Here is a 70,313-nt window from a genome sequence, read left to right as displayed (position 1 = left end):
GGTGGTCTGCTTGTTGATGGGACGGGTATGATGCCATAAAGTGGCTCAGAGTCAAGAATCTACACAAAAATACTACAACTGGTGGTGGAGGAGGTACTCAGACCTTTTACTTAAGTAAAAGTACCCTTGCACAAGTCTACAACTCTACTACACTTGACTCTTTAATAACATACTTGTTTTGACGTACTCTTAATTTGTTTGTTTCTCATATTTTATTGTACATTTTCATATTTTCTATTTTTAAGGTACCACAGTGAGGCGCAGCCCACTGTTGGGCTCATTATCTGTAACCAGTGTAGCATTAAAGCATGGGTGGAATTAGCTAGCTAGCTAACTAGCCATCTCTTTATTAGTTAGCCAGCTAGCTAATTCCACCCATGCTTTAATGCTACGCTGGTTACAGATAATGAGCCGAACAAAGTTGTTACTCATCTGTTGATAGCAATGATCTTTTCTACGGTGTGAAGAGTGTTGATGAAGAATTTAGTTGTTAAATACTGCAAAACTTTACTCCAATAAGTCAGCAACTTGCCGTAGGTCGGTTTAGTTTATATATGTATATTTTTATAGAAGTTAGCTCGCTACGACAGTCTTAATGGAAACGTTACACATAAAAATGGCCGCCGCTTTGCCAATCCTGCTCAGTTGATTTGAATGGGAACGTCCGTTCTTCTCCTATTTTATATCTATGATAATAATGTATTAATAATCTGAATATGCAAAGTAACTCAATTCAGTATCAGATAAATGTACAGGAGTAGAAGTATTAGGTAGCATGAAATGGAAATACTTAAGTAAAGTACAAGTACCTCAAAATTGTATTAAACACAGTACTTGTGTAAATGTTTCCACCACCACCATAGATTTGACAATGGAACAATTTAGTCACATTGTAAATTACTTACTTTTTTCAAAGTACATTTTCACACAAATACTTTTAATTGAGTATAATTTTCTAGTACTCCTAAAACATGTCTCGCTTAATAAACTATAATCTGAGATTTCCTAACAGTTAACTTTCTTTTTCAACAAATTACATTAATAATAAAGTGAACTGTTGTGTCTGAACATGATGACTTATTATATTATCGTATTATAGAAAATAAGAGTATTACACACACACGTTCTTTTATCCTGGGATTAGAAACAAAGGCTGGCTGTTAACCGAGAGCCCGTGGTTAATCCACAGGTCACTGAGAGATTAAAGGGTAACGTCGGTATTTTCCCCATGTTTATGTTTAAGTGACTTATGGCAACAACAGTTTTTAAATTGGTCCAGTATTGAAGGAGACACAATTACAAACAGACAAGGTAAAGAAAGATGTTTTATTTCTCTGTAGGGTTCTTTCCATAATGTTGCCCGTCAGTGGCAACAAGCTTTTAGTTGACGTATATTGGCGGTGAGAAGTTGCCCCCGAGCGTTTACGTTGCAGCTTATTTAGCGGCTGCAGCGCTCTCGTTCAATACTGGAGCAACTTCGACACAAAAACATGAAAACAGATGTTTAGAAAATACAGAAGCTACCCTTTAAAAACACTTAAACAGGCTGGCAGAAATGTGTCCTCTCAAGTTGATGAAAGGTTGCTGGTTTAAATCCCTAACTCCTCCCCATTCTCTCTGTTTAGTGACTTATCATGGAACAGATTGTCATCAATGAAGCCGAACTCTTTCTCTGCTCTGCCGGCTCTCATCAAACTGTGAGTAACCAGACTACGTTCCTATTAAAACAGTGTCTTCACTGGTTTGTACAAAGATAGATTCAGTGTCAACGGACTGAAAATAGTTTTATATTGAAGTACAAGTACAACTACTAGTATGTCAAAATGACATTTGAGTAATTGTACTTCGTGACTTTCCACCTCTGTTCAATGATGTGATGTGAAGTCGTGGAAACGTCCTCACATGTAGATTATTGTTGTTTTATTTGTTCCTGTCTGTGCCTCTCTGCAGCGACCTGTCGTCCAATCAGCTGTCGTCTCTGCCTCTGATTGGTCTGCAGACTCTGACTCATCTGCGATTGGCCGGAAACACACAGCTGATGGAGTTAATGCCACGAGAGGACCTGCCGCGAGTCAGGTGAGCACACACACACACACACACACACACACACACACACACAGAGTCCTCTACTCTAATCTGTCTCCTTGTGTTTATTGGAAATGATTTAAAGGGACATTCTACTGAACAGCAGGTGTAATAAAGTTGATTTAACTCCAGAGTGTTTAGACTTAACTGGTAATGAAATGTATTCTGATACTTTTGTATTTTACTTAAGTAACATTTTGAATGCAGGACTTTTACTTGTAACAGTTTCTACATTGTTGTTTTAGGAAGTTCTTCTTCCACATGTACATAATAAAGATATACAAAGGGGTTTGTTTGTTTGTTCAGGGTGATGGAGCTTCCTTACGCCTTCCAGTGCTGTGCCTTCGTCTCCTGTGAGAGGAGAGGAGGAGGAGGAGGAGGAGGAGGAGGAGGAGGAGGTTTGTCCTGGGAGAGAGAGGAAGCAGCAGACTCTACCGGGAGAGAAACCTCTGTTGTCTCCAGCCAAGGTGACGCCAAACAAATCCTCTCCAATCGTGATACGATATTATCACACTACGATATTGTCACGATACCATCTATTTTAAGTTTTAAACATTTTGCGATATGTCGCGATTTCTTACCTTTTTTTAATCGCAAATTATGCGTCTTTTCACCATCTTTTTTATCTCATAAATAGCGGTGTAACGGATCATAAAACTCACGGTTCGGATCAGGATAAAAGGAAAGAAGAGCAAATATGATTTGTATTGACTTTTTATTGATTTCACGTTTTTTGTTTGATTATAGCAGCTGGTCTACAAGGATCCAGTCTATTTTTTTGCCTCCATTCCAAAAATCATTTCAACCGCTCTGAAGTCAGTAAACCATCAAAATACTTAATGTTGTACTTTCTAGAGGTTTTTTTCTTCATAAAAACACATAATTCAAATGATAAGGAAATAAAAGATTGTATTTTTATTGATTAAAACAAATCTCATTATTATGTTTAATGATGTATTATAATGTTTTTAGAGCTCGTGTTAGAAGTTAAACAGCTCATAATTCATCTCTAATATCTATTTTATATTCATGTGAAAACATCTCCTTCAAACTACTGCATTTATTCAAGTTTATCACCAAAACTACATTTTACAGATTACATGTGAACACATCATGATAATGTTATAATTTACCTTCAGCCAGTACTCATTTTCACTGAGCAGAGCCTGAACGCATCATAACTCCATCTTTGTTTTTACAAACTTCCTGCCAATCCTGCTGCCTTTAAACATGTCGGTACCAGAAATAAATCAGCAGCAAAAAAGCAATCGTTATCAAAAGGTTTCATTTATATTTGCAATATTAATAGTTTATATAATAAAAGATACTTGGCACCTGAGTTTAGATGCAATATTGCCGCGATACTATGCTGTATCGATATTTGAGAAAAATGATATTTCAAAGTAAAAGTCAAAGACTCTCTTTGCTGTGTGTGTGCAGTCGATCAGGACTGGGATGATTTTCTGATGGAGTTTGAAGAAGAACCTAAACTTCAACACTCTGTCCACTGCAGCCCTGCACCAGGTACTTCAACACATTTTACATGTAATACCTGAATACCTGTATATTTATCATTATTGTTTAACAATAGTAATGTTATTTTAATGATGTGTTAATGTTATATTAATATTATTGTGAAGTTTTGTATTTTGATGCTTTGGCAACATCATTTAACTTTTTGACTTTCATGCCAATAAAGACGCATTGAATTGAATTGAATTTAAGGAAATAAAACCTAGATCAGCTAGTAGACAAAGACACTTTCTATATGACATGTATTTTTAAAGACTATCAGTGAAGTGACATCTTTCCAGTAGAAATCAGATTGTTGTTTAAAATATCAAATTTAGTTTTGTTAATTGTAGTGCAGTTATTTATTATCTCTTGTTTCAAGCGTTGACACTCTAATCTAGAACGTTTTAGAAACAAGGCAAACTGTAAACAAATAAAATCGTCTTTTTGTTTTAACTCAAGTATAGAATTTAAACTTTATGAGCTTAGATCAAGACAATACAAACTGTTTATCTGTCAGGAAAAAAATCCCCATTAATCACAGACATTGTATGATTCGTTGATTGATTGTAAAGTAAACTGATATGTGGTTTCTTCCTCCTCCAGGACCCTTCCGCCCCTGCCTCCATCTGCTCGGCAGCTGGTTGATCCGTGGAGGGGTGTGGCTCATCGCAGCGCTCTCATTGGTCAGCAACAGCCTGGTCGTCCTGTCGGTCTTCTTTTCCCCCGCCTCCTCAGTGACCCCACCCAAGCTGCTGATTGGTCTACTGGCCCTGGTGAACGGCCTGATGGGAGTGTGGAGCGGGTGGTTGGCGGCGGTGGATGCCTGGACGTTTGGAAGTTTTTGGAGGTACTAAACAGATTTGGGATTGTGAGAATTCTATGGATTATGGGGACTCTGACAATTCAATGGATTGTGGGGACGCTGACAATTCTATGGATTGTGGGGACTCTGACAATTCAATGGATTGTGGGGACGCTGACAATTCTATGGATTGTGGGGACTCTTCGGATTATGGGGACTTTGACAATTCAATGGATTGTGGGGACGCTGACAATTCTATGGATTGTGGGGACTCTTCAGATTATGGGGACTTTTGCAATACATTGGATTGTGGGGACTCTTGACAGTTGTATGGACTGTGGGGACTCTGCGGATTATGGGGACTTTGGCAATACATTGGATTGTGGGGACTCTTGACAGTTGTATGGATTGTGGGGACTTCGGATTATGGGGACTTTGGCAATACATTGGATTGTGGGGACTCTTGACAGTTGTATGGATTGTGGGGACTTCGGATTATGGGGACTTTGACAATTCATTGGATTGTGGGGACTCTTGACAGTTGTATGGATTGTGGGGTCTCTGCGGATTATGGGGACTTTGGCAATACATTGGATTGTGGGGACTCTTGACAGTTGTATGGATTGTGGGGTCTCTGCGGATTATGGGGACTTTGGCAATACATTGGATTGTGGGGACTCTTGACAGTTGTATGGACTGTGGGGACTCTAGGGATTGTGGGGAATTTGACAACTGTATTGTTTGTGGAGACCCTGGGGATTGTGGGGACTCTGGGAATACTGTCTTTTGTGGGGACCCTAGAAAATTTGGAATCTCTTGTGAAACTTTTGGGAATCTTGAGAAGGCAAAGGACTCTACAGCTGGAATATCTGGCCAATTTTGGAACAATGGGGAGTTGGGGAATGCTTGTTACTGTAGGAAAGTGCAAACATTTACAAAAATAAGTATCTAATATCTTTTTTAAAGTCATATGCTTCACTGAGAAAGAAGTATACAGCTAATATTAGAATATACAGAATTAAATTGTATTTCCTCTTTGTATCCAATGTCATTTAAAAACAATAAATTAATCGTGCAGATAATTTTGGTTTATTACGGTCTGGATCTTGTTTTCACAGCTTCGTCCATCATTTCTGTTGCTTATAATAACATTGTACTCATTAAGTTAGCAGCTGAGATCTGTCAACATGGTCATTTCGCCATAGTTCTTTTTCCGTCTTTCTGAACAATTTAAAGACTTATTGTTGGAAACAGCAGCTGATGAAATGTCAATTTATTTCTGATCTTATCTTATCTATAAAAACACTTTTATAGTCTTTATAATTTCCCCTTTCTGTTAAAATTCCCAAAAAGCACTTCATAAACAAGTCATTTCAAAATAAAAGTCAGAAGTTTCTTGGCCCTTGTGTGTGTTGCAGGTACGGGGCGAGGTGGGAGAGCAGCTTCCTGTGCCGCCTCAGCGGCTTCCTGTGTGTGTTTGCGTCTCAGACCGGCCTCTTCCTGTTAACCGTCGCCGCTCTGGAGCGATGCCTTGCCGCCGCACGCCGCCACAACAAACCGGACGGACACACTGGTGAGAAAAACGCACAGACAAACTAAATCATAAAAACACACACACACGCACACATCTGGAAATGTTGTCTGATTTCACTCCCCTCTTTCTGTCTCCAGGTCGATCCTCGTCACCGCTCTCCATCCGTCTGGCCGTCTGTCTGTGCTTCCTGTTGGGCCTGGCCGTCACGCTGCCCCCCCTGGTGGCCGGACACAGCAGCACCTCCCTCTGTCTGCCGCTGCCTTCCTCCTCCTCCTCCTCCTCCCTGGCCCTCTCCGTCTCCCTGGTGCTCCTCGACTCGCTGTGCTTCCTCCTCATGACCCTTGCCTACACTCGCCTCTACTGTCGGGCCAGCAAAGCTGCGCCCGCTGCCGACGAGGAGGCGGCGTTGACTCGACACGTAGCCTGGCTTCTCTTCTCGGACTGCCTTCTCTACCTCCCCGTGGCCTTTCTCTCCTTCTCCTCGCTGCTGCGCCTCCCCGCCGCTGGACCGGAGGCGGCGAAGGGGGTGCTGCTGCTCGTGGCGCCGCTGCCGGCCTGCGTCAACCCACTGCTCTACCTCCTCTTCAACCCGCTCGCCCGGCAGGAGCTGGCGGCGCTCACCAAACGCACCTGCGGGGCAGCGGTGGTACCCGGACTCTGCAGGGGAAGAGGAGGAGGAGGAGGAGGAGGAGGAGGAAGGTCGAGGCCGGACATGGTGGATTCAATGTACGACGAGGACGCGGAGAAACAGTCGTGTGACTCGACGCAGGCGCTGGTAGCGGTCGGAGGCACGAAGGAGGAAGAGGAGGAGAGAGGAAGACAAAAGAGCGAGACACATTTAGTGCCGTTTGTTGTTCCTCATCAATAGACTGACACACACACACACACACAGACACGCCGTCTAAAGGTCTCACCTGCCAAAGACTCACCTGAATTCGTTGGTTAGATTCAGTGTGTTGTCTCATTTTTCTTTTTAGTATTTTTGGAAGAATTTCTTTTGCCTTTATTGTGTATAAAGCTCTACAGGAGATGCCTATTCTTTGGTCTCTTTTATCCCAGATGGCCACCATACTCTCTCTCAGACGATAGCCAATCAGATCAAAGCAAAAGGACTTCAAGATTGCATTTAATCAAGAGTATGTGGTTTTTAATTTCAAAAGAAAATACATGCGACAATCAACTTGAGTGAAGTATTCATTTTGATGAATTATTATAGCCGCCAGACTTTTGGCAGGTGAGTAAAAGACTTCACACACACACACACAGATACACAGATACACTGCAGACTGTGTGGTAGCAAATGTAGCAGAGACCCATAAAGCTAAAAAAAAAGTCAATCAAAAGATAAAAGACAGAAATAAATGAACAAAGAAATTGGCTCTGTCCAGGACTTTAACAATATCAACTCTCTGATTAGTGAAGCCAAGGCTTCATTTCAGAGCGCACACACACACACACACACACACAAATCAGCAGTCAGCAGCTTTTATTTTGAAATATGACACGATTTACAGCACTGTGTTACCAAACATCCAACCAAATGTTCTACCAAATGCTGTTGAGCATTATGTCTGTGTGCGTCTGTGTCTGTATGTGTGTGTCTGTGTGTGTGTGTGTGTGTACGTGTCCACAGCTAATGTGTTTTTGCGAGTGTGTGTGAAAACTGCAGCGTCCTTGTGAGCTTCGTCACAGTCGATCCCCTCCGAAACTGAAAAACAAGAGTCAAGAGGACAAACAGGACTAAAGACCGAAAAGTGAAGAAGCTCATGTTTAGATACAGAAAGACTCCCAGCGATACAAAGATAACTTTAAAAAACATGAAACTGGTGCTTTTAAATAGTTATTTCCTGTAAAATTGATGAAGTTGTCTCAAAGAAAATCTTTTGTTTCAAGGACACTATCACATAAATAAATACCAAAACCAGCAGTTCATCTGATACCAGAACACGTGAAAAGGCCAAACTGCTGAATTCTGGGGTTATATTTGTTTGTTGAATGGTGGATCCATACAACAAACATTTAGTGTTCACATAGCACGAAATATCTGCTGTTAAAACACAGAATTTAGGAACTTTCTGTAAGTGTCAAACCATGTCATCACTAAGATGATTAAATCTGAACATACATCTTTTTAACATTACGTTTATTGTAACAATACAAACAATATGAACATACAAAGCTACAATGTAAAAGTTAAATTAACCAGAAAATGGAGGAAACAGGATTTTCAGATTCAGCAGTAAAAAAAGAATTTACTTGATAAAAAAGCCCCTTATGTGTATGTGTGTGTGTGTGTGTGTGTGTGTGTGTGTGTGTACGGTAAATGTGTGTACATATTGTAAATAGAAGCTACTGTGACAATCCTATTTTCTTATTGTGTCGACTGTGAGAAATGTCTTTGCTGAAATAATGATTATGTTTGTACGTTCATTTCAAGTGTTTCATACGCGGGTTGAATCCAGATACTTTTATTTACTTTGGTCACACACATGTGTCTCCGTGAGTCGGCGTCGCTCCGGTCCAGTTGGTGGCACCAAATCTTAAAGCGGCAAACTCACCAGTAGCAGAAGAAGTAACAACATGCATAACAATGTACTTACATTTTTTTAAACTAGCTGGTTAGCAGTGGTTGAAAGTAACAACGTAGCTCATAACATTTTTATTTCATGCTGTTTTACTGGTGTTAATATTATTGCTTTTCTATTTTATTACATTTTTGTAATAAAAAATCGAATGCATGCATTGGTCTCAAATTGTTAAATTGTTGAATTGCTTTTGTCCGGTACTTATAATTGAATATTTCCATTTTATGCTACTTTATTCATGAAGATATACATTTATTTTTGATAAATAAACTTACTTTGCAGATTCAGATTATTAATACAAAATATAAATCAACTAATGAATTATGATGTCGTAATAAAGGTTAAGATAAAACTTTATTGATCATTGGCGGAACATCACAAACTACCAGCAGCAGATAAAGTAATTAAAATGAGCTCCACCTTTACCTGCAACCTTAAAGTGATGAGCACATTAATGCATCAAAAATTATAGTACAATACTATCATATACATTATTTTAAAATGGGTCATTCTGCATAATAAGTAAATAACTTTTGTACTTTTACTTAGTAACATTTTGAATGCAGGTATTTTGTAACTTGTAGTATTTATACACTGTTTATTACTACTTTTACTTACGTTCACCTGCAGAAATGGTTTAAACAATTCTTGAATGCATTTACCTGCATTTATTAGTCAGAGAGCTTTCCGATCTACTTAAGACGCATGAAGTGACTCCGTGTAAATGTATGAAATCATGATGCAACCCAGAAATGTTTTCAACACATTCTAATTTTTTTTTTTTTAACTGTTGTTTTGTTACAAACTGTAAAAATGTTTTAAAAGTTTTAATCCTGCGTGAGTCCGAGGGTTTGAATAATCGTTCATGAACATGTTGCACAAACATCATCCACTGCATGAACATTTGACACGAATCCCGTGAGAGCTTTGAAAAATGAACAGCCTCTACTCAAAGGTCTACTTCTTAGCTTTCAGTTGCGTCTCCTGGTCTTCATCGGTGGATGAAGTTTCCTCTGAGGAAGACAATAAAATGAATAAGTGGGACTTGAGATGAGATTTTTTTGGTGGGTTTTAACGTCCAAAATGCTTTGAAAATAATTTGTTTTTGTTGTATTTTTATTTTCTATCGTATCAGTTGAATCATAAAGCTAGCTCGTTGACTCACGTAATGTGTGGGCGGGGTCTCGCTTTTTTGTCTCCGCCTACAGCTGTAATCATAGAAACCATTTTAAAAAAGCATTGACTGTTTGAATGTCCGCTGTGTAACGGTTAATCTGCTGCACTTTCAAGAATCAGCACTTAAAATGTCTAAAAAAAAAAACGAAGCTCAAACGTCGTTCTTTCATCTGTTTTCTCTTCCTGTAAACGTTTGTAAAATATTTGAATGTTTTGAGTTATTTTAGTTTGTAAAAGTCAAGAGTGAGTTTTCTTAGGTTGTGATGCATATAAAACACAAACGTGGCTGTAAACTGAAGTGTCTTGTGTTTTATTGAATGAACCCACAAACAGGCTGCTGTGACTCATTTAGCCTAAGAAAGAAAAGAGGTCTGGATTGAAACAATTACAAAATGAAGCACAGCAGCACGCCGAGCTGAGCGCTCATCGATCCAGACCAGCAGAGACTGACACGTGTCGAGGATCATTGAAGGATCATGAAGGAGCATCTTTGAGCTGAAGCTTGATATGAAGGTTAATGAAGCATAGAAGTACTACAAATGTTATGACCATAATCTGAAATAGATAAATATCTGATGCTGCCTTTGTTAAAAAATTTGAAACATTAATTAAAAGTGGTGGAAACTAACTATACATTTACTCAAGAACAAATGTAATGTACTTGTACTTTACTTAAGCACTTTCTATTTCTCAGAGGTACATATTGTTCTTTTTACAGTACTACATCTCAGAGGTAAACATCATTTTTACTACATTTGTCTGACAGTTTTAGTTACTTTTCAGGTGACAGTTTTTCATCCTCTTCCTGTCCAATGAAAACCACGTGTCTCCAGTTGTGTTGATGTTTATTGTTTGTGATAAACTGAAGGATGAAGTGTTTCCTTTATGTGTTGAGAAAATCTTCCTACTTCTTCAGCGAAATAAACTGAAACAAAGCTGAAAATAGGGCATTTACTTTAGGTACTTTTAGTACATTTAGCTGATAATAACGTGGTGATCGTACCTTTACTGTAACAAAGAGTCAGAAATAATAATCAGTGTTAATTAACCTGACTCATTATCACCTGTGCAGATGGGATCAGAAACCAGCTTCAGGTGTTGAAGAGTTTTTGATTTTTCTTCAGCACAACAAAGTTTGAAGTTTCCTTCATCGATGAGTCAGAGGAGAACGTTAACACAGTCATTCAATTATCTCGTTAACTTCACTCGTAACCTTGTGACGCATTGTGGATGTTTATATTCTGCTCCTCCTGAAGAAGACGTTTGATTTGAACTTCTTGTAGCTACAACAGAATAAAAAGGTGAGTCACTGCGATAAAGCAATCGCACAATTACCCAGAACAAGTAACGACCGAACCAAAGCGCAGAGTCACTGTTTAATGTTTGTGAAGTGATTTTATTTCATTTAAATGTTTTTCTGTTTTTTATGAATCCTACTCACATGAATCACCGTTCAATCACTGTTCTTCTTCTATGGCTGCAGACACTTCTTCTTCTCTGGTTGGTTTATTCCATTAAAAAGTCCTATGAGTTGTTTAACTCTTATGCATCACTGGGGACATTTTTTGATATTTTTTTAGCTATGTAAATGCATATGGAATACATTTTAGCAAAGGTGTGTTTTTCATTTTCAGAAGAAAAGTTAAGAGATGAAACACTACAATAGATTAAAACAATAAAAAGTATCAATAAAATAAATACAAATAAAGAAAAAAGAAAATATATTTAAAAAAAGTATCAACCCTGATGGTGCATTCACACATATCAAACAGTTTCACAAATAAAGAAGAATAAAAACATATTATAAATGTATTTACAGTAAAAATAAAAAAGTGAGGCACAGTTGTTACCAGACTTTTTAAAACTGAATCAACCCCAAATCCTTGTTCATTCTCTTCTTTGTTTGTTAAACATGTTAAACTCTCGCTCACAGATCTCCATCACTGCAGCGCTGGCAGGAAGCTGGTTGGCACAGTGTTGTGATCTGTGATCCAGGTCACCGATAAGAAATGCAACACTGATAAGAAAGACAATGGAGTGTGTGATGACGATAAGATAAGAGTGGACAGAAGAGTTATTGTTAAATGGAAGTTATGTGTCATTACAGAATCAGCAGAAAGGTCAGAGGTCACAGAAACATGACACGATGCTGCAAATATTAAACACTGTCGTCGGCATAGAAAAGAGTTGAAGAGTCAGTAAAGTGGTGATTATATAGTTTTTTACCTGTTTTTATTGAACAGTTGGTGTATGTTCTCATTTTCATTATTTAGATATTTTCATATTCTCTTTCTAGAGTTTAGCTTTTCACTTAATTTCCAGCACGTTTTAATTAAACTGAGCATTTCTTTGAAAAATTCTTCATCTGGAAAACACAACAACAGCTGTATAAACTCTCTGTTTTACGTATAATTAGCACCAGATTACAAAGTGCCTTCCAAGAAACTTCCTAGAAAATTGTTAGCAATTTATGGGCTCGTAAAATGAAGCGTTTAAAAAAAATAAACTATACAAGCTGTTGTAAAGCCGTCTTCATGCTGCCAGGAATTAAATTAAATTCCTGCCGTCTAAATCTTTTATCTGGTCATTGTTTTGTTGGACTAAAAAACAGGATGTCAGGGTGGATGATTGGTTCAATACAACCACTGACTTTGATACGTCTTTTTGTCACCTACCAACAGTAAAGTTTTTAAACCACGATCAAGTCGTTTCTGTGACCAAACTTCAACCATAACAGTACATTGAGTCGTGGATCTCTGGTAGTGATGGAGCTCCACCTGAATCTGCAGCTTTATAGCGACTTTTATCTCATTGTTTATCAACTTTAGTGTTCTGGTTCACTCTCACTGCTCTCATGGAGTCGTTTTCAGAGAAAAAAAGCTACAAAAAGCCTCCGTTCACTTCCTGCTCGGCAGCAAACAGCAGACAGACTCAGTTAGCTGGTGAACATAGCGGAACATTTAGAAGATAAAGAGACAGAATTTTACCTCAGGAGATGGTGGAGACCAAAAACAGAGAGAATATTGGATTCATATTCATCAGGTGACACAAACATAAAGACTCCTAATGTTGATCTGTATCTGTATGTGGAAATAAGAACAACTTGATCCTGCTGCAAACAAGTGACACAAACATCAGTTATTGCAGCTTTGATTTTGAGCTGAAAGCTAACCACACCTCAAACAATGACAGAACATTGTGTTACTTAGTTTGGAGGTCTTGTTGTTTTTAAACATGAAACACATGCTGCGGTGTCTTCAGATGCAGTCAAAGCTGTAAAACAATCACACAATGTTAAAAGATCTAACCAACGTGTCCAACCAGACCTCCTTGGACTGATTCTGGCTCACTGTAATAATAATATTACATTACATTACAGTCATTTAGCAGATGCTTTTATCCTAAGAGACTTACATTTCAGATTCTATCACATTTCTACACCGTAGGCACAGCTACAGGAGCAGTTTCTCTGATAACTACGGTTTGTCTCAACTGCCGTTTCTTCATCATTTTCATATGAACTGCCTGAAGTTTGCAGAAGAAACCTAACTTCTCTCCCGTCTTTGAACACATTTTTTGAATGTTGAATGAGCCCCATGTGGGTCGTCTGGTGTTTGACTGACGAGAATAACTGTCCTGTAGCTCCACCTGCTGGACAGACAAGAAGCTCCACTAATCTGGAATAATTTTGAATATATCTGATTTGACACTGTTGTTCAGTAAGAAATAAATATATATACTTCATATACAATACCTCAGATTATTTTACTGGTATACTGTCTGTATTGTTTTTCAACATACTTATAGCCATACATACATAGAACCACTGGAACTACATTGATTCTAGTTCAAGAATTCAATTTATTCTAGTACAATAATTACATTGATTATAGTGCTATTAATACATCTATTACAGTGCACCAATTGAACTGATTCTTGTGCAATAATTACACTGATTACAGAGCTATAAAAACATTTTTATAGAGCAATAATTACATTGATTCTGTTAACCTCTTGTCAACTTTTATTTTGCAGTGTCTTCAGCACCTTCAGCTGGATAAATGATGGACGTCTTCCCTTTTCTACACATCGTCTGTGGAGGACAGTATTTACTCGTGACGCACAACAGATAAGAATCCGGCAGGTATGTGTGTGTGTGTGTGTGTGTGTGTGTGTGTGTTTAGTACTTCTATCTTTATGGGGTCCAGTTTTAGCCCATAACAGGACATTTTACCTTGATCCAATACAACAATGTACATATTTGAAAAGATAACTGCAGACTCATACAAATATGTTGTGACGGTGTGAAAAAGGTTAAAGTAGGTTCCCTCACAAATTGCCATATTTTTGCCCAATTCTTGTTGTTCAATCAATTGTAAGTTTGAAGTCTAAGAACAGACATTATGACTTTGTTACCTTTGGACAGAGCCAGGCTAGCTGTTTCCCTCTGTTTAGAGTCTTTATGCTAAGCTAAGCTAATCGTCTGCTGGCTGTAGCCTCATACAGTGTTTACCATACAGACATGAGAGTGGTGTCAAACTTCTCCTCGAACTCGGCATATTTCCCAAAATGTTTATTTATTTTTTTAAGGTTTAAGAGTTAGAAGGTCTGGAATGACTGGATGTCAATGAAGGTCCCCACAAGTATAGCGATACAAAAACATGTGTGTATGTGTGCACGTCCAGCAAGATGGTTTATGGCCTCATCACACACACACACACGTACACACACACACACTGGTGTGTTATAATCCTGCGTCAGGTGTGTGAACGTCTTTCACCTTTTTCCTGTTCAGAGCTCAAAGTTCAGACGGACAGAGACGACCCACAGACGCCACAAACAACAAGAAGAAGAATTCATCTCTAAAAGGTAAATTTCACAACTTAAAACCACAGAAGAAGACTCGACCCATTTGGAGGACTTGTGCGATCAAATATCTGTCTATAATAACAGATGGATTGTACCTGAGGACGAGCTGCTGGTATAAACTGACTGATCGACGGACTGCCGGCCATCTTGAAGAGACGGACAGGTGTGTTTGAACAAATATGTCTGCGTAACCCTTCTGCCTCACTACGGACATTTTGGCTTTTCAAGTTTTACATCATTTTGACAATTGTGTGAGTTTTGGTTAGAATTTTGAATTTTGGAAGCTGAACCTCAGCTCCTATAATAAACTGTGTAGCCAGAATACGTGTAAAATAGTGTAAAATCATTAATTATCGGTTTGATTGTGTAGCAATTACGATGAAAATGTGTGCTTTTCATAATGTTTTCTTTTCATTATTTTTGGGGAGGTCTGTTGTATAAACCTGCAGCTTCTTGATGAATATTGACAAATCAGTTTCACTTCTGTTATTGATTTTTATTCGTGCAAACTGAACTAAACACACACAAGAAAGTCTGCTAGTTTCTCCATGTTTGTTCATATATGCAACAGGATGCAGTCAGAATTACAGACAGATTGCATTCCAGTTATTAATGTAGCCTTCTATTAATAAGAGAATACTATTAACCATATTAAAAAGGTTAATTTTCCATTAAATGTCATGTTTTGAAGTGACAGAAACCCATAGCCAGATTTTAATGTTGCACATAACAGAAAATCTGTCACAATTGTCTCTCTCTTTATTCTAAAAATGATTGAATTGCAGCAATTGACCTGTTTTATTTATGTGCCATTTATTTCTGCTTTGTAAACTAAATTTAGACTTACATTTTCTGTCAAGTAGCTTTAAAATTACAGAAGCCTATTTTTGCTCACAATGTGGTATATTTTCTTGAGCCAATGCTCCCTGAAGCTACACAATGCTTAAAAATGTAATGTTTTAAAGCTACAATGTTACGTCAACACCATGAAATGTAAATATTCAAAACGTCTTTATTTATTTATTTAGTATTTATTCATTTAAATTTAAATTTTAATACCCATTGACTGTCCTCAGCTCCAGCAGGGGGCCCTCCTGATCGCTCATCACTCCCCGGCTGCAGCGCCTCCTGCTGGGCAGCATGGAGCATGCAGCAGGCCGGGTGCCTCTCCAGGTGCTGGGAGAGAACGAGGCGCTGCAGCAGTTCTTCAGTGGTGAGCAGACTCATAACGTCACCTCAGTCCAAGAGTCACTAGAGGAATCCATGTGGCTTTCTGGTTCCTGAATTGGTTCCTAGGGTCTTTGAGGATGCTCAAGTCCTTCAGGTACAGGTAGTTCTTGTGGACATAAGTGGGCTCCTTGAAAAGGTTCTTTTAGCCCTTGAAGAACACAGTCCATGTTCCATGAGTAGAAGGAAGTCTCACTGGTCTTTGAAGACATTCAAGTGGTCCTTGTGGAGGTTTCAGGAATCCTAGAGGAGGTTCTATCGGACCTAAAGAAGGACAGAGATGTTCATAAGTACATTCAAGTTGTCCTGGACGTGGTTCGGATTGTAGACAGATATATTGGCCCTTGAAGACTTGGTTCTTGTGAACCTGAGGTGGTTCCTTAAAAAGTGTATTTTAATCATTGAAGAGGGCAGTCCATGGTCCATGAGTAGAAGGAAGATGTAATGGTCCTTGGAGAGGTTTAAGTGGTCCTTATGGAGGTTTCGGGAATTCTAGAGGAGGTTCTACTGGTCCTGAAGAAGTGCTCTTAAGAAGATTCAAGTTATCCTGCAAGTGGTGCAGATGTTTTGATCCTTAAGGAGGTCATTCTTGTGGACCTTGCTCGGCTCCTTGAAAAGGTTCTTTTTGATCTGAAGAGGACAGCCCAAAGATCAGTGCATGCTCTAATTGACTTTACGATGATCTAGTTGTCTCTGAGTTGGTTCCAGTGGTCTTTCAGGAGGTTCCCCAGCTCCTTGATGAAGTTCTAGTTGCCCTTGAGGAGATCCTTTGTGTTCTTGACGTAGTTCCCAGGGTCGCCAAGGATTCCTGTGGTGATTGAGGAGCTACCATGGGTCCTTAAGAATGGCTTCATGGTTCTCTAGGTGGTTTATCGTGGTTGTTGAGGACGGGATTCAAGGGGTTATTGAGACGGTTCAAGTGGTCCTTTTTGGGGAAGTTTAAGTGAGTCAAGTGCTCCTCTTGAAGAGGTTCTAAAGGAAGTTCAAAAGGTCCTTCAGGTAGATCTAGAGGTCCTAAACAAAGAGGTTCCACTGGTGCTTGAAGAGATTCAAGTGGTTCCAGGATAGAGAAAGTTTTACTGGTCCAGGAAGGGACAAGAGGCTCTGAAGAAGACTCAAGTTGATTTTGAAGTGGTTCCACCAGTCATGGACGTGGACATATTTTTCATTAAGGAGGAACAAGGCTCCTGGGGCTTCTGTGGGTTCTGACGGAGTTTAAAGTTTGACTTTAGTGTGTTTCTAGTGGTTTTTGAGGGCATGTTGTCCTCAAGGTAGTGGTCCTCGAAGAAAAAAGATGTCAGTGGTTTCTAGGGTGATTCCAGGGGTCCTTGAGGAAGTTATAATTGTTCGCAAGGAGCATTCTTTTAAAAACAAATCATAACTGTAAAAATTGTAATTTAAAGAACACATTTAGACACTTTGATGCTAAAATTGATCCAAAATCAAAAGTGCAAAAAGAGTAATGTATTACCATGAGTGTGTATGTGTGTGTGCAGGTCAGGATGTGAGTGGTGTGTTGGACAGCTCTGTCGCTGTGGATACGAGCATCCTGGAGCAGTACCTCAGTAATGACATGGATCCCAACAGCTTGTAAGATTCACACTCACATGAAACTTAATCACTCTCCTGGAAAACACTTCCTGATTTCACCAATTGATTTGATGTTTTTGTGGTAGTTTGCTCCTCAGAAAAGCTCCTACAAAGTCCAATACACATATTGTTATTTACATTTTGATGATTATATTTTAAGTGATTAAAAAAGAGGACATAGTATGCAATAAACTAGAAGAGTAGCGGTAGTAGTAACAGGAAACCAATGGTGTCATCTTCATTCCTACACACACACAAACAGCATTGACCTAGTTGGTTATTAGCTGAGGCACGGTTGTAAATACAGACATCTGTCTACAGAAAGAGGAGATCCCATTAAACAATAAACCTTTCTATGGAATTGAGAAAACAAATGAAAGAAATACTATATTCTGTCTACAAGCTGCCAGCTGATGAATGCGTGGGTTACTAGATACTCCACACTGTTGATGTGTTAGCAGTTTCTTTATTTGTTTCTGTTTGTTTGTTTTCCCAGCATGCTCCCTGAGTCTCCTCCTGACTCGAGCTCGGAGGCCTGTTCACCTGCACAGATACCAGGTACTGTTCACAGCTTCAGCCACATGTACTGCAAGACAAGTTTTAAATAAATAACATTGTCTTTTTTATCTATTTTAAGTCAGCACTATCAACATGGTTTATACATTGCAGCTCAAATTCACATATCAAAGTTTGCTAAAGTTGAACTCCACACAAAAAGCTTCATGAAACTGTGCTTTATGCCTCTACGAACAAATCTACAGATGGCGGCAACTCCTTCGAAATTAATTGATTTCCATCCAAAATTCTGCTGTGACTGCTGGTGTGAAAAAAGGAGGCTGACTTATTTAGTGACAGTGTTTATGTCTTTGGTTTGAGTGTGTTTTGACATGAAAATTAGCAAACAGGGTGAAACAAAATCTACTTCTCTGATTGGCAGACTTCCGCTACGAGGCGTCCTATTGGTCCAACCAGCAGACCATCCAGCCAACACAACGGCCCGCCCCCTCCACGTCCTGTCGCTTTAAGGACCGAGACCCCGCCCCCCATGAGCTGCTGACCCATGATCAGCTCCGCACTTTGGGCCTCACAAACACTTACATCAAGTCTGGGACCTCACCTGCTCCGCTGCACCAGCACACACACCGCTCACCTGAACACACACACTACCTGAGTCCAGAGAGCTGTCCGCAGGGTTACACCCCTCCCACACCACCTTCCCCACCAATGCCCCCCTCCAACAGCTACGCCACGCCCTGCGCCGGTCCAGGCCTGGTCCCAAATTTAACCACGCCACCTTCAACCTACCTGCTGGGGTCCACCTCAGCGCTGCACACCTGGTAAGCAGACCTTCAGCACTATTAGTTTTGTGGCTTTCAGTCTTTACTGAGTCGCCAGTTTGTCATTTTTACATTCTGTAAGTTTGGCAGAAAATTTCAATATTTGACTGGCTGAAGAAATATGTCATAAAAAAAGGAACTTGATACTGATAGTAGCAGTCTGGGTTTTTCTGGAAAGGCGCCCCAAAGCTAAGAAACCTCAAGGATCTGGATCTAGACTCTAGCTACTGACCAAGGAACCTCCAGCAATGGTCCAGTTCATAATCAGACATGAGTTCACAGATGTATTTTAAACACAACATTGTGAACCAATTCTGCAAATAACTGGTACGTGTTACTGGTACGTCTAGAACGTGTAAGAGCTGTAGGTTTGTTAGGTGTCGTTGTTGCCACTGTTCTAGACAAAACTCTGCATTTAGAAATCCCCAGATGGTCAGTAGATGGAGATCTCTATTTATCTGGTAACGTGAGACTAACCAGCATCAGACACAACCAGGACAAATCCAAATTATCTTGTATGGTCAGCAAGTTATGGCCAATTATCACATTTCCTGTCATGACTATCGATCATATTTATACCTGACATAATAAGGTAAAAACTAGCTTTCAGATGATCAAAGTTCCCTCAAATGTAACTGTTGTGATAAACACTAAGGTGGCTCAGTCAGTCAGTGATTGGTTGTTTGGTCTGAGCTCTGTCTCTTCCTGCTTCAGCTCCCCAGAGAGTAAAAAAAGGAGGAGATCTGAGTCTGAGGAACCGTCGGCAGGAATCGAGGGCACCTGCAGTGAAGGTGATGGGACTCAAGGTGGCAGTGTAGGGAACGGCGTCAGCAGTTTGGGATCCTACCAACTTCTCACATGGGAACACTACAGGCTGGAGCATTGGATCACTTCTTACGACGGCAGCTACCAGACAATGTGAGTATTGAACCAGCTGAATCAGTGCTTTTAATTTAAAATCAAGCACCAAGCACCTGCACGAAGGAGCAGTTTTGATTTATTCTTCTGCGTTTCCAGGTCTCCTCCTGCCTACCACATTGACACAGATAAAGGGTTCAACTACTCTGCAGCTGACGAGGCCTTCGTCTGCCAGAAGAAGAACCACTTCCAGGTCACTGTTCAAATCGGCGTGGCCGTAGAGCCAAAATACGTCAGAACACCTGGCGGGCCGCAGCAGGTCGACCACTTCCAGATAAAAGTGTTCGGGGTCAAGGTACGTAAATAACATATGTCTTCGCTCTGTGACCAGCAAAATATAAAAACAAAGTATGCGTTTATGATTCAAGATAAATTACTCACAATTCAGTTTGCCTTCAAGCTTAAAAAAAAAAGACGTAAAAAAGTATCCAGGACTTGGCCTGAAAAATAGTACAAACAGAAAACAATTTGCAAAAGGCCCAGAATAATCTAAAATCAGTTTAGCACAAACACTGAAAGCAGGGAGACATTGCTAGCCTAGCAGCCGGTAGCATTATAGCTACTTGCAGATCAGCAGTCTTAACCTCTACCGTCAACAAAACCCAACTGGTTCTGGGATGGATTGGTGACTTGTTGGTATCTTACAAGATGTAGCATACAGTGTCTTGATGAAACACCGCTACACCTACAAGATGTTTTTTCAGAGAAACTGGAAAGCGACTGAATATTGTCGGAAACCCAACCAGCTGGGGGTGTTCAGTATTTTCTCTGTGTGATACCTGTTTGTCTCACTCCTCACAGCTTGAATCTCCGAGCCACCAGGTGACCATTGAGCAATCTCAACCCAACCGCAGCAAGAAACCCTTCCACCCTGTCAGGTAGGGAAGCATCCCTACACGCACCATGTTAAGTTAGTTAAGTCGACATCCTCACCAGTTGATGATCCAAGTAGAAAACACAAATGTGGAAGAATTCAAAGCTTGTCAGCCCTGCTGTAACTCGTTCTGATTGGATGATAGCTGTTAGGCGAGGGGGTTTGTGAATAGCCAATCCCTGAGCAAACCAGTTGTTTGTATTTCTATTTCACCGGCCACAAGGGGCAGCGATGAGCCTATTCTCACTGCACTCAAAAAACCTATTCATTGCAGTCGTTGGCTTGAAATTTGATATGGTTGATATGGTTTCTGTTAAACATTTAACAAATCAGTAATTCAATATTTTACAAACGATAAACTATGTTCCATAGGGTCAGTTTGCCCAGCGGCAAAATCACGAAGGTAACGCTCGGCCGATTGCACTTCAGCGAGACGACGTCCAACAACATGAGGAAGAAAGGCAAACCCAACCCCGACCAGAGGTGTGTGGGTGACTTTATGAATGAACTAAAGAATGAAAGAATTGTGTTTAATTGTGTTGTGTTGTTTGTAGATATTTTCAGATGGTGGTTGGTCTGTACGCTGCAGTGGGAGGAGAGGAGACATTCCTCCTCACAGCTCTGGCGTCGGAGAGAATCATTGTCAGGGTAACAACACCGACTTCGAAGCCAATTAACTATGAACCGTGAATTAATAAGGAAGATGTCTGATTTATAAAGCTGTAGCCTCTCGCCCTCCTCAGGCCTCTAACCCGGGTCAGTTCGAGATGGACGGGGACGCCCTGTGGCAGCGCGGGGCGGTGCAGGACGGCGTGGTCTGTCAGGGCCGCGTGGGCATCAACACCGACTCCCCCGACGAGGCGCTGGTCGTCTGCGGCAATGCCAAGGTGATGGGCGCCGTCATGCAGCCATCCGACCGCCGCGCCAAGGAAAACATACAGGAGGTAAGATGATGTACAGATGGGAATAACATTTTAGATTTCTCTGGAAACGTCTGACAACAAATGTGCTCATGCGTTTGTTTTTTCAGGTCGACTCTGAGCAGCAGCTGAAGAGAATCACTCAGATGAGAATAGTTGAGTTTGATTATAAACCAGAGTTTGCCTCCACCATGGGGATAGACCACACCCACCAGACAGGTGATGAGACTTTATCACAACGTTGAAACTGTTTATTTATTCATTACACCAGGTGAGCGTGATGCTTTCTGATTGTGTTTCAGGTATAATAGCTCAGGAGGTGAAGGAGCTGCTGCCATCGGCGGTGACGGAAGTCGGAGACGTTTCCTGTTCTGACGGAGAGAAGATTCACAACTTCCTCATGGTGGACAAAGTAATCTCCTCCTCCTCCTCTCCCTCCTCACTCTGTTGTGTTTGTCGCTGTTGGTTAATGACTGTTGTATGTTGTTTAATCTATCTATTATCTATTTTGAAGCAATTCATTGTTTGGTCTATTAAATGTCAGAAATTAGTAAAAGAGACCAACAGGTCTTAAAATGTCTTGTTTTTTTGTAACTGTATAAAACAGAGAAAATCGACTTTCATTATCAAAAGTTCAATAATTAATAATTTTCCAGCCACCAACCAATCATTTTAATTGAGTAACATTGAGTAACATAACTTTGGTATGAAATCAAAATATTTTGGTGCTTTCGGTACATGTTGTCAGATAAAAGGCAAGTTATTAGCTACCTCTGAACAACTACAGTCCCCATGAGCCTTAGCAACAAGCATGCTACCAAACCTGAAGTTGAAAATGAAGAATTATCTCTGTTCCAGCGCAACAGAATCTCACTTAACAAAGAATTTGTGTCCAAACTATATTTCCTCTGTTTCTCTCTTCCTCCTCCTCCTCTTCCTCTTCCTCCTCCAGGAGCAGATCTTCATGGAGAACGTGGGGGCGGTGCAGCAGCTTTCGAAGCTCACAGACAACCTGGAGACTCGGATCCAAGAGCTGGAGGTCTGGAACCGCCGACTGGCAAAGCTGAAAAGCCTGACAGGAAGCCTGCGCTCCACCGGGTACCTCCATCTATCCTTCCATCCATTCGTTTATTCATCTGTAACCCTAACTGTAAAAAAAACAAAAACGGAACGCCATATAATCTGTGTGTGAGGGCAACTCAGGTTATTAAGTACAAATGGTAAAGTACTGATAAAGTGTGTGTGTGTGTTACATAACAGCAGCATCACTGTGTTATCAGTGCATCACAGTTCAAGGCCAACCGAGTCTCTGAAGGCTACTGAAAACATTCATGTGAATGACGGAAGAGCTGCAGCCGTAAAAGACTTCCAAGAATTAATAAAGCTAAAAATAAAGATGAAGTTGTGAAGCATCACAAACTGGCCATTTCCTGTGCTGTGGTTTTACCCATTGTTTGTTTCTTGTTGAAAGGCATTGTGGGAAGTGTAGGCAATGACGAACTGAGTCATAATTCCACGAGGCAGGTTGAAGGACAGTAGGTTAGCAGCTGAACTGTGGTCAAGGTTACAGACTGAGATTAATGGAGGTTTGATCTTATAAGTGTTGATAATTAATTGATAGTATTACTCTTTAGTTGTTCAATTATTATTGGTTAAAGCTCTTCACAAAACTGTTTTTTTTACTTTTTGCAGTCAAGACTGTTTTTAAAGTTAAAATCTCAAACGTCTCTGTTTTGTTCTCTTTGGCAGCGCTCGTGGTGATAAGCGGTAATTGCAGTTGGGTTTTTGGTTCCCATAGATCCAAACAGTGTCGGGAATTCCCAAGAATGTCGCCACAAACACCAAGTTTGTAATACTGCAAATGCAACTAGGGGTTCCATTAGTGGGACTAAATCCAGCCCATTCGTCAGGAAAATATGTTGGCGTTGCACGTTTGTGCAAACCACGGATACGTTGACTGTGGACATTTTAAATGTTTTTAGTATTTGTGGCCGTTGCTCGTGTTGTGAGTGAATCCAAAAGTATACGTTGCGTTTACACTTGTTACATAACGTTACGTAAGACAGTTTGCTGGGAGTGATTGTTATATAAGTTCGCTAGTTACGCTTGTTAAGTAATGCTACGTAAGAGAATCTGTTAGGGGCGTAACTAGCGTGTTTATTTACGCCAGTCGCGTTGTGTTGTTGCGTTGCGTTGTTACGCTGCGTTGTTTCGGTGTTACGTTAAGTGTTATGAGACAGTTTTACAGTGTTAGGTTACTGCGTTACATTGCGGTGTTATGTTGCGTTACGATGTTCAAGCACTATTGTGTTACCTCATTCAATGGTATACAGTGACTTTAAACATTTATTTAAAATAAAATATTCAGCTTGAAACTGTGGAAATTATGGATCATATTTGCTATTTGGTGTCTGGTAAACAAAAAGAAATCCATCGGGTTCATCTGTGATTTTAGAATAAAAGCTGGAAGTCTTGTGTTTTCTCTAACAGGAAAGCCAGGAAACACAGCAGTGTGTCGATTACGCCGAGTCCGGACACTTGTAAGACTGGAAACGCTAAGAAACCAGGCTGGAGTCAGAAGTACAGCCACTGTCTGCATCATAAAGTCCTCAGGGCCAGCATCTTCACCCTGATGACCACCATGGCTTTGTGGTGAGGCATGCTGTCACTTCCTCTTTTTACTTCATTGCAATAATATGTAAAATTAAGTAAGATCAATTTTAATTAACCAGGATTATGCTGTGTGTTTGTGTGCAGTTTCATCTCTATCACAGCTCTGTTCTTACTAAATTTGAGGGATGAAGACATTGAGCAGAACAGGTAAAAGAACAACTTAATTAATTAGTATTCCCACTGACAGTTGCTGTCTAAGTGACTAATGTGGGCAACATTCTTTTTTTAATTGCTCCAGTATTGAATGCAGACGACAGCCGCTATACAAGCTTTAATGTAATCCTTCGGTGCAATTTCTCACCGTTGATGTACGTCCATTAAAAGTGCTTGTTGTTACCACTGACAGGCCCAGATTGTTATTATAAGTGTCAAACAACATTATGCTAAGAATCCTATAGAGAAAGGAAACCTTATGCTTGATCCGGTGTGTTTATTATTGTGTATAATTAAGTTTTGCTCGAGGAGAAGTCTTGTTCTGGAATCTCGCGAGAGGTGACTTGTTGATCTGAGTGAGAGTTGAAGAGATGAATGTAAGCAAGAGTTTTATTGTGTTGGAGTATTGAAATTGTAGCTTAGTGTTATTTTAAAAAACTTCTAGTGTCATGGCTGAATATTTAGCTGATTTTGACAATGTGGATGTGACCTGATTTTCTGAACAAGACTTCTCCGTCAGCGAGACAGATCGGATCAAGTGAAAGGTAAAGAAAAAGGTTTTATTTCTCTTTCTATAATAATAATCTGAGTCTGTCGGTGGCAAAAAAAAAGCACTTTTGGTGGAAGTACATTGACGGGGAGGAGTTGCCCAATATGATTATATTGCAGCCCGTTTAGCATCGGCTGTCTGCAGCGCTCTCATTCAATACTCAACCAATTTGGAAAATTGTTGCCCCCCCACTAGTCATTTAGATGCACAAATATTTGCAGAACCGTTGAGCCATACTGGAAATCTACCTGTGATGCTTATGGGGTCATAAATATCAATAACAATAAAACTTAATTACGACATCATTTTAGTGTTCTGTGTGTTTTTTTTTCTTTTTCTGATTGTTGTTTTTGTCTGCTAGTAACAGCAGTGTGGTTCCTCTGCAGACCACAGCCTGGAGCAGCACAGGTAACCTACAACTTCACAACACGGACTGTGTTTACATTCACTGTAATGTAGGATATAGTCTGAATAATGATTATTATGTATCCTGTTCACGTGGATAATCAGGTCACCCAGAGTCCAAAGTAATGTCAGATCATGTAGAGATAGCCACTGACTGTTTGTTCATTCATTCACATACTGACAAGGTGACAATGTTGTATTTCAGAAGAAAATTAGAGGCGCTAGAGTTAAGTGTAGTATTTTGTATTTGTTTCACATGATTCAAATTCTCACATATATTGGCAGCAATGCTAATTCAAAAGGTGTTTCAATAGAATGTTTATAACGCTAACTCCCACTTCTCTCGACCAGTCCCACCCACCAGTCCACCTGGCCCCTGGCCCCCAGACGTGGACTTCTGTGACCTGCTGTACTGTGAACGGGTGTACTGCTGTGAACCACCTGCAGGGGGCAGCACTGACTCCAACATCACCTCCACCGAATCAGCCGGAGAAGAAACGTCTGATCTGACAGGTAACAACAGCTTCCTTTATACATAATATATACATGAACGTAGGAAAAAGGAATGTCAAAAATAAACAGATGTTTGCATGCATCATGTAAATTAATGCTTGAAATAGATGATATATCAAATAAAAACAATCAGACATGCACACGGTTGGATATCACTGTCGTTACTTTCAGTACTAACTAGTATGTGATGCTGATTCCTGCTGTAATGGTTGGTGTGTTTTTGTTCTACAGAAATGGGAAAAGAAAAACTTTATGACAAGCTGAAAAATGCCAGAGACTGTGAGTGTTCACGTCACATTTTGGAGGGAGGACGGCGACTGAGCTGACTAAAACAATCCAATAAAACATTTACACACAATGTGATGTATCTCAATAATTATCTTTTATCAGGGACGAACACCACCATCCATTATTTCATGATCAAAGAGAACCAGCAGGTGATTGACAGTAAATACTGCCTGAGAGACGACTGTGGGTAAGTGAAGAAAACGGACCATCAATACATTATAATTACTGTGTTATCTGTGTGCTACAACAGGTCAAGAGCCTTATAGCTAACAATACAGCAATACTAATGTGAAAAAAGTGGCAGAATTTTTGGAGGGTTTGTTTAAATAACCACTTAAAAACTCAGAGCCAATGATGATAAATGATTCATCAATGATTTATGATGAAGCGCCTAGACACCAGCTTATAAACAGTCATATGCAGTTGTATTTTTATTCTTTAAATAAGTAAAAGCAGCAATACTCTTCTGTAAAAATACTCGATACAGAAAAATGAACCATATCTGTGTTCACTATTATACACTATTATATATTTATTAGCTGATTCATTTGGACTTTGTTTGCTTGTTTTAAACTGTAGCCTGAAATGTCAAATTCTTCACATATATCAATCAACATGTTTGCGAATTTGTAGCTTTTCATTTATTTTAACTTTTGAGTGTGGGGGCTTAGTTTTCCCCTCAGTTAGAAAGCAACTTGTTTAAATGTGAGCTGATATGTTTTCACTGTGGTTCCTTCAGACCAGGTAGATACACCTACAGAGTTCCCATCAGCCAGTTTGTCCCAGTCAACATGAGAGTCACCCTGCTCATGAAGTAAGTACTCACCGACTGTAAAAATCAAAACAATATCTGGTCTAAAACACCTCCATGAAACCATAAATGTAGACCGCGATATAATTCTATATATGTTCTTTATAAGTTTTGGTTCAACTTCTTTGCTAACAATTAAATGTGTCCAACTGAATACTTTTTCTTGAGTCTGAATGTAATAATACAATATTTATGATGGTTTGGAAATGGGAACTTTATTACCAAACAAAAGATATAAAAACAACAATAGCTTTAAATGTTTTGCAGAAAAATAGTATGTTTGGTTATTTTAAATTGATCGAGTTAAAAATTCATAACTTAGCTAAAGTCAACACTTTTTAAATGTCTCTTGTTACTAAAAAACATTAAATTCATGCTAACAATATTAGCCTATAGTATTATAGAATTGGGACAAAGTAATAGCTAATATATGCTAACTCAGCTGATTAGCATACTTACTAACACAGCTTCTAATGTTTGAAGATAACAATTGTGTCCAACTGCTCACATAGAAGATTCTATACAAAATAGGTTGTGGATATTGAAACTTGTTTACCAAACAAAAGGTATTAAAGTAATGAAAGAGAGAATTGTTTAATGTCAAAAATACATAACTTAGCTAATATTGGCATCCATCGACTCTGTTACCACTTTTTGTTACTAAAATACAAATTCTAAAAATATATTACTAATTTAAATTTAACAGTTGCAATGTTTATAGTGTAAGTATTAGAATTGGGACACAGTAATAGCTAATATCTGCTCAAATAACTTTTGTTATTGCTAACGCATCAAATTAGCACACTAGCTAACATAGCGAGTTGATGCAAACGTTCAAATGTTGGCATTAGCATTGACGTGCTAGCTAGCTCACAGTTTTGGTTAATTGAGCTGATTCTTCTCAGTTGTTTTTTAAAATTAGAGACTAAAACTAAAGATGTGACAGTAAATTAAACATGTCTTAATATATATTTACTAAATGTTGGATTTTTACTTCTGTGTAGTTCCACAGAGCTGCTGGTGGTTCATCTGTGTGGCCTCGATGAGTCGGCCTCCTGCTCTGCTCTGCTGGATATGAACACTGTCACTGGGAGCAGATATCCACCAAACACACAGGTGGATATCATAGATTAACGTTACCTATTGATTGGTTGATTACATTCTGACCTTTAACAGTTTTATTATTATATTTTATTTTGCTGTTTCTGATCCTACTGACATGGTTGAAAGCAAAACAGTAGCGCATGGAAGCATATTTGTCTGTAGTGATGAGTAATAAGCACCAAAAGTAGCCACATTCTTAGAATTTATTCATTCTGATCTCATTCCAATAATTCTGTTAATTATATCCTGCAGTTATTTAATCCAGTTTCGTACAGATGTTTGTTTTTAAGGTAATTTGTATAGCACCTTTCAGTATCACTGAATGTAAAGTGCTTCACACAAGACAGAAAGACATTGAGAAAGGATAAAAAACACAGAAGACAAAAAAGTATTAAAATACAGTTAAATAGATTAAAATAAGACGAAATAGAATAACAAAGTGTCACAGTGCAGTGCAAGATATGAATACATTAGTCTCAAATTCAGTGGTGGAATATGACTATGGCTACATTTACTCAAGTACTGCACTGAATTACAATTTTGAGGTACTTGTACTTTACTTGAGTATTCCATTTTCTGCTACTTTATAGGTAAATATTGTACTTTTTAGCTGAAGTTGCTTTACAGGTCAAGAATTTACATGTAAAACATGTTTAAACATGTGATGCAACAATATATTAAGTAGTTAATAGTATAAAATTAGCTCTGTCTTGATAACATTAAAACACTGCCTATGTAAATGCATCAATAAAAATATTCCCATAATATATGTATAGAAAATATACAACACTGAGAGGTTTAATTTGACATACTCTTTTTTTTTTACTCTCCTGTATTTGCAGGCGTTTTACTTGCGAGGGAGTAGTTTTATACTTTGGTATTATTCATTTTACTTGAGTTTAAGATCTCAATACTTCTTCCACTAAATTTAATTTTGCAGTGGCCAACAGAGAAGTTTAAAGCCCTGATTTAAAATAACTGAAAGTTGCAGAAGGCCTTAACATTTTTCTGGGAGTTTGTTCCAGATATGTGGAGCATAAAAACTGAATGCTACTTCTCCAGGTTGAGTTTCCATTTGGGAAGTTTAAGACAAACAATGATGCATTTGGGACGTGTTTATAATTTTAAAGGGAGGTCACTGAGTTTCCAGTCCACTAACTCAGTTACCATTACAGTAAATAATGCAGTGTGTGTGGGGTAAACACTGATGAATAATGGATATGTGGCAGGGTTTCTCTCACATCATGACAATGACATGCTAATCACAGCTGCGCTCACGTTAATCCATGGACACCAATCACACAGTGACACGCGTGTTACTGCAACATACAGGATGTCATGAGCATGTTTTCGCTTCTCTCCGGCACCAAAAGATCAATCTAATCAATAATACCCAGATTAATTTAAAAAGATAATAATCTTAAGTTGTTTTTAACGTTCATTCAGAATTGATTCTAAATTAAATGATGTTTTAAATCCAAAGATAACTTTAAAAAGTGTGCGCTTGATGTGACATTTATTGAAAACTGAGCGTTTGTTGAGTAAACATGGAGCTGATTTTTGATGTTGTGTCTCTCTGTGTGTTTCCTCAGGGAGAACATGAATGGCCGCTTCATGTCGCTCGTCTTTATCACAGCTCGTATCACTTTCGCTCCACAGTGGCTGTAAGAAACAAATGTTTTTATTTCCTGTCCTCTGCTTCTATAAGTAATGGTTTCATTAAGCACAAGAACCCTGTTAATAAATGCAATTAACAATAAATGCTTGTCCATGTCTCTCCTCTCAGGGTCAAGCTGACTGCAGTACTGACCATCACTTCGCGGGGGCGCTCTTCACCGACTACCACTTCTACTTCTATAGACGCTGCACAGACTCAAAGACGCACATTTAAAGACAAATAACAAAGCGATATTAATATATTAAGTGCAATTATATAAAATATGTGTTGGTCTCACACAAAGAAGACAATCTGAAAAGTTTAAGCAGACTGTCATCGCTTCTGCTTTTGTGTTTTTTAAAGCTGCAAATTAAATTTTATTGTGATACTCATCACTTTTGCTGACTGTTCTGGGACATTGCAAAAATATGAGTCAGTCGACCTATGCAAACTGTGACGAGGCATTGCTCAGTTTGAAAAGTGCCAAGAATGAATTAGTTTGCTGTTTTGTGTTTTAGTTATTTTTATTGATGAAGTTTATTTGCTGTAAAGTACTGATCTCATTCTGATGGAACAGGATTCACACCTATGTGGAAGAAATTTGGGATTATTTTCAAAAATCCCAAGCAAAACGTATTTTGAGCAAGAATTCTGAGAAAAAAGCCGGAATGTTGATATCAGAAATGTTGTTGTTCGCACTTCAACTGTTATTTGTAATTTAGTCTCAAACAACAAAACCCTGAGAAAGATATTCTTTTTCTTTTCTAAATTTAGGATTTTTTTTTACTTTGGTTGAAAAGCAGTAATTACAAGATGGTAAAGTTATTGGTTAAAAGTAAAAATATATACGTAGTTTTAGTCATTTGTGTGAAACTGTTAATTAATTAAAGAATTCATCTTTTCTATCAGCTGAACTGAATGTGACTGAATCCTTAATGCTCTGCATTGTGGGAAATGAAAACTAATAAACAGTGAGGTATATTAAAAAAATGTCATTGCATCTATTTTGACTACAAATCTACAATGTGGGATCTGGAAGGTAAAACATGTCGCCAGTTATGGGGACTTTCATTGACTAAATTCACCCGCAGCCTTTTATAGTGACCTTGATTTGAACCTAAATCTCTCTTCAACCCTAAAGTCTGAACCCCAAAGTGAACACCCAAAAGTTGTGAGGATGCACACTTTGGTCCCTAGAAATGCGGGTAAGTCCCCACAATGCTGTGTGATGTCATAGGTCCCCACAGTGTACAATAGGTGAATATGTCCATCTTCTCTCTGATGGTCTCTTTACTGATGGAGGTCTGACAGAGGATCAGGACTAAACTGAGACTGGTTCATATAGAGGAGCAGGACTACACTGAGACTGGTTCAGGACCAGGTAAAAGTTCCTGTAACTTTAACTGCAAATTAAAAATTAAAGTAGTTGCATATGAATGTAAATTTAAGGAGAGACGGTTGGTTTTCTTAACATGTGAACTCCCTCAGCTGTAGACACACACACACACACACACACACACTGATGACTAATTCAGGTGGAGGAGGTGCAGCAGCAGAAACAGACTAATTAGGCGTCAGAGACAAACGTCTCCGCTGCAGAGACAAAGGTAAAGTTGTAGGAGAGAAACACACAAACAGAGAGATGGACGTCCAGCACACTGTGAGTATCCTTCAATATATAAACCTGTTTGATACTCGACTTATATATATATATATATATATATATATATACATATATATATTTATTTATATATCAGTTCGTTGATGTATTTGCCGCAAAGAAAAACCTTAAAAAAGATTCTCAAAACAAGAATCCTTCAAGCTGCTGCAAGAGTTTTCTCTGAAGAAAATATTTTGTTATGCTCAGAAATCTAATTTTGTGAAGCAGGACTTTAAGTTTTCCCTCTTAGATTGTTGAAATTTATGATTAAAAGTTATCTGTAGAAGAAAGCAAGACGTTTTGTATTTGCAGTAATATTGATTACAAGTTCTGCAGATTCATTCTGATACAAGATGCTTTTAATCAACACCGTTTAATGATTTTTAAAGGGCTGTATTGTTGATGTTATGTTTTATTTCCCGTGCTTTATTCTATTTAAAATAGTCTCTCTATTTTCAATTCATGTTTGGCATTTTGGAAAATATAATATTCAAGTATTTTTTGTAGCTTTACAGTTGAAGTTGTCTTTTTCATTTTTGTTTAAGATTTCAGATGTTTGGATCTTTGACTGTGAATTTCTTGAATTGCAAAACAATCTAAAAGTTCTATAATCGAGTTTTGAGAGCTAAAAAACAGGATATTTGGTGCTTTGATGTAAATAGATAGATGAAGATGAAGATGATAGATGAACACACTTCATTGTATGTGAGGGTTTTTTACATGCAGAAAAAATAGATTTGCCGTTCATCCATCCAGAGAGAACATTTCTTCATTTAGGGGGATTTTTATGACGATAAAACCATTACTAAACTTTACATTCTTACAAAAAGAACAACTCAAACATCCATCCATCCTAGAATTTGAACCAGAGCAAGTTCACAACACACATTTTATGTCTGGTCATGCATTTCCTCTAGCGCCGCCTCCAGGTGGAGAGACGCACTTCACTGAGCGGTTTCACACAAACACTGAAACATTGAGACTGTCTTGATGTGCAAAGTTATCTTTTAAATTGACAAACATCATCAGTGTAATTCATGACACAATTCAAACGGGATCAGAAAACGATTCGTCTCTCGCCGCTAAACGGCCAGACACATATTCTCAAATAAGGTCCCATGTGGGGACCACTTGACGAAGAGGGACCGAGGTAAACTCTTAATCCAAACTAAAAAAAAAAACAGGTGTAACACTGAGACTGGTTCAGGACCAGGTAAAAGTTCCTGTAACTTTAACTGCAAATTAAAAATTAAAGTAGTTGCATATGAATGTAAATTTAAGGAGAGACGGTTGGTTTTCTTAACATGTGAACTCCCTCAGCTGTAGACACACACACACACACACACACACACTGATGACTAATTCAGGTGGAGGAGGTGCAGCAGCAGAAACAGACTAATTAGGCGTCAGAGACAAACGTCTCCGCTGCAGAGACGAAGGTAAAGTTGCACGAAAAAATTATTTGTCTCTCGCCGCTAAACTGCCAGACACATATTTTCTCAAATAAGGTCCCATGTGGGGCCCACTTGACGAAGAGGGACTGAGGTAAACTCTTAATCCAAACTAAAAAAAACCCAGGTGTAACGTTCCTGAGTTTATACAGGTAACTAATCTCTACTCGGCAGTGTGTGTGTGTGTGTGTGTGTGTGTAGCGGTGTCATCTGTCAACTCGGAGTCTGATGGACAGATGTCTCTTGTCACCACGGAAACTGTCTCTTCCAGGCTTCCATCCGTCCTCTTCTGAGGCATGTAATTAACTGATACTCTATCCTGTGCGTGTGTGTGTGTGTGTGTGTGTGTTGCAGTGCAGGCTGGGAGCTCGGCATCTCTCTAAGATTCAGGAGGAGTCGGACAGCAGAGAACACAGGTAACAGTAAATATTGTACTTTATACTGTACTACATCTCAGAGGTAAACATTGTACTTTTTCCACAAACCTTCGGCAATAAAGTCGAACAGTCAAAAGAAAGCGCAGCAGCTTCATGTGTTGAAGTCACGGCTAACGAAAGAACCACGACTCTTAGTTTGAGGTGATAATACACTAATGAAAACATAGTTATCAATAACAAAATCAGCCCAAGATGTTAAGTTTTACATTTAAATAAATGAAGAAGAAAGAAAATAGACAACCAAATAAAAACTTGGATGGAAACATTTGCTGCTATCTGCAGAGGAACTGGAAACTCAGTCTGGGACGACAATCTGATAACTGTGTGTGTGTGTGTGTGTGTGTGTGTGTGTGTGTGTGTGTGTGTGTGTGTGTGTGTGTGTGTGTTTGTGTGTGTGATACTCTCCACCGAAGCACGGCCTTGGCAGAGGGATACGTTTCTGTGATCAGACCCGACTGTAAACAAATCTGAATGGCAACTGGTTTATATGGAAGTCTGTGTGTGTGTGTGTGTGTATGTGTCAAACATTCTTTTATCTCAGGCTTTACATCTAGAGCCCTGGCTTTTAAATTATAGTTTTTACTATTTCACACCACATTGACCTATTTTTTTTCTTCTCATGTTTGCCCTTTCTCTCTCAGCACCTGTTTCCTGCCTCCGATCGTCCAGCAGCAGACGGGTGCAGCAGGTAAACCAGGTGTGGACGAGGCAGAGAGACAGGAAGTGAGGCGTCTGTCTGACTCGCCGTCTCCGGCTCTGTACGAGCAGCAGAGTAAGCTGGAGGACAACCAGAGTCTGCTGGAGGAGGTAACGTTTAAGATGAGGTGTGGGTGACCACCCCCGGTTCTAAAAAGTGAAGTCAAAGCTTCATGTGTTAAAGCTGCATTCTCTCTAATGTCCACCAGGGGGCAACTCCTCTGGTTGTATAGAAGTCTATGAGAAAATGACTCTACTTCTCTCTTGATTTATTACCTCAGTAAACATTGTAAACATGAGTTTATGGTCTCAATCTCTAGTTTCAAGTCTTCTTCAATACAGCATGATGTTCATTTAGTAAATGATGGTCCATTTAGAGTCAAACAGACCATAAAGCAGGGGATGCTTTAGGGGGAAATAGAGCATTTATTGGGGACTATTTTCAGTGGCGGATTAATCCACATTTGGTGCTCTAATGAGTGTTTGCATGAGTGATGGAGTCAAAATAAACTACAGTGGGATGATGATGATGATGATGATGATGGTGATGAAGGAGCATAGAGGCTCATTGATGGGTTACACCCACAGCACTTGTTAGATGCATTCAGTGTGTGTGTGTGTGTGTGTGTGTGTGTGTGTGTTTTAGCTGGGTCGTATCGAGGCCGAGCTCCGGGACTCGGTGCGTCTGGACGTCGAGTGTCGGCGTGAAGCCGAGTTCCTCCGTCGACAAGAGAACAACCTGCTGAGGACACACCTGTGTTACCTGAGCCTCAGCCAGCGCGTCGCCAAGTAAACACTCGTATCCTTCCGCCTGAGCACTATATTCTGTGTCCAGGTAACTTCAGGTGTGTCCTGTGTCGTGTCCTCTGCAGACCCTGGGTCAGCAGCTACTTCAGGAAGTTCCCCATGCACATCTACTGCCTTCCTGTCCAGGCGGCCAATCACAGAGGCCGGAGGCGGGGCCTAACGAAGAGGAGATGATATGTTCTTTTTACCTCAATAATAAATGTAATTTCTTCCCCGTCCATTATTTTTTCCTTTTTTTAAAGTCCTTAAAGTACAAAAAGACATATTTCTACATCAGGATCCAAACTAGATTTAGAAATTAGAAAAGTAATATTAGACCATGAGCATCCTCTGCAGGATTCTCTGTGAACTGCACGGTTCATTTAAAGTCCTGTTTTGTTTAATGTGGACCTCTGATGCCTTCTAGTGTTTGATTTAACACGAGCAGCAGAGGAAGAAGTATTAAGACTAGCAGTTTATTAGCAACCTGAGATTAAATATGTTACTGTAAAAATGTTAACAAATCAACTGAATTGTTGGTATTTTATTTCTAATATTTATCTATATTATACCTCAAATTACAAAAACAAAAACTGTACTTCTTCCACCACTGTTTGATACAAAACACACATTAAAAAAACATCATGCACTGCACACGCTCATTCAATTACATTTGTATTTATTTATTTATTACATCTTTAATCACATTTATTTTACTTGCAATTAAACATTTTGTTGATTGAAGTGTTAATAGTGTATTTGTATTGCTCAATCAGAAAGGCAAATATTCAAGAGAATACATTTCACAAAGATACAAAAATAACAAAAAATAAATTATACAGAAAAATAAATGAACAAAAAACTAAATGTTACATATTTGTATGCAGCAAATACAGGAATAGTGTTCAAGAAAATGTATTTGCGTATGAAATATTTTGTCAAAATAATTAAATTACTTTTCCCAACCTCTGTTTTCTTCTTGAGTTATTAATATAACTAAATCACTGTACTGTACTGATATAAGGACCAAAAAACAAACCAGGTCTCAACGGATGGTGGCAGCAGCGTGCGTGTTTCCCGTGATCTGCCTTGAACGCAGCTTTACGTTTCTACGTAACTGCGTCACTACGTAATTACGGCACTCCCCCTACTCCAGCTCTTCTTCTGTCTGCGTGCACGGCTTCATCTCCGACTCACAGACATCATGGTGAGCTTTTACGTTTATTTACTCTCTTTTAAACCGACAAATACAGTTCAGAAAATAATGCTTCAGCTGTACAAGTAGATAAACTCCAGAAGAGTCTGCTAATCTCTTTTATAAGACCGGATGTGTTGGTTTTTAACAGTCCCGTTAGCTAACCGGCGAGCACGCACATGGACGCGTTGGATGCGCTAAATGCTAAGCTAACTGCGCCAAAGTTTAACCATGAATCTCTGTTGAAGCAGTCGGGTTCGATAGAGCTAATAGAAACCTTTGCTAATATATATTGGGGTGTGTTTGTCAAAGACAGCGCGTGCTTGTTCTTCTCAGATTAGCACTTCAGCATGCTAGGTTAGCACGAGCATCATTTGTGCTTTGTGGCTGTCGGGAGGAACAAACCAGCGATTACAGACAATCATGCTAGGTTAGCATGCTAGGTTAGCATGTCATTTGTGCTGTCGGGAGGGACAAACAAGCGATTTACAGACATTCACGAATAAACTGTTTTAAATAGAATACAAGCTAAATGTGAGTAAAGCTGCAAACGAGTCCTGCTTCCAAACCAGCTCAACTTAGTGGTATTTTTTATTTATTTTTTTAAATCATTTTGGTTGGAAGCTTCTAGCGGTTTCTAGGATGCGTTCACTGGTGCTCGGAATAAACAGTTCCGTCCACGCCTAGATTGTGTTCAAAGACAATACGTAGCTCTTTTGTTGTGCAGCATAACGTAGTAAAATAAACATTTATCTATTAATCTGCCAATTATTTGCCAGTCTGAAAAACTAAAGGTAGTAATAATAAAATACTAGTTATAAATATGTTGACTTGAGGTTTGAGCATCACTTAAGATGAACACAGTCTGCTGTGGTTTAGTGTGTGTGTGTGTGTGATATTGATGGATTGGTTTCTCTGCAGGCGTCCTTATCGATGGCACCGATGAACATCTTCAGACATGGAGCCGATGAAGAGAAAGCAGAGACTGCTCGAATGGTGGGTGTGTTTATGGTCTCAGCTCCTCGTGTCGGTGAAGCTACTCGTCTGCTTTATGGTTCAACGAGTTTCCATTTTTTGTGTTTTCTCTGCAGTCGTCCTTCATCGGCGCCATCGCCATCGGAGATCTGGTGAAGAGCACTCTGGGCCCAAAGGGAATGGTCGGTCACGTTGATCATTCGAGATGATTATTGTTGTCGTTGCACAGATTTACATGTTGAATTTGGGCTAAAATTAACTAAAATATGCAAAACCGGGTTTTTGGTGCATAATGGTGGTTTAACGGACCACCATGATACGTTTATACTGATGATGCTTCTCCTCCAATATTCAGTAAAACATGTTTCTAGTCTCTGATCATGTTTCATTGTAAACAACCAATCAGAGTTTAAACCAACAGGAGGAGAGCTAGTAACGTTAGCAGCACCGCTAACGGCTAACCAACGGAGGTTGACTTCAGTTACATTATGATGCCTTCAGGCTCTGCTCGGTTACATTATGACGCCTTCAGGCTCTGCTCGGTTACATTATGACGCCTTCAGGCTCTGCTCGGTTACATTATGACGCCTTCAGGCTCTGCTCGGTTACATTATGATGCCTTCAGGCTCTGCTCGGTTACATTATGATGCCTTCAGGCTCTGCTCGGTGTTTAAAACCAACAGGAGAGCGAGCGGCTGTTGAACCGTTTCCCCCCGTCTTGTCTCTCAGGATAAGATCTTGCTCGGTGGAGGTAAAGGCGGCTTGGTGACGGTGACCAACGATGGAGCGACCATCCTGAAGGCCATCGGAGTCGACAACCCTGCTGCCAAAGTCCTGGTTGGTGAGTGAAGCTGCAGAGCGTCTGGTCTCTCTGTCGCTCAATTTAATGCTTCTAAAACACATTTAATATAATATTTTAATCTATAAATCTTGTGTTCCAGACATGTCGAAGGTTCAGGACGATGAAGTCGGAGACGGGACGACCTCCGTCACGGTGCTCGCTGCTGAGCTGCTGCGGGTAAAAATCACGTTTTGTTGTTTTTATATTAAAATATAATAGAGTCGCGTGACTTCATCGCTCGCTGCTTCTCTTCAAACAGGAAGCAGAGCTGCTGATCAGCAAGAAGATTCACCCACAGACCATCATCGCTGGCTGGAGGAAGGCCACGCAGGTCGCCAGAGACGCTCTGAGGGAGGCGGCTGTGGATCACAGGTGAGACGTGAACATGTTACCTGTCTCTCTCTCTCCTTCTGTCTCTCTCCTTCTCTCTCTCCTTCTGTCTCTCTCTCCGTCTGTCTCTCTCTCCTTCTGTCTCTCTCTCCTTCTGTCTCTCTCCTTCTGTCTCTCTCCTTCTCTCTCTCTCTCCGTCTGTCTCTCTCTCTCTCCGTCTGTCTCTCTCCGTCTGTCTCTCTCCGTCTGTCTGTCTCTCTCTCTGTCTGTCTCTCTCTCTCCGTCTGTCTCTCTCTCTCCGTCTCTCTCTCTCTCTTCTCCTGCTGCTAAACCAGATTCTCTTCCCTGAAACACTTTTATTGTGAAGCATCAACAGGAAGTGTTGACCCTCTAAACATCAAACGGTTCCGGGTCGTCATCGCGTCTCTTTCTTCTTCTCTCCGCAGCAACGACTCGGCTCGTTTCCAGGAGGACCTGCTGAACATCGCCCGGACGACGCTGTCCTCCAAACTGCTGACTCACCACAAAGCCCACTTCTCCCAGCTGGCCGTGGACGCCGTCATGAGGCTGAAGGGCTCCGGGAACCTGGAGGCCATCCACATCATCAAGAAGCTGGGAGGCAGCCTCACCGACTCCTACCTGGACGAAGGTGAGCGGCGTGACATCACGGCCTCTCTGGCTCCCGATTGGCCGCTGCTGCCGTGATGTTCACTGTGTTCTTCTGCTGCGTCTCCAGGTTTCCTGTTGGACAAGAAGATCGGAGTGAACCAGCCGAAGAGGGTCGAGAACGTGAAGATCCTCATCGCCAACACCGGCATGGACACCGACAAGATCAAGGTACACGCACACACACACACACACACACACTCGGTGCTACCACTGTTTGAAAAATAGTTCAAGTTCTGACTGTGTGTGTGTGTGCGTGTGTGTGTGTGTGTGTGCGTCTCAGATCTTTGGCTCCAGGGTTCGCGTGGACTCGACAGCAAAGGTTGCAGAGATCGAGATGGCGGAGAAAGAGAAGATGAAGGAGAAGGTCGACCGAATCCTGAAACACGGAATCAACTGCTTCATCAACAGGTACACACACACACACACACACACACACACACACACACACACACACACACACACACACACACACACACACACACACACACACACACAGCTAGCTACACAACACAAACAGTCAACACGTAAAGGAAACCTTTCTTTGTTTCTGCAGACAGCTGATCTATAACTATCCAGAGCAGCTGTTCGCTCAGGCCGGTGTCATGGCCATCGAGCACGCCGACTTTGCCGGCGTTGAGCGCCTCGCTCTGGTCACCGGTACGTACGAACACACACACACACACACACACACACACACACACACACACACACACACACACACACACACACTGTGTGTATGAAGTTCCTCGTCCATATAAACTAATGGACTCGTTCGCTGTGATCAGGAGGAGAGATCAGCTCCACCTTCGACCACCCAGAGATGGTGAAGCTGGGTCACTGCAAGCTGATCGAGGAGGTGATGATCGGAGAGGACACGCTCATCCACTTCTCTGGGGTCGCCATGGGTAAGGACACACACACACACACACACACACACACAGTTTACCGTTAACCATCACAGTGTAAATAAAGTTTTACTGACGATGTTTCTCCAATATTCAGTAGAATTTGTGTTTCTAGTCTCTGATCTCTGATCATATTTCATTGTAAACAACCAATCAGAGGAGAGCTAGTAACGTTAGCAGCACCGCTAACGGCTAACCAACGGAGGTTCACTTCAGTTACACTATGATGCCTTCAGGCTCTGCTCGGTGACACTATGATGCCTTCAGGCTCTCTGTTTGACCCCTGACCCTCTCCTCTCAGGTGAGGCGTGCACCGTCGTCCTGCGAGGAGCGACTCAGCAGATTCTGGACGAGGCGGAGCGCTCGCTGCACGACGCTCTGTGTGTGTTAGCGCAGACTGTGAAGGAGCCACGCACTGTCTGTGGAGGAGGTACACATACACTCACTCTGTCTCACTCTCTCTCTGTCTGTCTCACTCTGTCTGTCCCCCCCCCCCCCCCCCGCTGTGGAGTGTGATGAGTGTGAGTGCCGCCGTATGCGGCGTTGATACATCCTGTGAACCTGAACGCGTCTCCTCTCCTCAGGCTGCTCTGAGATGCTGATGGCGAAGGTTGTGGGCGATCTGGCCAATAGGACGCCAGGAAAGGAGGCGGTTGCCATGGAGTCGTTTGCCAAGGCTCTGAGGATGGTACGGTCGTCTGATGTCATTCCTTCATACAACTAAACACCTTCAGTGGTTTCCTTTGATCTCTGGTTCAGATTTAAGGCTCACGAGGTTCCTCGTACGTTCTCGTGAGTCTAAAAGATTTGTTTTTTGGTTTTTCTCCTCCAGCTGCCGACCATCATCGCCGACAACGCCGGCTACGACAGCGCCGACCTGGTGGCTCAACTGAGAGCTGCACACCAGGAGAACAAGACCACCTGGGGACTGAGTGAGTGAACCCACTTCAACCAGCGTCACCTGAACGCCTCACGAGACCTTCTGCTTCTTTACTGTACTGTAGAAATAAGCACAGAGAGATAATAATAACGATGGGAGGTGTGCGTAGAACAATGGAAGTGAAATGGACCACTAGTCGCTCACTTGTGTGGTTTTCATGAATCCAAACTGATTTTAAATGTCTGATTTCTTCCGTCGGGTTTTGGACGAACGTTGCTGAGTGCATGTTGGGTTTTCTTCCCCCTGCAGACATGTCTGAAGGAGTGGTGGGCAACATGGCGGAGCTGGGCGTCACAGAGTCCTTCCAGGTGAAGCGTCAGGTGCTGCTGAGCGCCTCCGAAGCCGCCGAGATGATCCTGAGAGTCGACAACATCATCAAAGCTGCTCCCAGGTCCCTTAAGTCTCTAAATCTCTACGTTCTAACATTCAGACTCGAGTTCCTCCCGGTTCACCGTCGTTGTCGTTTTGTTTCTGTAGGAAGAGAGTTCCCGACCATCACCCCTGCTAGAGGAAGAGGAGGACGAAGATGACGAACGTGGGGGAGGGGTCACTTTGTTATTTATCGCCTCTTGTGGAGCTCAAACGTAAAGAATCGCCGTTTGTTCTCTTTCTCTGTAAAACTCTCAGAAACGTCGTCGTTTGTTTTGTTTACTGAAAATAAAAAGAACCAACTGTCGACCTTTGTGTTCTTTGAGTTTAACGCTCGGTTCAGTTGTGTTGAAGATGAATTTTGGTTTTAAATGTGCGTTCTGCATCATTTCCTGCTGCGTTCTGATTGGCTGTTTTGTGAGGATTCGGTCCTAAAATGTCAGAATTGTAACAACTTTAATGTGAAAGAAAACATCAGCTCGTAGAATCACGACTCAAATGTTCTTCTGTTTAAATAAAACTTCATCCTGAAGTTACGTTGAAGGTTTTTATTTTAATCCACATTTATAATCTTTTATTTCCTCTGAAAGGGAAATAATCTCCAGCTTCACGTTTTTATTCACGGTTACCAACTTACAGCGGTGCAGGAAGTATTCAGATACTAGTGAAAGTACAAATACCACACAGTAAAAGTACTCTGCAACGATAAAAGTATTAACACTAACAGTATTTTTTTATAGTACAAGTACTAATACCACACAGTAAATAATCTGTTACAGTAAAATGTTCTTCAGTATATCAGTAAAATATAGTAAAAGTATTCAAAGTGTATATAATCTTGAATGTTGAAGTACCTCAACGTTGTACTTGAGTCTTTATTAGTCTGAAGCGGTGTTCCCGTTATTTTGTCCACCCTGTTTGTCTCGTCGGGTCAAAGCGACCGAGACCTCCGACTTCAAACAAACGGTTTCACAACCGGACGGATGAAGTGAACTCACTCGAGTCACAGCGTCGTCCTGTTCAAATACACTTTATTGTGAAGGGCAGTAAATACACGTTCTACTGTGTTTGAGTTCAGACACAAATAAAATGTCTTAAAGTGGAAGTTAGCACTTTTAGGTTAAATGAATTTAAAATATGGAGTCAGGAGAGTTAATCGAGAACAATCTCAGGATTTAAGTTGAAATTTACGTGAACAAATGTTATTTTCTCTCCTTGAGTCTATTTTATTTGCTCTAATACTGTCGTACGTAGACGCCTTCACGTGAATATAGATTTAAAACGTTATATTTTGTATATTTTATCTGTTGAATCACTGTTAACATTTCTGACATTGTGCACATTTGGTTGTTGCACCTTACTGATAATCTTTATATTTTCTTTTTATAAATAAATGGTTTTATCTTGATAGTTTCACAATAAACGCTCCTTTCTGGAGCTTTCAACTGCTTCTCATGGACTTCCTCTGTGGATGAAAAAGCACCAGAAAAATCAACTAAATACACAAAATATTGAGATATTGTCTGATTTTTACTGTATTTTATTGATCGGATAATTATTGATGCATCAAGTTTCAGAGAGTCTCTGCTGTCACACACACACACACACACACACACACACACACACACACACACATCCAATCACAGCAGCAGTGATCTGATAAAAACTGCTCTCGCTCTGACGGACTCACAGACAGACATGTTGAAGTTGGTGCTGCTGTTGTTGTGGACATGGACGAGCTCGGCGCTGGTCAGGTAGGAAACGCACCTTTGTTTATATCGGTGTACAAATACTAATTATTAATTATTATTAACACAATAACTACTTTTAGTCAAGTCAGAGGGACCCGAAACAAGCTATTTACAAACATTAAGACTCATGATCCCCAAAAAATGTGACTTTATTCCCACAATCCTGAGATTTACCTCACAATTGTCTTTTGTTTGTTCGTATGTTCATGTGTCCAAGTTTTTGTTTTACTCCAGAAAATGTAAAGTATTCTGAGTAGTCTGAGGTTTTTGAGGATTCCTTATTTTTTAAAGGAATAGTTAGATATTTAGCTAATTACGCTTTCTAGATGAGTTTAAATGAGAAGATCGATACCTCTCTCTCGTGAAGCTAACCGATTAGCTTAGCTTAGCATAAAGGCTGGAAACAGCTAGCCTGGTTCTGTCTGCAACTCATGAACCCAAAACAAGTTGTTTTAACAGTTCGCTTAGAATACAGACTAAACAAACATAACTGGACAGAACCAGGCTTTGTGCTAAGCTAAGCTAACAATCTTCTCATCTAACTGTGAAAGCGAATGAGTGCATTTCCCAAAAATGTTATAAAATAACTGATGCTACTCTCTAAGTTTAACCTGCGATAATAAGATACCCCCCCCCCCCCCCAGGGTCCCTCTGAAGCGGGTGCGTTCGATTCGTTCCCAGCTGCGAGCCGAAGGCGTGCTGGAGGAGTTCCTGAAGGAGCACCGGCCCGACATGTTCAACCGGCGCTACGCTCAGTGCTTCCCGCCCGGCACGCCGTCGCTGCGGCTCGGACGCTCCAGCGAGAAGATCTACAACTTCATGGACGTAAGAACAACATTGTCGGAACATTACCGAGGTGCTCCTGAGCAAGGCAGTAAACAAGGCGTCTGCTCGTCCCAGACGAAACTAATGTCCCAGACGTTAGTTTCTTAGGATGGACGTATACAGCGTCTCTACGTCACTCCTCAGTCCAGATATGGTCACTTCCTGTTCACTGGTTGCAAAAAACCAAGATGGCCACGTCCGCTTCTTCTTATATATAATCTATCACAACATTTCTCTTCTGTATCTTTACATAGATGATAGTTGAATATCTAATGTGGCACCTTTAACCATACAGGTTAGTCTATATACCATTGGATGGCCCCAAAGTAGGACTTTTTTGGCGCCATCCGGCCATCGTTCCACGTGACGCCATGTTCTCTGCTGCAGGCTGCAGACTCACACTGTGTGTGTCTGTTGTGTTTCAGGCTCAGTATTACGGTGAAATCAATTTGGGGAGTCCGGAGCAGAACTTCACTGTGGTTTTCGACACCGGCTCATCCGACCTCTGGGTGCCGTCGACCTACTGCGTGAGCCAAGCCTGTGGTACTACACAACACTACACAACACTACACACTACTACACACTACTCACTAGACAATTTAACACCACAGAACACAACTGTTTGACTTTGGTGTTTTATAAGAGTTTGTGGGTCAGGTCAGCATGACAGCAGGGTTGAGTGTGTTCCTGACTGTGATAAGGAGTTCAAGGTGTGTGTGTGTGTGTGTGTGTGTGTGTGTGTGTGTGTGTGTGTGTGTGTGTGTGTGTGTGTGTGTGTTCACAGCGTTGCACAGGCGTTTCAGGGCGTTTGAGTCCAATTCGTTCCGTCATGACGGCCGGACGTTTGGGATCCACTACGGATCAGGACACCTGCTGGGAGTCATGGCCAGAGACACGCTGAAGGTCCAATTTATTTCCACTCTACGAAACTGTGTTAATGTTGCAATTACAAGAAAAGACGAGGTCATCAAATGTGCGCTCACTTGGTAGAATCCTGCTGGACGAATACATTATGGAAGCATACCGTTTACCTGCAATGTCCCTGGTTCAGTTTCAAGCAGCGATCCTGATTAATCCACAGAAAATATAACCACTGTTGGTCCCAAAGCTTCCTTTACAGAGATGCTGAAGGTGTAATTATCTTCATAATTTTGGCATGTAGTAATCTAGGACATACGGTTCAAAACACCTGAATTGGATGCAAAAGTAAAGATTACATTTGGAGCCCTTGGTAGAAGCTTAACAAATAAACAAATCGCGAAAAAATGTAAACTACATTTTCTTTGCATCATGTCAAAGTTGCCAATAAAAGCTGCATCAATGGCATCAAAATGAATTACCGAATGGTTACAGACGTCTATGGTTAGATTCTGGTCGTGTCATACCCGACGGTTTCCTATCTGCATCTTCACGGCCGACTGTCCAAGAAATAAAGACAAAAATAATAGATTCTGCAGTGAAAGAAATGTAAAAATGTTCAAATATGAAATTACAATTTGTAACAAAATTAATTCTTTATTAAGATACCAATCTCTGAACCCATCGTCTATCAGTCTGACGATGGATAAGCCTCCACGGGCAAGGACTATAATCTGGGCCAAGACTTCCTTTTCCTGGAGTTGGAGTTGATTTGAGTTTACAAGCAAATTTTAAACTAACAAAACAAAAATCAAAGTCAGACGAAACAGGTTGGTTCCTAGATTGCCTTTCAGCCAATGCGTTCGGCCTATTTTGCTCTCCACACTTACCGTTTACCTGCATTCAAACAAATCCTGCTCAAACTGATTAATCGATACTACAAAGACTACACACTGAAACCAGAACGCTTCCAATACCAAAATAATAGGAATCTTTTTATAAGAGTATTAAGATACCAAACCAACATCAACAAAGAACCTCAAAATTGGATGTCAACATATTTTGCCCTCATTTCCCAACAAAAGAACAAATTCTCCACAGTGTACGAACTGCAAAGGATTTGAAGATTTGTTTTAAACCCATGTAGATGAAGATTAGAAGCTTAATTTATTCTGTGTTTTAACATACACAGGAAGCTGACTTGGCGAAACAGCGCAGTAAAACGAGAAAAGTTAAAAGGTTACGTTAAAAAGTTGAAGAAACATTCTATAATCATTTATCTTCTGTTGCAGATCGGGAGTCTGACCGCCCTGAACCAAGAGTTTGGGGAGTCGGTCTACGAGCCTGGTTCTGCGTTTGTGAGGGCAAGATTCGACGGCGTTCTGGGGATGGGTTACCCGTCCCTGGCAGAGATCCTTGGAAACCCCGTTTTCGACAACATGATGCTGCAGAAGGAGGTGGAGGAGCCGATCTTCTCCTTCTACCTCAGCAGGTAAAACCTCCTTTTGCAGACCAATGCTATGACTCACCAGTACAACCAGTTTAGGGTCCATAGGAGTGAGGAGAATATGTTGTTGTTCCTACCTGTACTGGTTTCGTGATTTTGAACAAGCAACTTTAAAGTCACACTCTTTTGGGGTTTCCAAACTGGAGTCCAAAGAGTTTTGGGTGTTCAAGAGGTTTCGGGAGGGTTTTGGAAAGGTGGCCTGGGGTTTCCAGGTTGTTCCAATGGGTTTCAGGTGATACACAAGGTTTCTCTTGTTTTTCAGGAGAGTCTGAAGAGCTGAAGAGCTGAAGAGATCTCCAAGGGTTCAAGGAGCATCCAGAGGGTTACAAAGATTAGGATCATTTTCAGGGTAGTCCCAATGTTTTAGTCTGTTTCCAGTTTTTAGGATGATCCAGGGTTTTCAACAGTTCCTGAGGGGTCCATGGGAGCCCAAGAGTCACAGATTTTAAGGGTTTCTGGGTAGTTCCAAAGAGAAATCCAAGATGTATAGGGTCCTAGATCCCAGGGTTCTTGAAGGATTGCGAGAATGCTGGCTAGTGAATTTGTTGGTAGAATGTTTGGTTGTATTAATAACTTGCTGACTCTTGGGGAATGGTTTGAGTCGTTTGGTCTCAAGATCCAGAGAAATCTAAGGTTTGAAGGATTTCACAGGAGTCAGAGGGTCCAGAGGACTCTGTGAATTCAAAAGCCTCGGTGGATTGACAATAACGTGTTTAGGGGAAATAAAACAGATCATTAATTGCTGTTTGTTGATTAGAATGTGATTTTTGTCCCTGCAGGAAAACAAGCAGCGTCACCCCAGAAGGTGAACTGTTGCTAGGCGGAAAAGACGAGGCGTTGTACAGCGAACCAATCAACTGGGTTCCAGTGACTGTTAAGGGCTACTGGCAGATTAAGATGGAAAGGTTTCCCACATATTTTTAATATTGTGACTCTGAATAACTCATTAACTAATTGTAACTGTAATCTTTACCCCGAGTTGAGGTCCTGACCACGTACTAACAAGTGCTGATCTTTGAAATGTTTTCTTGGTTATTTATGGTGGCAGCTTCTGTTCTGGACCACATCCAACATTACAGTTGTGTGGGGTCACAATTCATATGTTGTGCAGTAAATGCAATAACCAGCAGATGGCAGTCCAATCCATATTAATAGACACGGTGCAGTCACTCTTTAAATAAGGTGAACCAGTAAAACAGTCATATTAAGATATCTGTGTATCTTTCAGTATCGCGGTGCAGGGTACGCGTTCTCTCTGTCCTCGTGGTTGCCAGGCGATTGTCGATACTGGAACCTCCCTCATCGCCGGACCGACCGTTGACATCCTCAGCCTTCACCAGCTGATTGGAGCCACGCCCACAAACATAGGAGAGGTTAAACCCTAATTTGATTGCGTAATCTAAATCTCACTCGACATTTCTGGGCAACACTTAAATCTTAGACAAATAGATGCAGACATGTTTAAACATATAATCTCATTTGACCTTTATCTTTTGTGTGTGTTCCAGTTCCTCATCGACTGTGTCAGGTTGTCCAGTTTGCCTCATGTGACATTCGTCCTTGGAGGAAAAGAATACACACTGACTGCTGAGCAATACGTTAGGAAGGTTTGTCTCCTTTAGCTTATCTTCCCTAATGGCTGACAGACTTTGTTCTGCAGCTGTCTGCGCTTGTTATAAAATACTAGTGAGGAATACTTGTTAACATCTAGGGTCGGAATCCAGTAGTGCGGTCTAGAAGGTTTCGGGGTATTCTAAAGGGTTTCTTAGGGGTTTCAGAGATGCTTAAGAGTTCAGCAGAGCCTAAAAGTCAAAGGGTACCACAAAGTTCATTGGGAGTTTTCAAGAAGGTATTCAGCGTTAGGAAGTTCTAGAAGATATCTCAAACCATGTGCCACAGAAGGTAGCTGACCAGGTAGCTGAGTAGCCAGCTCTATGCTACTTAGCAAGCTAACTTTTCAATTCCACCATGCTTTACTGCTACACTGAACTTGCTGTGTTCCATAAAAATGAGTCGGGCATAGTCACTCATCTGTTGATAGCACTGCTGTGACAAGAGCGTGTTGATGAGGCTTTAAGTTGTTCTATTTATTCTGGCTTACAACGCTTTGTAATGTTACTGTAAAGCTAACTTCAGTGAGTCTGCGACTGAAATGAGAAATATAAACATAAATATACAGTATGATACTTAAATGTTGTCGTCAACAGTCATCTCTCTGTCCGTCTCTACCTCTAGGAGACACTCGGCGACAAGGAGTTTTGCTTCAGTGGTTTCCAGGCTCTGGACATGGTTTCCCCCGAAGGCCCCCTGTGGATTCTGGGAGATGTATTTCTGACAGAGTTCTACAGCATCTTCGACAGAGGACAGGACCGGGTTGGCTTTGCCCTTGCTAAACACCCAACCTAACTCTAACCCATTGGTTATCGGTTAATAGCTGACAACTGTATCATCAATAAAAACTATGCAATTGTTGCAAAGGCACTAACACAAATAGAACTCATTTTGTAACTAGCTAGAAGCATTGTTCTTACAGTATTCATCTTTTTCACGAATCTTGCAGCCCTAGGTTCATTTACAGTGCCCAATCATAGACCATCCTCCAATCACATCATCAAAGTTTATCATTGGCTGAACTGTTGATTATGGCCTTGGCGGCACTATTCTTCAAAAGTACCACTTGATTACATTTTTGACAAATCAGTCACGCTTTATTTAAAAAAGTACCAGTTTTTGGTGTTTTAGCAGCAGCAACATTAACTGTATATTCATTACTTCAGTTACATTTACAAAAACAAACAAACTACATAGAGAGAAGATTGTGTGCCACGAAAAGTCCTTTTAAGTGGAGTCAGTAATCCTGAGTACTTTATCTAATCAGCAGTCACCACAGTTGCGTGTTGGATCCAAAACTGAAGTGTGTTCAGCTGCAGTTCCTCTAATGGCCACCAGATGGCATCACACAAAAACGCTAAATGTATTGAAGTGAATGGGAAAACCCCCCAACTTTTGACAGTCAACACAATTTTTCCCCACATCAGGTTCAGGTCTTGGTGGCTAATTTCACGTCTCCCAGTGTGTGTCGAGAATTAACAAATTATGAAGGCATGAAAAAGGCTTTTTTTAAATGGCAGGTGTTTGAGCCAATCAAGCTCAGCAGTGGTGGTTGTTTGCTCTTCCAATCTTTGCTCAAGTTGTTAATTTCCTGATCTTAAAAGTTGATCACCAGTATTAGGATTCTTTTGCGTTCTTTAGTGTGACGGTTGGTCTCCAGTGACTAAGCTTTCAGCAACTGATAAACCCAAACTCCAGGCTTCAAAGCATCCCTTCTGAGATTGGAGATTTATAAGCAGCTGTCTTCTTGTGACTTTTCTTGTTGGGTGAAATGTCATTACCAGCTCTGAGATTGGTAGTATCATGTTACTTTGTGAGTGGTCCTCATTTGTTCTCCGAGCTCTGCGATTGGGAGTCGTGGTTTTTGTTCGCTTCACTATCGTTGGTTCGTTCCTTCTCGTCATCCTCGGTCCCTGCCACTCCCTGGAAGTCTTGGTCGTACTCAGGGTCTGGCAGCTGCAGTGTGTTGGTAGGTGGACCGGGTGATCGTCGGGATTGGAATCGAGCCAGGCCTCGTCTCCGCCTTCCCAAAGCCTTGGGGCTCGGCAGGCTACGGACCGACGCTTTTGATGACTGCCGAGAGAACTGGAGGGAGAACTGGCGGCCCCGTGGCCGGGTCGGTGGGCGATTTGTCCAACGGAATTCCTTGGGTCCCAACTGTGTTGGGGAACAGCAAACCGTGGAGCTGGTCCTGGAAATACAAAGAAGGACTCTAACTTTCCCTTGTGGTACAACTGTGGTTGCTAGTTATTTTGGTAATCTCATTTTCTCAAAACAGCAGCATAATGGTTTCATTGAGGCCAGAGTTTGACAAACAGACAGAAGTCTGTCCTGCCCCCACAATGGTGGAATGAACCTCCCACTGACGTCAGGACAGCAGAGTCGCTGCCCATCTTTCAGCGCAAGTTGAAAACTCAACTCTTCAAGAAGTACTACCCTGAGCCTTCCACTTAGCACTTATTGTATTCTTACTAGTTTGTTGCACTTGTTGTTTTCGTTTATTTCTGCTCTGTACATTTGCTCTGGTTTATGCTCTTAGATGCTTGTTTAAAAAAGGAGATACACTTATGACTTCTGGTGACTAGTAGTTCTCTTGAATACCGATGTTGAATACACTTATTGTAAGCCGCTTTGGATAAAAGCGTCTGCTAAATGACTGTAATGTAATGTAAGTGAGGACACTGAATTACCTCGAGGTATCCAAGCCCGGTGCCTCCTCAGAGGGGGAAGGATCCAGTCCATTTTGGGGTTTTGCCGCTTCACCGTTGCCAGAAGAATCCGTATTGTGACAGCCGCCAGCGGACAATGGCGGACTGACGATGAGCCGGGGGAAAACAGTAGAGGGCGGGCTTTCAGGAGATGGAGGGTTGCTGCTTACCTCCCTTAAGGTGGATAGGGTGTCCAGACCCATGTCCTCTGGACTCGGATTGACCCTGGATGGATTGCTGGATGATAGAAGGAAAGACTAACTGTTAATACAATCACACAGAAATATAAATCAACCAATGTGGGTAACTTTAGTGCTTAAAATGGAGTAATATTGAACCTGAAGTCTGGGAAGAAGCTTCCTGTTGCGTCACTGCTGTGTCGTTTGAAGATGGGTCGAGGAGGTCGGAGTTCAGGAGGATCCTGAACGCTCAGCAGCCGCCGGACTCGACCCAGAACCTGCAAAACATCCAAAGATAAGAACAAAGAACTATGATAGCAGCCAACTAGAGAGCACAAACCTCCCCAAAGCCAAACAAATCCTTTCTTTTACCAATACTTTTAATTTTAAACTGAAGTAATAAAAAAGGTATTACAGATTCTTGACGCAAAGCCAAAACAGTCTCCTGTTGCCGTGGATGACCATCGCTAACATCAGCCTCGTCGAACTGCAGGATGTCAGACAGTCTGGAAGAGACATTAGACAAAAGATTTCTATAACGATGAAACAGAATTTGAACAGAACACACCGCCTAGCTCCCCACGTGGCAACCACCGAGGGTTACATCATTGGTTTCAACCAATCAGCTTGCTTGGTTGAAATGTGTAATATGTAAAAATATGTGTGTGCATGTTGACCCCATGTCGGTGGTGGAGCCGAGGAACGACGGGATGCAGTAGTCGGCAGCAGCCAGCGTGTACGGCGGGCGCGCCTCGCAGTCGTTCCAGTACATGTCTTTGGTCATGTGAGGCAGGTTCATGTGCATCTCATCCACAGCCAGCAGAGACACCTGCAACGACAGGTAAACAGGAAGTGACAAGGATGAAAGGATTTTAGGGTAGTTTCTGTTTTTGAGAAAAGCTTGAAGGAATGAGTCCTAAAACCCAGAAATGAGTCAGCCTTTTCTTTAGGAAGTCAATGGGGTTTATTTATTTATTGTGTTTTTATGCAAAAATCCAACTAAAGTACTTGTTCATATTTAGGCTACAAGTACCGCTTAGTTATTTTTAGGCAACAAAACTAATTGCTTAGGTTTAGGCAAGACAACTACTTAGTAATTTTTAGGCTCTAAAACTACTTGGTCAGGTTAAAGCAACAAAAGTAGTTGATTTGAGGAGATGAAACTCATTGGGCATACATCAATTGAAACGTGATCCATGACGAAATCCATTTCCCTTGAGTTGTAATTCACAATAGTTTTGTTGTACGTGAGCGTGATTTTTAGAAGTCGTCTTAATTAGCAGGACAATGCTCTGTTAATGCTTCGGGCCACCAGTGGAAGCTACTTTGCTTCAGTTAACGGCAACATGTGTCACATGACATCATGAGCCTGTATCTGAGCGCTGTGATTGGCTGCCGACCTGAAGGCTCCTGTCGATGATCCAGTTCACTTCAAAGTCGTCATCGTCCTCTCCGAACGGGTTGATCAGCTGCTCCGCTACCTGACGACAAGGAACAAATCACATCTGGAGTTCAGTCTCACGTGTTTGAGAGGTTTTCTTTAAAGATTTACGTCTTCAGTAGGAACCAAAGGCCACAGACAGGAAGTCAGAACAAAAGTACTTGGTTGTGTTCAGGCACCAAAACTACTACTTGGTTAAGTTGAGCCAAAAGAAGTACTTTGTTATGTTTAGGAAACAAAACTAATACTTTAGGTTTAGGCAACACAAGTACTCGGTACACCTTCAGCCAGCCGGAGTAGAAGAAGAACTGCAGGAGTGTGAAGACGGGGACGTAGAGGTCCAGGTCGTGTCCATGGTAACCCTGGGCGGGGTCGAGGAACTGACGTCCAATCAGACAAGCGAAGAAAAAGGTGTAGACGGCGAGAGTGACGACCTGAAGAGAGAGACGGAGATTCTTTACTTTCCTCTCTCCGTGTGGGAGGTTCAGAGCTGTGATTCAGTTACAGTAATGATGGAAGATGATGAGATTAGATGAGCTGCATCCTTCTAAAACATGTTGTTGTGACAGATATGAATGTATAATAGAGAGAGACAGGCCTGGGTGTAAACCAGCGGGACGCCGACCCAGTCGTATCCGAACAGAGTCGAACACCAAGTCCTGAAACGATTCATCTCCTGAAGACAGAGACTCAGATTCAGACATTCCCCCCTCACTCTTCTGTAAATATTTTTTACTGTACTACATCTCTAAACATTCTTTTTCTGAGACAGAATATAAAATGTTTAGAGTCACGTTGAGAATGTTCTGCAGGTCGATGCTGTCCTTGATGCGTCCTTCCTGTTGAGCTTTAGACGCCAAGTTGGAGAACCAGACGACGGGAATCCAGTACTTCAGGTGAGGAGAGCGGATGTTCTCAAACACCTTCCTCTCTTCTGGAGTCATAAAACCTGCAGGTGGGTGAATAAAAACCAGTAATCAGTATTTTGTGTGTTCGGTTGTACTTCTGGTTTAAAAAATATAACATGGCGACTTCCAAAACCAAGATGGCAACGTTCAAACTCCAAGATGAAGAGGATACAAAACCAAGAAGATGGCAATGACAAAAAACTAATTGGCGACGGCCATGAACCAAGATGGTGACGGAAAGAATGCTGAACTCAAGGCTTCAAAACTCAGATTATTCCCAAATGTAAAACGGAAATCTGACAGACGTTCTAATTAAATCTTAAAAAACGAAACAGGTTCATCATAGTCAGCTGTGCTCTCAGAGTCCGGCTCTAATTGGCCCGTAATGAGCCAATCCCTGGGGTCGGATCAGACGCTCACAGGAAGGAAGAGGAACAGACGAGAAGGAGCTGAACTCCATCTGACTTTTTATCATTTCCGTTCAGACACACTGACTCAGCACATTTCGGTTACACACTAAACATAAACGGCTAACTCAAACACGCTCACCTGCCTCGACCACGTGGTCCATGGTGGGGAAGCGTTTGCAGACGGCGGTGCTGACGGAGCGGAATATGAGCAGCGACGTCAGGTTAACGTAACGTACCAGCGTGCGGCGCAGCAGGCGCCCGTATTCGTCTTTACCCTGAACGCAGCTGGAGGAGAGAAAATGACTGAAAATTAACGAGGTGGAAATATCGACGTCACAAAACCCCTGAACTTCCCACCAATGCTGCGTGTTTGGGAGCGCTCTACGTTCCTACGCACCTCGAATTAACCACCATCTGCATCTAAACAGTGGTTGTGGAGGAAGTACTTTACCTAGTAAAAGCAACAATATCATCAAGTATTAACAGCAAAATGTACTCAAAGTATCAAGTACTCACTATTCAAATGGATCCTTTCAGAGTTTAAATTATGGAGCCTTTAAGGTCCTAAAAGATGATATTTTCTTTTCATCTTATGCACAGAAGAAGAAGAATTTGCAACAAGATTAATAAAACAAAATCCGGGGCTCTCCTGTTACAACTTTATCATTCAGTAGAAAGTAACATAAAGTAAATGGCCTTAAGTAAAGTACCTCAAATTTGTACTTAAAGCTACCACCATGAACTTTCATGTTATGTTGTTTCTGTCGCCCCCTGTGGACTAAAGTGGTAGTGTCTCCCTTTAGAAAACCTCTCATTGTACTGCAACAGGTCTGACCGTCTGCTCCTCTCAGTCCTGGTTCTGGTTCTCCGTGGTTAGGAGTAATAAAGTTAATCGTCTCGGTTCGGACCACAGAGCCTCCGTGTTGTTTTGAATATTTCTGTTCCGTACAACGTGATTGGTTGACACCTTAATTAGCGGTGCGAAAGCACAGAACAATTAACCTTCCTCCAAAACGAATGCCACTTTTTTTGACGTGTAATATTCACGTTCTGTGTGAATGTACGCATAAAAAAAAAAAATGTTCGGAAAACAAAATATATTGACGCGCAAATTTATCGCACAAAACAATATTTTTTCCAGGTCGTGTTAACTCACCTGGAGATGAGGATCATGAGTCGGTCCGGCCAGGGAAGGTTAACAAACTGATGCCACCATCGATTCACCACCAGAGTCACATAAAAACCTAAAAAACAAACAATATTTAAAGTCATTACATTCATATTAAGTCACATAAATAAATGTGTTTAGCACAATTAAAACAAACACCGTCACAAGTACATCCCATTAGAGGGATTTTTATTTGTCAAGCAAAGCCAGATTAATTCATTTAATATGGACAATAAATTGAAACAATAAAAGGCCATTTATCTAATTTTATTATTAGGTTTATTGTTGTTTTTATGTTGAAGAAGCTTTGGATTTAGGAAACTCTGGTTGTTTCAGGGTTCACAGAAACAACATGTTCTGTGACTGAGAGAGTGAATCAGTGAAGAGATCAGATACACAAACACTCATCCAGCTTTTAGCCTTTCTGCTCCTTAATGATCCGTTTCCATTAGCAGCCGGCTAATGAGGCAACCCAACACCCTGTCTGTCTGTCTGTCTGTCTGTCTGTCTGTCTGTCTGTCTGTCTGTCTGTCTGTCTGTCTGTCTGTTACTTTTTTATTAAGATTCTGCTTTATTTCAGTTTCACTTTAACACAACAAAGTGTTTCTCTGATATTTTAAATTCAGCTTGTTCCATAAATACGGTCTTCAGTGAGGTTTAGGAAACAAAGATTCTTCGTTAGGTTTAGAAAAAGAAAATGGAAAAAAGTAAAGTACCTCAAAGTTGTACTAAACTACAGTCCTCGGTACATGAACTGGTGTCCAGTACACAAACACAGCGTCAGTGTGTTGACTGTTAAGCTCTTTTCCCTGAGGACTAAAATTAACCCGACTCCTCCTGAGATTATTAATAACAACACGCAGCTGTTTGATCTGTGGAATGAGGCGTTATCTTTCAACAACTTATTGTTATGAATCAGAAAGGTAACGTTAGAATCAGGTTGTTTCTGTTAAAATACAGTTTATCCCCTAAAAAGGCCTAAAGGTACAGTGTGTTAAAGAACATTATTATCTCACTAGTTTCCATCCTGATATTCTCACCAATCTCACTCTAAACACAACCAACCCAACAAAGGTACGAGCCAATCAGAGGACTGCGCATCAAAACAAAACGAGTATCAATGTTTGTATTTTAAGGATTTGTTTCCATAATATTAAAAAACTCATTTATATTTCTTCTTTTCTAATTATTTTTTCCACAGTAATCTAAGTTTATGTCAAACAAACCCGTGAAACCTTGAATTATTTTAATCATATATCTGTGCATTTATTATCTATCTAACCATCTATTATTGATTAATCCATCTTTCTATTTATTTATTTATCTATTTAATTTATTTTGTATTTACCGGGGACATTGCACATTCAGCTAGAGAGCTACTATTCGTCTGTAGTCCCTGGGCAGTTACTACAATGTAGTGGACTAATACAACGCAATACAACACAATACTACACAATAATATACATAAATAAATAGCAGGCAAGTCAACCACAGTATGACGAGGGAACGTCTGTGGTTCGAGCAGCTAAAGAAGGAAGTTAACGCATGTGAAGGGACGAGGAACTTTGGATGTATATTGACTGAAGAGTTCAAAATGAGTGTTTTCCAAAGAGATCCGGCGAGAGCCGGCAGTGAACGGCGACACGTACCCAGAACGAAGGTGACGGGGATCTGCTCTGCGTACTTATCGCAGTACATGGAGAGCTTCTCGAACAATCGCTTCTGATGGTCGAAAAGGGCGAGCCTGCAGAAGACACAGTAGTACATTCAGTAGTACAAGTGCTGTACTTCTATACTTACACTGCACTACATCTCAGAGGGAATATTGTACTTTTTCCTACATTTTCACGGTTACAGAGTTCATTTTATTACTTTTGTTTTGTGGGATAATGAGCAAAGTTCAATAGTAGCGGTGCAAAACCAGGAGATGGTTCCAGTCTGACTTCCTGTCTGTGGTTCCAACTGAACACTAAATCTTCAAAAACACAAATAGTTTCACTCTAGTTTTTATGTGTTGGGGACTATTTTTAGCGGCGGATGAATTCAAGTTTGAGTATTGATAAAATATAAATATAACAAAGTGTGATGGAAATCTTGGCGAATTGTTAACGACAAACCATCACAGGACTCTGACCCAGGAGACCGGGGTTCGTGTCCCGTGCGAAACCAAAAGTAAACTGTGATTTTTTGTTCAAATTAAAGTTACGTGACAAACTTAGTGACCTGTAGACGACGCTCAGCACCGTGTAGAGCACCACGAACACGATGAACTCCCGGTACAGCAGCTTGTAGATGCTTCCTCTCCAGCGCAGCAGCAGCCGGTGGAAACTGAAGAAGGTGGCGTTGGCGACTTTACTGGAATACGTGACGGTCATCGTGAGACGACCTGTCGGACAAACTCTCGTCACATCACGGCCTGAACTCGGAGCGTGCAGCAAAAAAAAAGAAAAAGAAAAAGGTCCGCATCAGGTCGTAGGGACGCGTTTTCCCGTCGCGCGCTCCGAGAGCGGAAGGCAGCGGTTGATTCAAACTCATATAATTATGCAGAAAAATATGATAGGAAAAGCATTTTTCATTTTGCATATTAAGTCTCTCCACAATCTGACGAAAACTACAATAAAACTACAATAAAACCGATGTCAACAGAATCGTCGACATGTTTGAGTATATATATATATATACACAGTAAAGTACAAACAAAAGACAGTAAAAACAAGATCAAAACAAGTAAATAAGTAATAAAACTGTAAAGAATATTAAATAAGTAAGAAATAAAAAAATCCACAATCACTAAAATATTATACATGCAGACAGAATAATTGTAGTATTGCACAGTGTATTTATATTGCACAGATTTTTAATGTTTTGACTTTGAAGGTGAGTCTTGACCTTAAGCTAACTAGCTAACTGGGCTAACAGTGAAGCTAAAGTTTGAATTATTTCAGTGTTTTACTCACAGAAAGAATCTCAGACGTCTTTGTTTTTCCTCAGCGGTGCTTTTCATCCGGCTTCTTCTTTCCTGATTTGTTTTTTGCCAAATGCCAACCAACCTCTCTCTCTCTCTCTCTCTCTCTCTCTCTCTCTCTCTCTCTCTCTCTCTCTCTCTCTCTCTCTCTCTCTCTCTCTCTCTCTCTGATGCTGTCTCACTCCCTCTTTCGCCCACCATGATGCTGTCCAAGCCCAGTAATGCCAGGCAACACACACACACACACACACACACTTGCTGGCCCAGAGTGGTATTGATGAGCCGCCGAGCTAAATGTAGTCATGTTTCTGTGTGTGTGTGTGTGTGTGTGTGTGTGTGTGTGTGTGTGTGTGTGTGTGTGTGTGTGTGTGTGTGTGTGTGTGTGTGTTGGCATAGATAGCAGTGGAGGTAAACACTTATAAACAGAAATGCAGTCAGCAGCAACATGATGTCATACCAGTAAACAGACCAATCACAGACTACATGATCATGATAATCCCTTTTTTGTTTTTGCCTTTAAAAAGAGACGCAAAGCACGACAGGTGACCCGAAAGTAAGAATATTTCAAGATAAAAGTCAAGGCAATAGAAATTCTATAGCATAGAAAACCTTTAAATGCCCGACAGCAGACTAGCAGTGTGAGAGCTGGTGACCAATGTTTGTACAGGTACATCGTGGGACAGCGCTGATTTGGGCAAATGCATTGAGTTGCATTGTTGAGTTAAAGCACAGAGAGTCCGTCATGAACAAAGACACCAACAGAGTCACCGGCGGTTCCTCGATGGACCCATGCACAACCTGCACAGGACAACACAGCGCGGGAAGAAAGGAAGAACTTCTTCATTGAGATCTTCTTGGAGAAGGTATCCAGGAAATGCAAAGTGAGCGGGTTCGGGGGTTCTTCGGGTTCTCCGGGTTCTCCGGGTTCTCCCACTTTAATTGAAGATGAACTTCTCTTCAGTTACTTTACAAAAATAAGATTTTATATATTACAAACTAGTCGTCGTGTGAAAATCAATGTATTTACATGCAGATGAAATTATTTTATGCAGTATTCATCTTTTAATTTAAAGACACATGTTGTTGCACATATTTGTACTGCAGGGATGTAAGAAGTATTCAGATCCCACAGTTATACATTTTATGCATAATAATAATGACAATGATTATTATCAGCTGTTATTTACTCTGGTCAGAGTTCAGCTGTTCAGATTTAGATCAGAAACAAGCTCCATCCCTCCAGCAGATGGCGCTGTAACTCTGCAGCAGAAACAAAAACAGCTGATTCAGGCTGTTTGTATCATAAAACGTTATTAATCTCAGAGGGAAGCTGCTGTGCAGCAGTACGAAGTAGGAACGTGTGCAAATATAAATGAACAGAAATCCAAAATATACTGCCAAAATATATTTTTTAAATGCCAAACATATTAAAATAGTGTTTTCAGTTCAAAACCTGATCAGCTGCCACTCTTTTATTTTATTTTTAAGAAGAGGAGGAAGAGGAGGAGGAGGAGAAAGAGGAGAAAAAACAGTCTTGTTGTTCATAGTTGAACTTAAAGCTACTACAAAGAACTTTCATAGCGTTGATTCTGTCGCCCCCTGTGGTCTAAAGTGGTAGTGTCTCTGAGCACCAGAGACTCTTTAGAAAACCTCTCATGTTACTGCAGCAGGTCTGACAGTCTACCCCTCTCAGTCCTGGTTCTGGTTCTCCCGTGCCTCCCTTCCCTCCAGCGGGGCCAGCGATACGTCCTGGGTCTCCAGCAGCGAGGTGTCGGTGTTGCCATTCAAAAATAACTTTATAGAAACAGACAATCTCCCCTCTGACGGTCTCGTTTACTGATGTAGCTCCTAAAGAGGCATCAGGATTGAACTGAGACCGGTTCAGTTAAAAGTTCCTCACAGCTTAAAGTGAATGAATTTATAATAAGAATGATTAGAACAAGATATACGGGCCATTTACAATAAAGTATTAACACTGTCTGACACACCCCGTTAATCACACTGAGCTCCATCTGTTCTCACTGTCGTCTCAGTTCATTCACAAATAAACAAACTTCGGGTCACTTTTTTCGACAGAAGGAAGCAAGAGAGCAGAACATTATTTATTGTTGCTGCTGCTGCTGATTCATCCATCAAGTGTGATCACTATTGTTTTGTGTCATACATACAGATGTGCAGTGACAGCTCAGACAGTCAGCTGGGACATTTCGGTTGAACCTTTCGAGCCACATAAATAACAGCAAGAGACACTTTGTTGTGATCGAGACTTCAACACAAGCTTCAAAAGACAGTTTAAACTCTCCACCTTCATCAAATTAAAGCTTGTTAGATCTGTAATTAGATATACTATTACTGTGACTGGACTATTATACATCATTAGATTATTAATTACTCATGCATTAATGTCCCGTTGGCTCCAGACTCTACATGTGAAAGCAGATATCAGTTTATAGACCTGTGTGTACTCTCGCGTGGATACTACCGATATGTATTCTACTGGCGTGTATACTACCGAAGTGTACACTACCGATGTATATACTACCGATGTATATACTACCAACGTATATACTACCAGCGTATATACCATCTGTGTGTACACCACCTGCGTATATACTACCAGCGTATATACCATATGTGTGTACACCACCTGCGTATATACTACCAGCGTATATACCACTTGCGTGTATATTACCAGCGTATATACTAGCAGCGTGTATACCACCTGCATGTAAACTACCGACGTGTATATTACCGGCGTGTATGCCAATATACATGTATAGCGCAGTATTTACCGGCGTGTATAGTGTATACTTGTGTGTATACTTGAGTGTGAACCGATGTGTATACTGGAGTGTATGGTGTGTGTTCTGGTGTGTATACTGGTGTGTATACTGGAGTGTATGGTGTGTGTTCCAGTGTGTATACCGATGTGTATACTGGAGTGTATGGTGTGTGTTCCGGTGTGTATACCGATGTGTATACTGGAGTGTATGGTGTGTGTTCTGGTGTGTATACTGATGTGTATACTGGAGTGTATGGTGTGTGTTCCGGTGTGTATACCGATGTGTATACTGGAGTGTATGGTGTGTGTTCTGGTGTGTATACCGATGTGTATACTGGAGTGTATGGTGTGTGTTCTGGTGTGTATACCGATGTGTATACTGGAGTGTATGGTGTGTGTTCCGGCGTGTATACTGGTGTGTATACTGGAGTGTATGGTGTGTGTTCCGGCGTGTATACTGGTGTGTATACTGGAGTGTATGGTGTGTGTTCTGGTGTGTATACCGGTGTGTATACTGGAGTGTATGGTGTGTGTTCCGGTGTGTATACCGATGTGTATACTGGAGTGTATGGTGTGTGTTCTGGTGTGTATACCGATGTGTAAACTGGAGTGTATGGTGTGTGTTCCGGTGTGTATACCGATGTGTATACTGGAGTGTATGGTGTGTGTTCTGGTGTGTATACCGATGTGTATACTGGAGTGTATGGTGTGTGTTCTGGTGTGTATACCGATGTGTATACTGGAGTGTATGGTGTGTGTTCTGGTGTGTATACCGATGTGTATACTGGAGTGTATGGTGTGTGTTCCGGTGTGTATACCGATGTGTATACTGGAGTGTATGGTGTGTGTTCTGGTGTGTATACCGATGTGTATACTGGAGTGTATGGTGTGTGTTCCGGTGTGTATACCGATGTGTATACTGGAGTGTATGGTGTGTGTACTGGTGTGTATACCGATGTGTATACTGGAGTGTATGGTGTGTGTTCTGGTGTGTATACCGATGTGTATACTGGAGTGTATGGTGTGTGTACTGGTGTGTATACCGATGTGTATACTGGAGTGTATGGTGTGTGTTCTGGTGTGTATACCGATGTGTATACTGGAGTGTATGGTGTGTGTACTGGTGTGTATACCGATGTGTATACTAGAGTTTATTAACATAGAAGCAGTAATGTGACTGCAGCAGTTGTTCAGAGTTCTGATTGAGGTTCACGTTGGGAAAACACCCTCTTCATCTCCTTGCGGGGCTCACGTGACTCCGGCTGCCACGTGGCGCTCTGATTGGTCGATCCCCACTCTTATAGAAAAAAAATATATCTATCATTAAACTAAAAAACATTTTGGTAATTTTAATTTTACTCCCCATCATCATGCGCCAGGGCTCGTCATCTTTGGCCAGCGATGATGATGATGATTTTTCTTTGCTATTTCATCGTTGCCATGGCGACGGGGCTGCTCCTCCACACCCACGCTGCTAACCCCCCCCCCCCCTCTCTCTCTCTCCTTTAAGAGAGAGAGAGGGGGGAGAGAGAGAGAGAGGGACAGAGAGAGAGAGAGAGGGGGGAGAGAGAGAGAGAGAGAGAGAGAGAGAGAGAGAGAGAGAGAGAGAGAGAGAGAGAGAGAGAGAGATAGGTGTGTTTTCTAACCCACGCATTAGAGTGGGAGACAACGTGTGCACTCGCACGTGCACGCACTCACTCACACACACACACACACACACACTGGTATGCACAGAGTGTGTGTGTCATGCTGGCAGTGTGTGGGCTGAACCGACCAGCCTTCCACTCATCCTGCCTCTCCCTCCTCTACTTCTTCGCTCTCTTCTCGTCTCCAGATACACCTCCTCTTCCTCCTCTTCCTCTTCTTCTTCTCCTTCTTTTCCCCATCCTCCACCTCTCTCTCCCCTCTCTCTCTCTCTCTCTCTCTCTCTCTCTCTCTCTCTCTCTCTTCCATCAGTCCTTCCTTTTTTCTTTTCAGTTTATCATCATGGAGAACGAGTCGGTGATCTTCTGGGTGAGTCTCTCTCTCTCTCTGCAGCCCTATGTGTGTGTGTGTGTGTGTTATGTGTTATGTGTGTGTGTGTTATGTGTTATGTGTGTGTGTGTATGTGTGCGTGTGTATGTGGCTGTGTGTGCGTGTGGCTGTTCGTGTGTGTGTGTGGTGTGTGTGTGTGTGTGTGTGTGTGTGTGGTGTGTGTGTGTGTGTGTGTGTGTTGGTCACTTGCTGCCGGTCTGTAACTTTCAAAGTCGTGACCAATTTTTCTTTGAACTTAACATTTTTTAACCTCTCGACATCCTTTCATCTCGTCCTTTCCTTCCCTTATTACCTTGCCTCCTCCCTTCCTTTCCTTTTTCTTCTCCCCTATCTACATTCCTTCCTTCATTTCCTTGCCTGCTCTCCTTCGCTCTTCCTTTTACTCTTCTTCCTCATTCATTCCTTCTATCCTTTCCTTCGTCTCATCTCCCTCTGTCCCGTCATCACCATCCCTCTTCCCTTATTTGCTTCCTTGCCTCCTTTTGTTCTTCCTTTCCTTTTTTCTACCCGTCATCTCCTTCTCTTATTCTTCATGTCCTTCCTTTCCTTTCCTTCCTCTCTTCATTTCATCCTCTCCTCTTCCTCCATTCAACTCTTCTATTGCTAATTTATCTCCTTTCCTTTCACCTTGCCTCCTCCCTTCCTCTCCTTTCCTTCTCCCCTATCTGCATTCCTTCCCTCTTTTCCTTGCCTACCCTCCTTAGTTCCTCCTTTTCCTCTTCTTCCTCAGTCATTTCTTCTTTCCTTTCCTTCATTTCATCTTTTTCATTTTCTCCCTCTGTCCCGTCATTTCCTTCCCTCTTCACTCATTTGCTTACTTGCCTCCTTTCGTCCTTTCCTTTCCCTCTCTCTTCCCATCATCTCCTTCCCTCACCCCTCATTTCCTTGTTTCCCTTCTGTCCTTTCCTGGCCTACTTCCATCCTCTCTTCTCTTTTCTTTCTCTTCTTCCGTTTAATAAATTATGTCTATTCCTCTTCTTTCCTACTTCCTCACCTCACATCCTTCCCTTAATTCCTCCATCCTTTACTCATTCCTCCTCTCCTGATTAGCTTTCTTTCCTTTCTCTTCTGTCCTTGTTGCTATCCCCTCCTTTTCTTTCCTCATTTTGTTCTGTTTCTCCTTCATCCCCTTCCTCTCTCTTTCCTTGCCTCCTTTCCTTTCTGTTATCCATCTTTCCTTTTCCTCCCATCTTTTATTTATTCTCTCCTTCATCTCCTTCTCTGCCTCTCAGTCCTTTCCCTTTTCTATCTCTCCTTTCCTCCCTCTGTCTCTCTGAGGGTTGTCTTTTTATTTCCTGTTTCCTCCAGCATCACTTTCTCTGTGTGTGTGTGTGTGTGTGTGTGTGTGTGTGTGTGTGTGTGTGTGTGTGTGTGTGTGTGTGTGTGTGTGTGTGTGTGTGTGAGTGTGTGTGTGTGTGAGTGTGTGTTACGTAAGCTCAGCAGAGAGTGTGTAGGCCGTAGTCTCAGACCGTCTATCTGAAGAGATGATCTACCTCAAACACTTCAAACAGGAAGTGGATCTTCTTCTTCTTCTTCTTCTTCTTCTTCTTCTTCTTCTTCTTCTGCAGCGCTGACAAGCTTTATCATCACGCGGTTGTCATGGCAACGTGTTCAGGCTGCATGCGTTGATGGTCAAAGGTTGAAAAAAACCAAAACTGCATCGCCGGCTGAAATGGACGGACGAACGATGTCGTGAATCTGCGGCTCGTGTCGTCTTTGCGGAGCTCTAAAGTGAGTTTCAGCTCGTGGTTTTCTCGTCTTCTGGTTCAGTCGGCGTCGTTTTCAGAGAAGAAGACGATAAAAACCAACGTTGTTCACTTCCTGTTCGGCATCAAACAGCAGACAGACTCATTTAGAGACTAGCTGTGAAGCTTTTAGCAGCTAAAGAGACAGATATTTGGTGGAGGAGACCAAAAACGGAGCTAAAAGAGAGAGAATATTGAACATTCATTCATTCATTCATTCTTACTTCGCTCTGTAACGGACAGATGTGGAGACAAGCAGCTGTTTGCTAACAAGCTAATGTTGCCATGAAGCAGAAACTGACATGTTGATCTCACAAAATATAAAATAGGATTTGATGTTGCGAACGCAACCAGGAGATTAAATGTAAATAATGCTACAAAATGTGTTCAATGCAGCCATCGAGCTCCTGCTGTTCATCGTAGTTATCTATCGCTAATATCAACCTTCGGTCTGTCGGTTCAAAGCACAGCAACCGGCATCAAAACAGGAAGTCAGCGGTGACGCAGTAAAGCCCGCCTCTTGCTCGATTTTCATTGGTTGCCTGGGTGAAGTGTGACATTGACGAGGGTGTGATCAGCTCCTTAAGTTTAAACTTCTGTTCAAACGTCAGCGACATTATTCGTGAGCAACGTCCGTAATGTGGACGGAGTCGCTGCTCAGCGTCGCTACGCTACCGGACGGCCGCCATTGTTGTAGTTTCTGGCGCGTGCTCATAATGCAAAGACGAGCAAAATCTTCGGTTTTATTGTTTTTTTTGCGAGTAAACTATATCTTTTATCCGTAGTGAACGTTGTGTAACCTCCAGGCGGCGCTCACGGGGCTGCAGGTCTGGTAAACGCGAAGAGAAGGAAACGGAACGGAACGGATCCGCCCCAGGTTTTAGGTTCCAAGGGATGTGAGCAACTTGACAAGATGAAGTGTGTGTGAGAGAGACGATAACACGGTGTGTGTTTTATCAGCTCCTGCCATTGGTTACCATGGTAATGGCCAAGGGAGCTCCATTTTCAGAACACACACACACACACACACACACACACACATCCTGGTCATACCTAACAATGAAATGCTTCTCAGTGATCTGACCACAACTGGAGCTTCAGATCCTCTTCAGATGATCAAATATATAACAATAGAAAAAGAAGACCATGCAAGTAAAGAATAATTCATTATTAACAGTTAATTAACAGTAAAAGTCTGTAATACGGGTCATTTGAACACCAAAGATGAATCCTATTTCAGAGTGAGAATCAGTTTATTTTGTCCATGTGAGAGAAACTGACTCCAGGTGAGATGAAATAAAGCTTTATGAATAATACAAACAGCCGGGAAATCTGCAGGATTACAGCGACAAAGTGGAAAGTGCACGAACAAGAGACACGAGTTCTCAATAGTTTCAGACATAAAACGGAGAATTAGTATCTCATAAACTCTCAGCTATAGTCACAATGAGACAAGATAACAATAGACAGAGCTAAAAATAAAGACAAAGTATTCTTTTAATTTATGTATACAACAATATATATCAAAACATGTCATCTCTATACAGCCTGTGTGAGTGTTAAGACATACTAATAGTGTAACACATGGAACGGGTAATGTACTAAATTACTTCATATACATGATTGTACATGTTAAAACTGTATTTATAGTTTTAGATTTTCTGCATAAGTAGATGTTTTAGTTACTCTGATTACCTTCATACAGAATAAGTACTCATATCTTTAAAAGTACTATTTAAAAGTACTAATACTATAGCGTAAAGATACTCTACTACAAGTAAAAGTCATTTAAAACCTTACTTAGTGAAAATACATAGACTACTATATGCAGCAAATTATAAAAGTATCAAAAGTAAAAGTACACATTGTGCAAAATTGCTCCACCAAAGTCTTATATATACATATATCTATATATATATATGTATATATATATATATATATATATACATATATATATATATACAGTATATATTATGAACTGATTATGTGTTGGACATTCAAAATCTTTATCTGAAAAGTACCTTAAGTTGTCAGATTGATGTACTGCAGTGAAAAATGTGATATTTCTCTCTGAGATGTAACAGAGGGGAAGAATGAATGTGTGTGTGTGTGTGTGTGTGTGTGTGTGTGTGTGTGTGTGTGTGTGTGTGTTATCAGTGTTGTACAGCTTCTCGGCTTTTTCCTGGCAAACATCCGTATCCTTGGCAACCCAGACAGGGAAACAGGAAGTGTGAGTCACAGGACGTACTTCTAATCTTTCGTCGATTTTTTTTTTCTTGTTTTCTTGTGTTCAACATGTCCTCCTGCTGTCCGCATTGTCATGGAAATATTTTCAACAACCCCCCCCCCCCCCCCCCCCCCCCCCACACACACACACACACACACACACACACACACACACACACACACACACACACACCAGCTGGCTAGCATGCTGCTAGCTATTAGCAGGCTACCAGCTGGCTGCCAGTATGCTACTGACTGACGGAACAGGAAGCTAACATCCCTCTGCTGGTATGCCACCAAAGGTCAACAGCTGGTTCCTAGCAGACTGCTAAGCTTAAGCTGCTAACTGACGACCAGTATGCTAACAGCGCTAACACCACAGAAGTTCCACAAAGTAGCTAGCTAGAGTGGTTAGCAGTTTAAAGTCTGATAATGGGCTACCATAGGGTAGCAGCTAGTTTCTAGGTGGCTAATATTGAGCTAACTGACTATTAGCTCACAGGCTCAACACGACGTATAGATCAACAAAGACATAGTCATGGTGACGTTACCGATTGGTTTGTGGCCGTTTTGAAGCCTCAAATTCAGCGATTTTGCTGTCGCCATCTTGGTTTTTGGCCATCGCCATGTTTTTTTGCAACCAGTGAACAGGAAGTGACCATATTTGTCAATCACTGTGTAGCCCCGCCCTAAAGCATCCCCTGCTTTATGGTCTGTTTGACTCTAAATGGACCATCATTTACTAAATGAACATCATGCTGTATTGAAGAAGACTTGAAACTAGAGATTGAGACCATAAACTCATGTTTACAATGTTTACTGAGGTAATAAATCAAGAGAGAAGTAGAGTCATTTTCTCATAGACTTCTATACAACCAGAGGAGTCGCCCCCTGGTGGACACTAGAGAGAATGCAGCTTTAAGACCAGAATTTAATTTTGAATGTCCTCCTCTGAGAATAGAGACAGCGAGATGGATCAATATTTAGAACTTTACGTAATACTACCAGTTATAAAGGAGGTTGTTCGTCTCTCTCTCTCTCTGTTGGCCTTGTTGCTAACGGATACCACGGCTTCGTATTGCGTAACTGACTGAACCTGAAATGGCCTCCGCGAAATGCATCTGTGTCTGACCCAATTCTGGTTTTAAACTGCAAGACAGCTCGCTCCGTCGTCGCTATCCTCCCTCCGCTCGTCTTCTGACATGTTTTTTTTTTTTTTTCCTTTCCCCTTCCTCCCTCTCCTTCACATCCTGGCCTCCCCTTCTCTCCTTTACCTCCCACCCACCTCCTCCCCATCTTCCTCTCGCTCTTTCCTCCCTCTTTCCTACAGGATGGGCAGGGCAGCTCCCAGAATACAGTCTGAAACTCTGAGACCTCTCACTCTGCTGCAGGATTACTACACATCAACCACAGTTATACCACAGAAAGTACTTCGCTGTTTGATGTAAAAGTACTTCATCTACTGCGGATTCTGCTCGTCCTACAAGAGGAACTACTTCACTGGTTCTGCTGCTGCTCACAGGGATTACAACAATCTAAACCCACCCAGAGACGGAACCCGGCACCTGGACCAGAACCCGGAGAACCAGCGCTGAACCAGTGAGCCAGTCAGACTCTGTAGAGCGGCGCGGGGCCAGGACCAGGACCAGGACAGACCAGAAGAGACCAGTAGAAATCAGTAGAGGCCATTGGAAAAGTTTGATGGGACTGCTGACGATAGGTGAGTGAAGTCTTATTATTACTGGCTGAGGTTTGGACTCGAGTCACATGACACGAGTCTACAGACAAGTTCAGGAGACAGTTGGTCCTTCACGCTGCACGTTAGATCATTAAACTGCTCACACATTTAATAAACTGGAGGTGAAAGTGGTGTAAATTCTGTGCAGACAGGAAGTTAAGAGACAAATTGACGCAGTAAAAGCGTTGCCTTGTGATATACGCTCAATAGTTCATTCTGTAGGCCGCGCGATCACTGACGGCTGTAGAGAACTGTGATCGTGTGCAGCGCTTTGCATTGTGGGATTGAAGGCACATTTCCACACATCCAGAATGTGGACACCAGATAGAATGGCGGTGGGTAAATATGATGAAGTTGCAGCAGTTTATAAAACAATATTCATGAAAAATATAAAAGAAGGAATTAAAATGAGTTCCACATCTACACATTAATGCATCAATAATATATTTTATACAGTATTCTGCATAATGAGTCATTTTGGTACTTAAGTATATTTTGATGCAGATTCTTTTGTACTTTTACACATTTTGTTGCAGGACTTTAACTTGTAACAGAGTACTTCTACACTGGAGTACTTCTCCTGAAGTTTGATCTGCAGGTTTGTAGTAAAAAGACCAAAACAGGAATAAAGAGGTTTACGGTGATTTAAGACGAGGTTCGGCCGCTTCCTTCATCTCCATGTTCACCGTGTTTAAACTCTGTGAAGTGTTTTTATATCTCAGGCTTTAAAGAGTAAAAACAACATTCAACACATGAACCATTTCATCTGATGTGAAGAAGAAGAATAAACCGTTCTACGTGAACATCTCGTCTATTGAAAGTTCTCCGTCTACACTCTGAATTTCCACGTGAACACTCGATGAATTCTTTGGGTCGCCGGGTTTTCGTTGCCTGAAGCGATTCATGTTTACATGTTTTAATTAAACTTGAAGATGTGTTGGGCGATACGGAGAAAATCAAACATTTATTTAACAAATAAATATCGATATTGTAGAGTTGACTATCGGTGTCTACACGATGAGAATATCTTTATCAACTCCTCGTGTTTAAGTTCCAACATCAAGCTTCCTGTTTCCTTCCTCCGTCCTCCTGCTCAGCGACGACATTTCTCTCACTTTTTGTGTCCGTGAAAAAGCTGATTTTCAGACTGTGATCGCTCTTCACACTATAAAAGGAACACGTCCAACTTTCTTTCTTATGCAACGAGGAGCAGATCAACATTTATACCAAAGTTACACCAACGACCTCCAGCTTTCACACCAATGCTTGAGCTGCACTTCACCGTTTCAAGAAATCCAGTTGTTTTTGATGAGTAAACGTGAGTAGCCTACATTCCTGATATCTGATTGGTTACTTTGGCTTTTTAAACCAAAAGTGAATCATTGATGTGAAAGAGAGAATGATTTGAAGCTAGAACGACTTCCTATCAGGACACGCCGTCGGTTTTTCTCAGAAGCCGAGTGGGCAAAACAAAGCAGAGCACTTTGAGTCTTATTTCCAGATGGAGATCGTATTGTTCAGTCTGTGTGGGAGGAAGAGCGGCTCGGGACAAAAAAGAAAAACGGGAAATGATCAAAATGGTGACCCCCCCCCCCCCCGAAGTTATTTCAGGACGAAGAGTCGGAGCAAGAATTCCACCACCTCTCAGCTCGACACCGTAGTGGATCTGAACATCCTGGACCGAAAGGAAACCACGAGGACGGACCTGAGGAGACGTTACATAACGGAGAACAATGGAGGAAAGATAAAAAAACAACCCCGCTCAACACAAAAGCTGCTCCCACTGAGTGTTACCTGAAGGACCCATTCACATTTACAGCGGGGGGGTAAAGACGCTGAACACAAAATATGGTTATGATTGCACAGAGCAGAAGTGTTTCTGCTTACCGAGGCGTGAAAGTGAGATTGCCAGAAAAGAGTCTGAGGAGATTGAAAGTGAGGAAGAAGGAAGAAGGGAAGACCAAGGAAAGGATGGGCCCCAGTAATTTGAAGGGCAGTGGGGCGTCCTGGTTGAGACGGACAATTTCTGCTGGTGATTGTCGTTGATGTCGTTCTCCATCTTTTCCTCTTCGTTTCTTTCTGCTGTCAACTCAAAGCCATAAAAACACCACAAAGTGTTCTTTAAACAGAAGAGAAGAAGCAAAGATGTTCTGTTTTAGTGTCTGAAGATGGACACAGAGAACTCATTCTACCTTTTGGGACGGAATTCTTTGTTGTTGTTTGACGTTTCGTTTTAGAAGGGAGGTTGATTAGTTGTGAGCAATCTGGCTATTGGATGATGATGATGATGATGATGATGATGATGATGATGATGGATTTCAGCGATCTGACATGTCGGGTTTCCCAGCTTGAGCCGATTGAAGAAGACTTGAAACTAGAGATTGAGACCATAAACTCATGTTTACAATGTTTACTGAGGTAATAAATCAAGAGAGAAGTAGAGTCATTTTCTCATAGACTTCTATACAACCAGAGGAGTCGCCCCCTGGTGGTCAGCGAAGGGAATGCAAAGTTTTAACACACTTCTGTATCGGCTTTACTGGTTTAAAGTCTTCTTCAATACAGCATGATGTTCATTTAGTAAATGATGGTCCATTTAGAGTCAAACAGACCATAA

At 41.3% G+C, this 70,313-nt stretch overlaps 5 protein-coding genes and 1 long non-coding RNA gene across 8 annotated transcripts in view; 5 read left to right on the top strand and 1 right to left on the bottom strand.

Moving 5' to 3' along the window:
• LOC306714288 (leucine-rich repeat-containing G-protein coupled receptor 5-like) overlaps nucleotides 1-6,804 on the top strand; it is a gene marked incomplete at both ends in the record, with an annotated part of 31,055 nt that extends 24,251 nt beyond the window's left edge. Inside the window, 7 exons of the mRNA XM_079184271.1 lie at nucleotides 1,626-1,697; nucleotides 1,951-2,076; nucleotides 2,392-2,552; nucleotides 3,526-3,609; nucleotides 4,204-4,447; nucleotides 5,821-5,975; nucleotides 6,074-6,804. Coding sequence (XP_079040397.1) covers nucleotides 1,626-1,697; nucleotides 1,951-2,076; nucleotides 2,392-2,552; nucleotides 3,526-3,609; nucleotides 4,204-4,447; nucleotides 5,821-5,975; nucleotides 6,074-6,804 — 1,573 coding nt within the window. The remainder of the gene's footprint in view (nucleotides 1-1,625; nucleotides 1,698-1,950; nucleotides 2,077-2,391; nucleotides 2,553-3,525; nucleotides 3,610-4,203; nucleotides 4,448-5,820; nucleotides 5,976-6,073) is intronic.
• Nucleotides 6,805-14,540: 7,736 nt separating this feature from the next.
• LOC306714290 lies at nucleotides 14,541-15,695 on the top strand. Its single transcript, XR_013767618.1, has 3 exons — nucleotides 14,541-14,566; nucleotides 14,651-14,729; nucleotides 15,643-15,695. It is a non-coding gene; the product is annotated as an uncharacterized lncRNA (long non-coding RNA).
• An 11-nt stretch (nucleotides 15,696-15,706) lies between these two features.
• On the top strand, nucleotides 15,707-30,550 carry myrfl (myelin regulatory factor like; the record flags this gene model as incomplete). Of its 2 annotated transcripts, none has more annotated exons than XM_079184270.1 (23): nucleotides 15,707-15,779; nucleotides 17,290-17,383; nucleotides 17,880-17,941; nucleotides 18,321-18,720; nucleotides 19,435-19,638; nucleotides 19,738-19,933; nucleotides 20,440-20,516; nucleotides 20,885-20,995; nucleotides 21,067-21,160; nucleotides 21,256-21,456; nucleotides 21,543-21,651; nucleotides 21,735-21,844; nucleotides 22,385-22,530; nucleotides 23,923-24,084; nucleotides 24,190-24,252; nucleotides 25,176-25,216; nucleotides 25,565-25,726; nucleotides 25,958-26,005; nucleotides 26,117-26,201; nucleotides 26,754-26,828; nucleotides 27,830-27,941; nucleotides 29,522-29,593; nucleotides 29,716-30,550. In XM_079184270.1, the coding sequence occupies 23 exons, from the start codon at nucleotides 15,707-15,709 to the stop codon at nucleotides 29,818-29,820; spliced, it is 2,802 nt and encodes a 933-aa protein (XP_079040396.1). In that variant the 3' UTR covers nucleotides 29,821-30,550. The 2 variants fall into 2 exon arrangements, with proteins under 2 accessions (XP_079040396.1, XP_079040395.1); XM_079184269.1 differs by having other exon boundaries at nucleotides 25,170-25,216.
• A 5,210-nt stretch (nucleotides 30,551-35,760) lies between these two features.
• cct2 (chaperonin containing TCP1, subunit 2 (beta)) lies at nucleotides 35,761-41,147 on the top strand. Its single transcript, XM_079184131.1, has 16 exons — nucleotides 35,761-35,823; nucleotides 36,733-36,807; nucleotides 36,903-36,968; nucleotides 37,516-37,627; nucleotides 37,728-37,804; nucleotides 37,887-37,999; nucleotides 38,404-38,606; nucleotides 38,694-38,794; nucleotides 38,907-39,034; nucleotides 39,180-39,283; nucleotides 39,412-39,531; nucleotides 39,833-39,961; nucleotides 40,116-40,219; nucleotides 40,364-40,463; nucleotides 40,721-40,862; nucleotides 40,949-41,147. The coding sequence occupies exons 1-16, from the start codon at nucleotides 35,821-35,823 to the stop codon at nucleotides 40,977-40,979; spliced, it is 1,608 nt and encodes a 535-aa protein (XP_079040257.1). The 5' UTR covers nucleotides 35,761-35,820; the 3' UTR covers nucleotides 40,980-41,147.
• A 1,391-nt stretch (nucleotides 41,148-42,538) lies between these two features.
• Nucleotides 42,539-48,262, top strand: nots (nothepsin; the record flags this gene model as incomplete). The annotated part of the gene is made up of 9 exons (XM_079183421.1): nucleotides 42,539-42,594; nucleotides 43,236-43,416; nucleotides 43,842-43,959; nucleotides 44,201-44,319; nucleotides 45,567-45,766; nucleotides 46,561-46,686; nucleotides 47,010-47,154; nucleotides 47,290-47,388; nucleotides 48,017-48,262. 9 exons carry the CDS (start codon nucleotides 42,539-42,541, stop codon nucleotides 48,185-48,187), a joined length of 1,215 nt encoding a protein of 404 aa, XP_079039547.1. The 3' UTR covers nucleotides 48,188-48,262.
• A 214-nt stretch (nucleotides 48,263-48,476) lies between these two features.
• On the bottom strand, nucleotides 48,477-57,289 carry LOC306714268 (bestrophin-3-like). Of its 2 annotated transcripts, none has more exons than XM_079184247.1 (14): nucleotides 57,164-57,289; nucleotides 56,430-56,592; nucleotides 55,856-55,950; nucleotides 54,195-54,282; nucleotides 53,178-53,323; nucleotides 52,515-52,669; nucleotides 52,319-52,396; nucleotides 52,002-52,154; nucleotides 51,680-51,760; nucleotides 50,957-51,108; nucleotides 50,695-50,785; nucleotides 50,439-50,557; nucleotides 50,083-50,337; nucleotides 48,477-49,583 (listed from the first exon to the last, which is right to left on the bottom strand). In XM_079184247.1, the coding sequence occupies exons 2-14, from the start codon at nucleotides 56,579-56,581 to the stop codon at nucleotides 49,217-49,219; spliced, it is 1,932 nt and encodes a 643-aa protein (XP_079040373.1). In that variant the 5' UTR covers nucleotides 56,582-56,592; nucleotides 57,164-57,289; the 3' UTR covers nucleotides 48,477-49,216. The 2 variants fall into 2 exon arrangements, with proteins under 2 accessions (XP_079040373.1, XP_079040374.1); XM_079184248.1 differs by having other exon boundaries at nucleotides 56,430-56,622; nucleotides 57,164-57,275.
• Nucleotides 57,290-70,313: the final 13,024 nt, after the last annotated feature.

This window comes from Pholis gunnellus, assembly GCF_910591455.1.
Source record: "Pholis gunnellus genome assembly, chromosome: 22".
Classification (NCBI taxonomy): domain Eukaryota; kingdom Metazoa; phylum Chordata; class Actinopteri; order Perciformes; family Pholidae; genus Pholis; species Pholis gunnellus.
The sequence above is the reverse complement of the archived record's forward strand: the minus strand, read 5'-3'. Positions and strand labels throughout refer to the sequence as shown.

What these genes read in the sequence shown, in the direction of transcription:
- cct2 (XM_079184131.1), top strand. An exon ending in TGGACACCGACAAGATCAAG is followed by an intron (nt 38,795 to 38,906) that starts GTACACGCACAC and finishes TGTGCGTCTCAG; the next exon opens with ATCTTTGGCTCCAGGGTTCG. An exon ending in TTGCCAAGGCTCTGAGGATG is followed by an intron (nt 40,220 to 40,363) that starts GTACGGTCGTCT and finishes TTTCTCCTCCAG; the next exon opens with CTGCCGACCATCATCGCCGA.
- LOC306714268 (XM_079184247.1), bottom strand. Translation starts at nt 56,581, where the DNA reads ATGACCGTCACGTATTCCAGTAAAGTCGCCAACGCCACCTTCTTCAGT. An exon ending in TCATCGACAGGAGCCTTCAG is followed by an intron (nt 51,109 to 51,679) that starts GTCGGCAGCCAA and finishes CTGTCGTTGCAG; the next exon opens with GTGTCTCTGCTGGCTGTGGA. An exon ending in GGCTCCACCACCGACATGGG is followed by an intron (nt 50,786 to 50,956) that starts GTCAACATGCAC and finishes TGTCTCTTCCAG; the next exon opens with ACTGTCTGACATCCTGCAGT.